The 72089-nt window shown below is 42.6% G+C and overlaps 1 protein-coding gene across 1 annotated transcript; it reads right to left on the minus strand.

The window, feature by feature from the left end:
- Nucleotides 1-1483: 1483 nt before the first annotated feature.
- Nucleotides 1484-36833, minus strand: ACP6 (acid phosphatase 6, lysophosphatidic). Its single transcript, XM_036924358.2, is given in 9 exon segments — nucleotides 1484-1627; nucleotides 2284-2404; nucleotides 2406-2447; nucleotides 3922-4029; nucleotides 6158-6258; nucleotides 7265-7333; nucleotides 7336-7399; nucleotides 10597-10766; nucleotides 36126-36833. Coding segments are annotated over 9 exon segments (1038 nt in total). The 5' UTR covers nucleotides 36345-36833.
- Nucleotides 36834-72089: the final 35256 nt, after the last annotated feature.

Consider the following 72089-nt stretch of genomic DNA (forward strand, 5'->3'; position numbering starts at 1 on the left):
AACAATGCAGAAAAAAGATTATTGTAGGAGTCAGTGCAAAGCCAGGGATTGGCCTTGGATGGGAGTAAGGATGGTTCATTCTTAGTAACAGGAAGGTGGGCCTATGGCATCAATTCAACTGGGTTAGCAGATTTTGGGGTGGTAGCTGGTGGGGGTGGATATTAAAGTTTTCTTCTGATTGCTTTTACTGTCTTAGTGAAATAAATACAGTAATCAGCAGAGTGAGGGAGGAGAGGGGATACTGAAGATCGAGGATGTAAAGATGTAATAGAGTCAAGAAATAAGCAAGCGGGATTGATAGGACTTAACTGATTGGACATAGGAAAATGAGAGAGTAAGGAAGCAAGGGTAGATTTCTGGTTTAGCAACCCAGTGGATGGTGACAGTGCCTTTCCGTCATACAGGGAAACCTGTGGGAGGAACAGGTCTGGGAGGAGAAAGGTTTGATTTTGACATGGAAATTTTTGTGTCTATGGGACATCCAAGTGGACATGAGTGTCTGAGCTCAGAATAAAGAACCTGAGCTAGAGAAGTAAATTTGAGAGTTGTCAATATAAAGATGGCAGGAAGTTGAGAGGTTTCTGTGACAGCTGTTTTCTCTGAGAGGCAAAGAAATTGGTGTTTGAGATTGGAACAAGTTTGAAATAGCTTCTGGGGAAGAATGAGAAAATGGATGAGGAAATAGAGGGTCATCAGGTACACTGGGGCACCCAGTTAAAGACAGAGCTCTTATGGTGGCAGTGGTTTCCTGCACCAGCTTCGCTCCTGGAGCCACAGCCACCAGAAGTTTCCTGCATTCTCCAGCTGGGTCTCCACAGCAACAGTCCTTCTCACCACCCAGCAGTGTCCCTTTACCTGTTACCTACATATGACACTCTTTCCTCCTTGCTTATCTGGTTAAGCTCTACTCACCTTTCTCTACTCAGATCAGGACAGAACCTCCACAGAAGCCTTTCTTAACTGCTCCCTCAAGCCCCTGCCAGCTGGAGCTAGGGGTTTCTTCTCTGCATCCCAATGTCCCCTAATACACTTTATCACAGAACATACTGCATGTGGTCACTGATTTATTGATCTGCCTCTCCCACTGGTCTGAAACAATTTGAGGGCAGAACCTCTTCACCTTTATAAAGCCCACTACTTAGTAGATGCTCAATAAATGTTTATGAAATGAAGGTAAGGTAGGAAAAAAGCACTGAAGTACAAAACAAATACATGGACCCTGCAGGATGTCCCCAGCCTGTCACAGGCAGATGCTTCTGGCCATGGAAATCAAGCCACACAATCGGAAATATCCCATTGGTCTCAACATTACAGCCCCTGTACTTTTAAGGAAAGACCTTAACATACATACAGGAAGGAAATGCCCTTATCTTATATTAAAAAATATTAACCCTCGTTCTTGCCTTCCCCAAATAAAATAACCAAAGGCATTGTGTAAAGGCATTTTACTTAAAAACCAACACATCCTGCTTGTATGAATCAGTCACTTGCCATTTCCAAGTTCCATCATCTGCGCTTGAGAGCAGAGGGTGTGGTATTTTTCTGGGTTTAAGGCATAAACTGACATGGCATTCAAGAACTTGTCCAGTGGACAGAGTGGGTCAGGGCAACCTCTCAGCACTTGCTCCTGCAGAAGAGACATAACTCAGCAGGGCCACTGAGGATCCCACCCTGCTGCTTTCACTGGTGCCCAGGGGTCAGAAAGGCTTTGACCCAGTGGGATGTGCATGCACACATACAATGGCCAGCAAGGCCCATTACCTGGTCAATTCCCAGAATAAGAGCATTATGCCCTGCTTTTAAGTCTCTCAAGAACTGTCTGCTGAATTGACGGGAGAGACAGTTACATGCCACCTCTGAGCTGGTAGGGCTAAAGGCCTAAGCCCTGGGGAGCACTCTGGCCTCTGCCCTGGACAGCAGCCTGTGAAAGCAGCCAAGGCACCACTAGGGCAGTGGCACATGTCACCTCCCAAAGATACCGTCATTGATTTTCAAGACAGGCCTCAGTCAGGATGTGACAGCCTGGGCAGGACATGCAAGAGAAGAGAGGGGTCCTGCTCCCAGAAGGACTCCCCAACAGAACCAGGAAAAGGCTCAAGTGCCAGCCTGTCATTCCATGCCAAGTTCTGCCTTACCCCTTGGCCACAGCTGTGAGCCACCCTATGGGATTCAGGGAGCTGACTGTACCAGCAGAGACCCTCCGGGCCCAAGGAGGGAGCCCAGGTGGGTGGGGTTGAAGGGAGGGTGCCGAAATACCACGCAGTCCCACCACAGAGGCCTTACCTCCCCATGGTAATAGAGCTGCACAAACCACTCCTTAGATTCCTGGTGCTGGTAGAGTTCCAGGGTCAGGTCAGCAGCAAACGGGGGCCATTTGTGATAAAAAATCCCGAGAACCATTAAGAGGCACGAGGGTCACATCATGAGCAGCACAGAGGTGTAGCTTTCTGCAAGGAAGAAACAGTTCCCCACAATTCTTTCCCTCAGGATCTGGAGGCCAGGACACTGCCTGCCTCCTCTGAGTAAGGAATAACTCTTGTGTCAGAAACCAGATGACATGTAGGCATAAGTTGAGCCTGGTATAAAACTCCTCTGAAGTAGGTGGTGGAGAAGACCCTTACTCCCATTCCCCATGCTTTCATGAGGAGGGATAGCTCCAGGGGGGTAGCTCTCCTGGCCTCTTCCTGCCCACCCACTTGCCTGCCCACCCACTCACTCCTACCCTGCTGAATTTTGAAGAAGAAACTGAGTGTGTGGCTCAGCCCTACCTCTCTTCTTTCTTTGGGGCCTACCTGCCTATAGCAAATGTTTTCCCTACTCTCAGCCATGTGATGAGTTTAGTAGAACAAGCCCTCCTCCCTGTTGGGGAAGCTTGCAGTTTAGGGGAATTAAGTTCATTTCAAAGGAACATTAATAAGCCTGTTTGGCCCTGAACACATTCTCCAAATGGCTTTAATCAATAAAAAAGATGCCATTTTAATCTATATCCACCTGACCCCTGTATCTATCTCTTGGGAAAGATCAAGGATTTTATTTGTTGACTCCCCAACTAGAAGACTAACACTGGATCCTGCAGTATTCTAACAGATACAAGGCCAAGGGAGGCAGGACAGCAAAGGCCAGTGAGAAACGCATTGTGATTGCATCGTGAAGGACAGAGAAGGGCACTGGCATGACTTGCTGTTATAAATCTGGCTCAGAGTTCCTGAACGTTCCCATTTCAACTCACTGTGCACTACCTTTCCCACCCTCATAATGAGTTTCTAGCTGTGTACAAGCTCTGTCTTTTAAGAAGGCAGCCTACAACAGTGCTTCTCCAGTAGCAGGGCTCTTGTGAAAAAGCAGATTCTGATTTAGTACATCAGGCAGGAGCCTGAGAATCTAACAAGCTTCCAGATGATTGTGAAGCTGTTCACCTGCAAACCATACTTTGCTTAGCAAGTGCCTAGGGCTCATAACATGTCAATTCACGGTCTCTAACCTGGGTTTCGAGGCACTGCAAAAGTAGCAGTGGAGTTTCATGAGCTACTTCCAACTTTTAAAAATGCCTCATGGATATTATAGTGGATACACTGTGAAGGTGTTCAAACTAAACCACCTATTAAACAATTATCTTAGTTTGGGGTTGTTATCCAATCAGTGTGATATCATTAATTAGCTACTCTGTTTGACACAGGTTGGATCAGTAAAAATATGGAAAAATAAATTTAGGGTTATTTTTCACTAAATAAAAATTTCAAAACATGGTAGGATGGGTGTGGCAGGAAGAAAGGTAAAAATGTGAATGTCTGTGGGACCCGTGGCTTCTTAGACATCTGTCTTCAGTCACTCTACAGTCTGATCCTTGACCCTCTAAAACCTGGATTCCCACCCTATAGCCAGCAGCCCCCAATTGCCCTGAGCTGCACAGAGCCAAAAGGCCATGCCAGGTCCCTGGTCTTGCTGGGCAGGATGGCAGGGTCCACAACTTTCAGCGGGTTGTCCTCCAGGATGTGAAGGAAGGGGCCCACTGCCATCTGAAGACTTTCTCTATGGCAAGCAAACAACATTTAAGTACCCAGCAGGCACTCAGCACACGGGATGCATGCTGGTTCTGCCCCCTAGGACCTCATGAGCCCAATCAGACAGAGCTGAGAAAAATAGATAAGGAACACATGAGGGACAACAACAGGCAGAAAGGAGAGAAAGTCTGCGGGCTCTCCGTGCACAGAAGTTTCCAACAACACAAGTACCAGGATACAGACATGGCATGAACACAGCTGAGATGGTAGGGGCTTAGGGAGTGGTATCCAGCCTAAGTCATGAAGAATTAGGCCCTTAGGAATAAAAGAACAAAGCTGGAAAGGACAGTGGGTAATGATTTCCAGAATTCAGAAGGCCCTTAGAAAGGCGATCTGAAGGAATAGCATCCTAAAAACTATGCTTCCCAGATGCCAGCCCTCCTTCTTTGGAGTTTAGACCATAAGGACATTTCTTATATGTTTGATTTAACAAGCAGTTTGGCAGTGCTGCTTGCAGGGTCAGTGCTGAGGCTCCACTGCTTCTATTCTCAGGCTCATCACCTCATGGTCAAGAGGTGCCTCTCCAACTCAGAGCAGGTCATCTCGCAGTAGTGAATGAAGTAGGAAGATGGAGGCCAGTAGGAGCAAAAAAAGCTCGGTTTTGGTGCCTCACACTTGTTACCAAATAGAAAAAACACCTCTCCCAGAATTCCCAGAACCCAATCTCTGACAAAAGGGAATGTGGTTGCCATGATTGGCTTAGATCAGTCCTTACTCATGGTGACTGGGTAAATGGCCATCTTTACAAATCAAGAATGTTGAAGCATGAGGAATAGGCAACCAATACCATACGCAACATACACTTTCCACAAGAATGTGTGCAGGCCAAGCCAAGTTGGAGGGCACTGTGAGGTTGTAACATCTGTCCTTGAACATCAGTTTTATGAAACCAGGGCTAATTGGAATGGAAAGGTGAATGGATTAAGTCTTGTTTAAAATGCTTTACACCAGGAGAAAACAAACTATGGCCATTGGCTCAATCCAACCCAGCTGCCTGTTTTTATAAATTAAGTTTTAGTGGAACACAGCTGTGCTCATTTGTTGTCATGCTATATGGGCAGAGATGAGTAGTTCCAACAGAGAATGCATGAGCTGTAAAGCCTAAAATATTTACTGTGTGTGTGTGTGTGTGTGTGTGTGTGTGTGTGTAGGGGATGGCAGTGTGTGATTATGGAGGGAAAGTGGCAGGTCACAGAGAGCGGCAGCAAGCTGAGCAGCATGGTTGGAGCCTTCTGGAAGTCCTAGGCAGGTGCACAGGTGGACACATGGACTCCAAGTGGGAGAAAAGCAGTCAGAGGCTCTTATTTTTATGCAGCAGACCATGCGAATTCTTGGAATGTCAGCTGCTTTTTCCTCCCACTCACCTTCCCCAGGACTGTTCCTCTATTTTGCATCTCCTCCTCTTCCAGGTCACCTATTTGAGTCCAAGCGAAATGTTCTTAACCAGTTAGAAAAAGGTATTTTTTGAAATTTGGTAAGAGAGAACCTCTCCAACTTGGCAGTCAGGAAACAGGCCTTCTAAAAACAGAGCCCAAAGTACCAGTAATAGAGGAAATAATACGGAATTGGTTGTCAAAAGATCTGGGTCTAAGTCCCGGCTCTGCCACCTGCTCGCTGAGCCTCGGCAACGTAGCCCACATCTCTCAGGCCCAGTTTCTTCATCTATAAAGCCAAGACTTGGAGCCTGTCAGGGATAATAACACCCACCTCATAGCAAGAACGGGAAAATGATTTATGAATTGTAATGTGATAAATAAAGTGAGCATAACTCTTCTTCCTTTAGCTCCCCCTATCCAAATTCTTTGAAACTTAAAGGAAAAGGAAAAAGTCAGTGATTAGCAGAAGCCCGGTTGACTGGTAACTCCTGGTTCCATGTAACAGTGAACAGAAGCACTAGGTCACCAGTCTCAGCTCCAGGAGAGTAAGGACCCAGGGCCGAGTCCACACAGCAGGCCAGCAGAATGGGGTGACTTCAGCCTCTGCACACATACAGATGCCAGCTGTCAGCTGGGAGGGGCCTGAGGAGCCCACTTCCCCACACACTGGGAGGCCTGCCCAAGCATGACTTTATGCCAGCTGCCAAAGAGGCCCCTCACCTGCCTTCCTTTGGCTGGATATACAAGGCTGTGTCCACAGCTCTCTGTTCAATCACCCATGCAAATCTGTTCAGTGCCGGGCAGCTCAGGAGGCTGTGCACCTAAAAGGGCTACAGGTACTGTCACAGAAGGAAATGCTCCTCATTCAATGAGACTGGCAGCTGCTCAGCTTCCATGGAGCCTTCAGAAGCCCATCTTTTTCTGGGGAGGGCCTTAACATCTCAAAGAGCTACATCCGTAAGGCCCTTCTAAAGCTATTCCTAGAGATCTGAAGGCCCAGAAAAAAAATTGTGTTTTCCCCTTTCTCATGGCTCCCCATCCACTCCCAAAAGATAACATTTGTATTTTTTTAAACTGTTTAAAAAAGATGAATAAAATACAAGTTAAGGAATTCATACATTTATACTTGGCCTCCATTTTCCCCAAAATGATTTCCAAAAAGTATACCATATGAATATAAATTCTTGTCCTATTTTACACATAGCATAAGGGTTACCCTGTCATCGTCACAAGAGAAGGAAGGGGAATCCAGGCTATACTGCACCTTTTGAATCTCACTGTTGTCAGTGTCTGACTTTTGAATCTAGAGAGGCATTTCCCATGGTGGGGTCTTCAGTATTTATTAGATAAAAAAGATTCCATGGCTAAATAAGTTTGAGGAAAACAGATTTAAAGATTAACCAGCTTTCTCTACTGTAGGCTTCTCAGATTCTTTAGTATGTTGCTGTGCATACAGACTATCTGAAAAGTGATACAATTAACAGGGGTTACAAAATTTTAGGGGTTACAAAACAACCCCATCCTACCCATTACCCACACCACCTCTCCCCGTCCATAATGCACACACTCACATCACAGGTATTCTGGGGAACAAGCTTCAAGAAACTCTGATCTAGAGTTCAGTGTCTGGCTCCTGAATGAGGAGATCTCCTTGATGGTTTCCTACCCCTCAGTTCCCACATCCATTCCAGTGCAAGGCCTCCCACAGCAGCCTCCAACCAGGAGGCCGCACCCAGTTGTCTCTACCCTGTGCTAACTCAGGAGCCAGCACAGCAGATGTCTCCCCCAAGAGCCCCTGCCCCCAGGGGCCGAGTACAGCCATCCCACCTGCTCAGCAGCCACACTGTCAAAGAGGATAAGGAAGTCTACTTCGTCATTACCAGCAATACCTATATCCCTTCCTTCACCTTTTTCAAATCCTCTGAGATTCTTGGCTGCAAAGAGGCAGCCTTCCTCCGGTGTCTGCCAAAAAAGGAAAGCAATCCCTTATAGTGGATAGTGATTACCAGTTTGCTAAGTATATCTCATTCATCACTTGGGATCTCACTTAATCCTCAAAAACTCATTGGGGTTAACTGGTATCATACCCATTTTACAGATAAGTAAACGAAGGTGCTATGAAGTCAAATGACTTGTAAAAGTAAGTTAACAAGTACCAAGGCTGCAAAAAAAGCCTGGATTTTCCAAATCCTAGTCTAGCATTTTCTTCTATTATACTAAAACCAATGCAAGCATACCCCAGGTCTGCTTGAAAATACTATTCTCAACCCAGACCGGAGATGTCCTAGAGCAGCCATTTCGCCCATGTTGTCTACTATTTCTATCCCCTCTGTCACAAACAGGACGCTGAGGACTTCCTAGTGTCTCTGCAGAATGCCTGGGTCAGGTCACAGCACGGAGGCTGCAGTATCTCCCCTCACAGCCCAGCCAGCATTTCCCCGGCAGCTCTGACTGGAGCCTCCAGATGCCCACCCAGCCTCAGGCTCCTGGAGAAGTGGAGTTGTCAGCAAGAGCAACAAAGAGGTGAAGCCAGGGGGATCATGCCTGCTGGTGTGACTTTACCCCAGAGGCCCCAGGTCCTGGGTGCAGAGGAGCAGAATGGAGCATGTGAGAGGTCGGTGTCATTCGAGGACATTTCCATGGACGTCAGCAGGGAGGAGTGGCAGCAGCCAGACCCTGCCCAGAGACGCCTGTACCAGGATGTGATGCGGGAGGTCTACAGCCACCTCTTCTCTGGGGTATCACATTCCCAACCCAGAGATTGTATTCAGGATAGAAAAAGGAAAGGAGCCATGGATGGGGAAGGCTGAACTCCTACATCAGAAGCATCCAGAAGGAGAGCTTGGACTTGAAACCTCACAACAAGAAATTTTTGGGGAAACCTCATTTTATGACAGTAAGGCAGGTGAATTCAAAAGAGGTGGTTCATGGTGTTCCATCTTAGAAGAACAATGGCAAGATGTTGACCATACACAGAGAGGTCAGCTAAATCAAAATAAACCTTCACACCATGGGACTTGCCTCAACAGGAAAATACTGAGTACAAAGCAAGAGCGTATATAAGGATCCTGGAAAAATCAGTCACTTGAGGCCCCACCTAGTTCCTTCACAAGAAAGACCTCATAAACGTTGCTTATTTGCAAAAAATGTGAAGCTTAATCTAGAAGTAAATGGTCAAAATCCAAGCAATGTCACAAAACACCTTGGGGAGGTCATTGAATCTGGTCAGCTGTTCACCCATAGCCCTTGCAATGCTAGCTACAAGAATATTCATACAGGAGAGAACTTGCACAAAGGTAATCAATGTACTAAAGTCACCAACCATAAACAGCCACTCACCCAACATCAATATCATAGTCTAGAGAAACTGGATAAATGTACTGAATGTGGGAGGGATCTCACCCAAAAGTCATACTTCCTCAAGCAACAGAGATTCCATAGTGTGGAAAACCTCCAGGAATGCAGCAAATGTGGAAAAGCCTTCACCTTACAACCAAAACTTGGTGTATATCTGACAGATCATACAGGTAGCATACCTTATTTATGTAAGGTATGTGGGAAAGTGTTCATTCAGAGGTCAGAACTGATTACACACCAGAAAACTCACACTAGAAAGAAGCCCCACAAATTCCATGAATGTGGAAAAGCCTTTTTCCAGATGTTATCTCTCTTCAGACATCAGAGAACTCACACTAGAGGAAAACTGTATGAATGCAGTGAATGTGGAAAAGGCTTCTCCCAGAACACAACCCTTAGTATACATCAGAAAATTCACACTGGTGAGTGACAGCATGTATGCAGTGAATGAGGAAAGGCCTTCACCCAGAAGTCAACACTCAGCCTGCACCAAAGAATCCACTCAGGGCAGAAGCCCTATGTGTGTATTGAATGTGGGCAGGCCTTCATCCAGAAGGCCCACCTGACTGTGCATCAGAGAAGTCACACGGGGGAAAACCATATCAGTGCTGCAACTGTGGGAAATCCTTCATTTCCAAGTCGCAACTCAATGTACATCATTGAATTCATACTGGGGAGAAGCCTTATGAATGTAGTGACTGTGGAAAAACCTTCACCCAAAAGTCACACCTCAATATACACCAGAAAATCCATACTGGAGAAAGACACCATGTATGCAGTGAATGTGGGAAAGCCTTCAACCAGAAGTCAATACTCAGCATGCATCAAAGAATTCACACTGGAGAAAAACCTTACAAATGCAGTGAGTGTGGGAAAGCCTTCACTTCCAAGTCACAGTTCAAGGAGCACCAGAGAATTCACACTGGAGAGAAACCTTACGTGTGTACAGAATGTGGGAAGGCTTTCAACAGTAGGTCAAACTTCCATAAACATCAGATGACTCACACCCGAGAGAGAACTTTTGCCTGTTACAAATGTGGGAATGCCTTCATCCAGAAATCCCAGTTGATAACACATCAGAGAACTCATATTGGAGAGAAACCATATGAATGCTGTGACTGTGGGAAATCCTTCAGTAAGAAGCCACAACTCAAAGTGCATCAACGAATTCACACAGGAGAGAGGCCCTATGTGTGTTCTAAATGTGGGAAGGCCTTCAACAACAGATCAAATTTTAATAAACACCAAACAACTCATACCAGAAAAAAAAAAATACTATTCTCTTTCTTCTGTGGAACACTGACTATCATGTCTTAGCACAGCCCAGAAATACTACCCTCAGCCCAAACCAATCTCTCCTACAGGACAGCACATGGGTAAAAGAAGGAAATACTATGTCTAGAATCTTCTGCTTGCCCATATGGATTTGCAGTTTAATCACAGGCTTAATCATCTTTAACTTGTCAGTTTCTTCATCTGACCCATCTGCGAGGCCAAGATTGTTGAAAGTACACTTTGTAAATGACAAAGCCCCATCCGTGTCTGTATATACCATCTCTCCATCCCTGCATGTGGCTTTTCCCTGACTTCCTGCATCTTTGCTTTGAACCTGCCACTGTGAGCAAGAGCTTCTTCACTTCCTGGGCAGCAATGTCAGACCTGAGTGTACTGCAAACTCTCCCATCCTTTATCCACCAGCATGGTAAGCTTGCGCAGGCCCTGAGTTCAGGCAGAGCCCTGCCAGCGAAAGTGGTAAAAGGCTCTCTGTCCCTTGCTGGTGAGCAAGAACACAAGGCAGTCACCTGGTTCTTTTCCACAGGTTCTGGCAGTTTTGATAGTTGGGGTATAAGACTTCAGAGCTTGCTTCATCAGTATGGATGACAATGGATCCTGGAAGGAAGGCGGGAGCAGAGGTGGGAAGAGGCGTCAGCTTGTTTTTCCCAGCATCTCCAACCCTTCCTCTTTTCTTTATCTGCTCCAAAGGCAGATCATTGGGGTTAAATTAAGGACAGTGAATGCCTTCCACATTCCCTGGCTTTGCCAAGAGGAGCTCTCTTATGGTCTGACGGATGGAGGAAGCAGGCAGCAGCCTTGTTCTGTCACAAGCACAACCCCTTCTACTGGGCCACATATAGACTAGAATAGGTATAGACCTAGATCAGACTGGCACTTCCCTGACCGATTCCAATATGTCCCTGCCTCAAGGGACTACTAGCACTTGGGAGTTCCAAAAGAAGGGCCCATCCCTGACTTTACCAGGAGCAGATGATTTTCTTACTTCCTGAAGTCCAATCCTATAGACCAATATGGTGACTCATCCCTTGACAATCTAAGCAAGATGACCACAAGGCCACGAATCCTCAGACCCCACAGCCTTGCCCAAAATGAAAGGCAGACTTCCAGATAGCTGTCAGGAACCAAAGATTAGACTACAAACAATGTTTATTATGTATCTCACAGAAGCTTGTGACTGCTCACAATCCACAGAAACTTTGTCCTCTTCCATCAATACTCAAAGAAGGCTCTATAAGAACTTCACATGCTTTGCTCTGTGACAGAGATGGCAAGGGCCTATGGCAGCTTCCCTTTCTGCATAGTTCACGCCTAACCTTTTCTTATGGTAAGAGAAATAGCTCCTAGTAGCCCCTCTTTGGAATTCGCTGAGGTCAGTCTGTGGAGTGATTAGGTGAATCTAAGCCCCAAAGAGCTATATTACTCTCAAATAAATTATTGATAGTCAAAACTCCAGTAGCATATGGTAACTTTTCTAGAATATCAGAATTCAGACACATTTCATTGGTCAAATGATCAGAGGCTCCTTCTCCTCCAGATACATATGTTCTCTGAGAAGTCGTACAGCATAAAGGTAAAGAGTATGGATTCTAAAATCAGACTGTGAGGGTTTGAATTCCATCATTTGTCAGCTTTGTGCCCCTGGGGAAGTTATTTAGCTTCTGTGCCTCAGTTCTCTTACCTGTAAGTTGGGGATAATGTTACCTACCTCACAGAGTTATCAAGAGAATTAAACAAGTTAATATATGCAAATGTATTTTGGTCCATGGTAAGTCCTTTAAATGTTAGAACAATAATAACTATGATTTAAACCTTTAATATAACACATAACTCCTATCTGGTGTCTGATACTGGTGTCTGGATATTGGCCCTACAGTTCATGATAAATAAACCACGTGTGAGTTGTCACTCAAATATATGTTGAAAGACTGACCAAATGGTACAGATCAACAACTTCCTGCCTCATCCCCACCCCCTGCCAGCCTGATTCTCTGTAGTTCACACATAACCCTCTGTTACTTCTCTAGGATTTTACTCCTAAAAACAACATCCCAAGTTGTGTCACTCCCATGAATGGCAGCACCTTTGGGGGTTATTTGGTCTATTCCAGTTCCCCTGATACTGGGCAAGGTATGGAAGTGGTTCTTTCTGACCACTAGGCACTGGAGTCCTATTATGTCTGGGTCCTGTGTGGGCAGATGTTAGCTAGGCAGCCAACCAGGGGCTGGTCATGATATCACTTCCTTCTGGCTGGAAATCTGGGGCAGCCTCAGTCTGAGACCTGCCTGCAGATCAGGCTGCCATCAAGAAACAGCTTTCATACTTCAGTTGTACCACTAGTATTCTGAGAAGAGGATATTTGACTTTCAGAAACTGAGCAAGTGAAGAACTTTCAGAAGGTCAGGCATTGTGGATTACTGCTAAATGCAGGGACTCCCAAGAAGTGAAGCACAACCCATCCTGTGTGCTATGTGTAATGTAAACACACACTGTTTATGCTCAGCACCTGGCTTCAGCCAGAATTAGCAGCATTATCCAAGATGGTGGCGTGAGTAGGGCAACAGAAATCTCCTCCCAAAACCATATATATTTTTGAAAATACAACAAATACAACTACACCTAAAAGAGAGACAAGAGGATACAGTACAACAGCCAGGCTACATCTACATCTGCAAGAACTCAGCATCTAACAAAGGGGGTAAGATATGAACTATGACCCGGCAGGACCCGAGCACTCCCCTCACCCCAGCTCTCCGGTGGGAGGAAAGGAGTCAGAGCAGGTAGGGAGTGGAAGCACAGGACTGCTAAATAACCAACCGTAGCAATCCGCACCGGGAGTGCAGACACACATTGCATGGTGTGCTGGATATTAGGGAAAAGGAAAAGGAAAATCTGTGAGAGGGTCTCCACAGCCAGCTCCCCTGGGACAAAAGAAAAGTGACTGCTTTTTGAAAGTCTTAAAGGGACAGGGGCTTCACAGCTGGATTGAATAGTCCCGGCACACTCAGCCCAGCAGGCTGGGAATTCTGATGAGCTTCGGGCATCCCAGCCCCCTGGGAGGCAGCACAGCTCTGAAGCCTCTCACAGCAATAAGCAGCCTGCTGTTCAGTCACCTGGCATGGCCAAAGCAGCCGCCCAGAGTCTCTTCCCAGCATGCAGCCACTCAGGCAAGACGCAGGGACTGCCACTGGAGTACAGCTGCCCAGAGCAGGTGGAGGAAGCTGGGACAAGGTGTGAAGAAGTGCTGTTCTTGCAGGAGAGCACACCTGGCATGCCTGCCACTCCCCACACGGCTCTGGGCTACCCCAAGGGCTGCTCCTGGTGTGCAGCTAACTGACACAGGCAGTGGAGAGGGGCAGGGTTACCAGCAAGGAGTAAGGGACTTTGTTTTCCCAGCTGACACATGTGCCACCTGCCTACAACTACCTCTATTGCCAAGAAAAGGCAGAAGAATTGGTTCATTCCAGAATTACCCAGACAATCCCAGAGAGAGGGCTTGGGGAGACAGATATAACCAATCTTCTTGAAAAAGAATTCAAAATAAAGGTCATAACCATGCTGATGGACCTGCAGAGAAATATGCAAGAGCTAAAGGATCAAGTTAGGAGGGAGAATACAGAAATAAAACAATCTCTGGAAGGACTTAAGAGCAGACAGGATGTGGTGCAAGAGACCATTAATGGAAAAGAAATCAGAGAAAAGGAACACAGAGAAGCTGATTCAGAAAGAGACAAAAGGATCTCCAGGAATGAAGGAATATTAAGAGAAATGTGTGACCAATCCAAACGGAACAATATCCGCATTACAGGGGTACCAGAAGAAGAAGAAGAGAGAAAAAGGAATAGAAAGTGTTTTTGAAGAAATAATTGCTGAAAACTTCCCCAAACTGGGGGAGGAAATAGTACTCAGGCCATGGAAGTCCACAGATCTCCCAACACAAGGGACCCAAGGAGGACAACACCAAGACATATAATAAATAAATGGCAAAGATCAAAGACAAGGACAGAGTATTAAAGGCAGCCAGAGAGAGAAAAAAGGTCACCTACAAAGGAAAACCCTTCATCATACTTCTCAACAGAAACCTTACAGGTCAGAAAAGAATGGCATGATATATTTAATGCAATGAAACAGAAGGGCCTTGAACCAAGAATACTGTATCCAGCATGATTATCATTTAAATACGAAGGAGGGATTAAACAATTTCCAGACAAGCAAAAGTTGAGGGAATTTGCCTCCCACAAACCACCTCTACAGGATGTTTTAAAGGGACTTCTCTAGATGGAAGCACTCTTAAGGCTAAATAGATGTCAACAGAGAAAATAAAATCACACCAAAGAAATCAGACCAACCAAATACTAACCAAAGGCAAAAAATAAAATCAGCTATTCACAGAAGCAGTCAAAGGAAACACAGAAGAGTACAGAATAAAACACCTCACATATAAAGAATGGAGGAGGAGGAATAAGAAGGGAGAGAAATAAAGAATCAGCAGGTTGTATTTATAATAGCTTAATAAGTGAGTTAAGTTAGACAGTTAGATAGTAAAGAAGCTACCATGAACCTTTGGTAACCACGAATCTAAAGCCTACAATGGCAATAAGTACATATCTTTCAATAATCACCGTATATGTAAATGGACTAAATGCACCAATCAAAAGACACAGAGTAATAGAATGGGCAAAAAGCAACAACCATCTATATGCTGCTCACAAGAGACTCACCTCAAACCCAAAGACATACACAGACTAAAAGTGAAGGGATGGAAAAAGATATTTCATGCAAACAATAGGGAGAAAAAAGCAGGTGATGCAGTACTAGTATCAGACAAAATAGACTTCAAAACAAAGAAAATAACAAGAGACAAAGAAGGACATTACACAATGATAAAGGGATCCGTCCAACAAGAGGATATACCCATTATAAATATATATGCAATACAGGAGCACCAACATACGTGACACAAATACTAACAGAATTAAAGGAGGAAATAGAACACGATGCATTCGTTCTAGGAGACTTCAACACACCACTGACTCCAAAGGACAGATCCACCAGACATAAAATAAGTAAGGACACAGAGGCACTGAACAACAAACTAGAACAGAGGGACGTAACAGACATCTACAGAACTCTACACCCAAAAGCAGCAGAATACACATTCTTCTCAAATGCACATGGAACATTTTCCAGAATAGACCACATACTAGGCCACAAAAAGAGCCTCACTAAATTCCAAAAGATTGAAATTCTACCAACCAAATTCTCAGACCACAAAGGTATAACACTAGAAATAAATCATACAAAGAAAATGAAAAGGTTCACAAACACATGGAGGCTTAACAACATGCTCCTAAATAATTAATGTATCAATGAACAAATTAAAATAGATATCAAGCAATATATGGAGACAAATGACAGCAACAGCACGAAGCCCCAATTTCTGTGGGATGCAGTGAAGGCAGTTCTAAGAGGAAAGTATATAGCAATCCAGGCATATTTAAAGAAGGAAGAACAATCTCAAATGAGTAGTCTAAACTCACAATTATTGAGATTGGAAAAAGAAGAACAAATGAGGCCCAAAGTCAGCAGAAGGAGGGACATAATAAAGATCAGATAAGAAATAAATAAAATTGAGAAGAATAAAACAATAGAAAAAAAATCAATGAAACCAAGAGCTGGTTCTTTGAGAAAATAAATGAAATAGATAAGCCCCTAGCCAGACTTATTAAGAGAAAAAGAGAATCTACACACATCAACAGAATCAGAAATGAGAAAGTAAACATCACGATGGACACCACAGAAATACAAAGAATATTAGAGAAAACTATGAGAATCTATATGCTAAGAAACTGGAAAACCTAGAAGAAATGGACAACTTCCCAGAAAAATACAACCTTCCAAGACTGACCAAGGAGTAAAAAGAAAATCTAAACAGACCAATTACCAGCAACAAAATTGAATTGGTAATCAAAAAACTACCCAAGAACAAAACCCCCAGGCCAGATGGATACAGCGCTGAATTTTATCAGACATATAGAGAAGACATAATACCCATTCTCCTTGAAGTTTTACAAAAAATAGAAGCGGAGGGAATACTTCCAAACTCATTCTATGAAGCCAGCATCACTCTCATACAAAAACCAGGCAAAGACCCCACCAAGAAAGAAAATAACAGACCAAAATCCCTGATGAACATAGATGCAAAAATACTCAACAAAATATTAGAAAACCAAATTCAAAAATACATGAAGAGGATCATACACCATGATCAAGTGGGATTCATCTCAGGGATGCAAGGATGGCACAACATCTAGAAAATCCATCAACATCATCCACCACATCAACGAAAAGAAGGACAAAAACCACATGATCATCTCCATAGACGCTGAAAAAGCATTCAACAAAATTCAACATCCATTCATGATAAAAACTATCAACAAAATGGGTACAGAGGGCAAGTGCCTCAACATAATAAAGGCCATATATGATAAACCCACAGCCAACATCATACTGAACAGCGAGAAGCTGAAAGCTTTTCCTCTAAGATTGGGAACAAGACAGGGATGCCCACTCTCCCCACTGTTATTCAAAATAGTACTGGAAGTCCTAGCCATGGCAATCAGACAAAGCAAAGAAATACAAGGCATCCCGATTGGTAATGAAGAAGTCAAACTGTCACTATTTGCAGATGACATGATATTGTACATAAAAAACCCTAAAGAGTCCATTCCAATACAACTAAAACAAATATCTGAATTTAGCAAAGTTGCAGGATACAAAATTAACACACAGAAATCTGTTGCTTTCTTATACACTAATGATGATCTAGCAGAAAGAGAAATCAGGAAAAAAATTTCATTCACAATTGCCTCAAAAAGAATAAAATACCTAGGAATAAACTTAACCAAGGAAGTGAAAGAACTATAACCTGAAAACTACAAGACACTCTTAAGAGAAATTAAAGAGGACACTAACAAATGGAAACTCATCCATGCTCTTGGCTAGGAAGAATTAATATTGGCAAAGTGGCCATCCTGCCTAAAGCAATTTACAGATTCAATGCAATCCCTATCAAAATACCAACAGCATTCTTCAATGAACTGGAACAAATAGTTTTAAAATTCATATGGAACAACAAAAGACCCCGAATAGCCAAAGCAATCCTGAGAAGAAAGAATAAAGTAGGGGGGGATCTCGCTTCCCAACTTCAAGCTCTACTACAAAGCCACAGTAAAGAGGACAATTTGGTAATGGCACAAGAAGAGACCCACAGACCAGTGGAACGGAATACAGAGTCCAGATATTAACCCAAACATATATGGTCAATTAATATACGATAGAGGAGCCACGGACATACAATGGGGAAATGACAACCTCTTCAACAGCTGGTGTTGGCAAAACTGGACAGCTACATGTAAGAGAATGAAACAGGATCATTGTCTAACCCCATACACAAAAGAAAATTCGAAATGGACCAAAGACCTGAATGTAAGTCATGAAACCACAAAACTCTTGGAAAAAACATAGGCAAAAATCTCTTGGACATAAACATGAGCAACTTCTTCATGAAAATATCTCCCTGGGCAAGGGAAACAAAAGCAAAAATGAACAAGTGGGGCTATATCAAGCTGAAAAGCTTCTGTACAGCAAAGGACACCATCAGTGGAACAAAAAGACATCCTACAGTATGGGAGAATATATTCATAAATGACAGATATGATAAGGGGTTGACATTCAAAATATATAAAGAGCTCACCCACCTCAACAAACAAAAATCAAATAACCCAATCAAAAAATGGTCAGAGGAGCTGAACAGACAGTTCTCCAAAGAAGAAATTCAGATGGCCAACAGACACATGAAAAGATGTTCCAGATTGCTAGTCATCAGAGAAATGCAAATTAAAACCACAATGCGATATCACCTCACACCAGTAAGGATTGCCACCATCCAAAAGACAAACAACAACAAATGTTGGCGAGTTTGTGGAGAAAAGGGAACCCTCCTCCACTGCTGGTGGGAATTTATGCTAAGAATGCAGCAGCCCAGTTTGAAAAAGACATATGCACCCCTATGTTTATTGCAGCCCTGTTTACAATAGCCAAGAAATGGAAGCAACCTAAGTGTCCATCAGTAGATGAATGGATAAAGAAGATGTGGTACATATACACAATGGAATATTATTCAGCCATAAGAAAACAAATCCTACCATTTGCAACAACATGGATGGAGATAGAGGGTATCATGCTCAGTGAAATAAGCCAGGTGGAGAAAGACAAGTACCACATGGTTTCATTCATGTGTAGAGTAAAAGAAAAAAGAAAAAACTGAAGGAGCAAAACAGCAGCAGACTCACAGAACCCAAGAATGGACTAACAGTTACCAAAGGGAAAGGGACTGTGGAGGATGTGTGGGAAGGGAGGGATAAGGGGGTGGGTGAAGAAAGAGGGCATTATTATTAGCATATATAGTGGGCGGGCACAGGGAAGGCTGTATAACACAGAGAAGATAAGTAGTATTTCTACAGCATCTTTCTATTCTGATGGACAGTAACTGTAATGGAGTATGTGGGGGGGACTTGGTGATGGGGGGCATCTAGTAAACATAATGTTCCTCATGTAATTGTAGATTAATGATACCAAAATAAAAAAATTAAAAAAGAAGGGAATGAGTCAAGCAAGGGAGAAGGAGGGAAAGTGGGAGTAAGGAAGAAAAGAAAAGAAGTTCCAGTGCCAGACAGAGAATGGTATAGCATTATAGAAAGGCTAATTGGTAACAGAATTAAGTGCAGGCCAAAAAATTTATTTATGTGGGAAGTGATTTAAAGGTTTGATTTCAGGTGTGGCCAGCTTTAAAAACTGGGTTTTCAGTAATGCAATGTGATGAAATAAAGGTAAGGGTTTCTGAAAGCAAGCATGATCAAGAAAAGTATGGACATCCTCTTGAACATGCTCCAGCATCAACCTCGAGGACAAAGAATGCAGAAGCACTCCACAGGTAAGTGTGAGGAAAGAGGGCCTGAGTATTTCAGGTTGCCTATTGATTTTAACTAGAAAACCACTCCTTCAATCATAGGCTTGCCTGCTATGAAAGGTCAGAGACCTTCACTGGCTCTCCTCTGAAAATCAAAATCCATGCAGAATATTCATTTTTTTAAAAAAGGATTCTTTGTGCTTTAATTATAATTACCCAGACCAAGCCAGGTAGGTTTTAAGACATAATATCCAGCAGACTAATCAATTAAAAAATTTTCGCGAGCAAGAAGGCAGAGCTGAGACCTTCTCCCACAATAGAACACAAAAATATAGCAAATACCACTAAACCTGAAAATGACCCGAAGACTGCAGAATTGACTACCTACATGTGGGGAAGAACAGAAGACCACACAGAAAAGGGTAAAGCGGCAAAGCTCTCTTTAGGCAGGACCCAAGCTCTCCCCCACTCCAGCCCACAGGCAGGAGGAAGAGGAACAGAGTAGGTAGGGAGAAGTAGCCCAGGACTGCTGAACACCTGGCCCTGGATATCTGCTCTGGGAACATGAACCCAGATCACCTGGTACACTGATGATTAGTGGGACTGGACAACAAAGCCCTAGAAAGACAACATCAAGACATATAATAATTAAAATGGCAAAGATCAAGGACAAGAAGAGAGTATGGGAAGGAGCCAGAGAGAAAAAAATTATTTATAAAGGAAACCCCATCAGGTTACCAGCAGACTTTTCAGCAGAAGCTTTACAGGCCAAAAGAGACTGACATATTTAATGTAATAAAATAACTTCCAACCAAGAATACTCTACCTGGCAAGAATATCATGTAAATTTCAAGCAGGGATTAAACAATTTTCAGATAAATGAAAGTTGAAGTAATTCATCACCACTAAGCCAGCCCTATAGGATATGTTAAGGGGACTGCTCTAGATGGAAATGTTCCTAAGGCTAAATAGTTGTCACCAGTGAAAATAAACCCATATTAAAGGTAGTATACCAATTAATTACCAAGTAAGTATGAAATTTAATCAACTACTCACAAAATCAGTCAAAGTATACACAGAACGTTCAGAATATGACAACTAATATATAAAGTGTGGAGGAAGAGGAAGAAGAAAGGCAAGGGGGAGTGCTTCTAGATGGTGTTTGAAATAGAGTTATCAGTGATTTAAGATAGACTGTTAGATAGTAAGGAAGCTATCTTTGAACCTTTGGTAATCATAAATCTAAGGCCTACAATGACACTAAGTACATACCGGTCAATAATCACCGGAAATGTAAATGGTCTGAATGCACCGGTCAAAAGACATAAAGTGGCAGAATTGTTTAAAAAACAAGACCCATCTATATACTGCATACAACAGACTCATCTCAGACTCAAGGACATACACAGACTAAAAGTGAAGGGATGGAATAAGATATTGAATGCAAACAATAGGAAGAAAAAAGCAGGAGTAGCAGTACTTATGTCAGACAAAATAGACTTCAAAACAAAAAAAGTACCAAGAGATAAAGAAGGACATTACATAATGATAAAGTCGATTATATAATATTCAGTCCAACAGGAGGATATAACCATTAAAAATATCTATGCACCCAATATAGGAGCACATTAATATGTAAAACAAAGACTAACAGAATTAAAGGGGGAAACAGAACGCAACACATTTATTTTAGGAGACTTACCACAGCACTCACACCAATAGACAGATCACCCAGACAGAAAATAAGTAAGGAGACAGAGGCACTGAACAATACATTAGAATGAATGGACCTAACAGACATATACAGAACATTCTACCCAAAAGCAGCAGGGTGCACATTCTTATCAAGTGCACATGGAACATTTTCCAGCATAGATCACATACTAGGCCACAAAAAGAGCCTCAATAAATTCAAAAAGGTTGAAATTGCATCAGGCAGCTTCTCAGACCAAAATGGCATGAAACTAGAAATAAATTACACAAAGAAAACAAAAAAGCCTACAAACACATGCAAGCTAAACAACATGCTTCTAAATAATCAATGGATCAATGATCAAATTAAAAAAGAGATCAAGCAATATAAGGAGACAAATGAAAACAATTCAACAGCCCAAAACCTTTGGGATGCAGCAAAGGCAGTTCTAAGAGGAATGTACATAGCAATACAGACTTAACTCAAAACACAAGAACAATATCAAATAAATAGTCTAAACTGACAATTAAAGAAACTAGGAAAAGAAGAACAAATGAAGCCCTAAGTCAGCAGAAGGAGGGACATAATAAAGATCAGAGAAGAAATACATACAATTGAGAAGAATAAAACAATAGGAAGAATCAGTGAAACCAGGAGCTGATTCTTTAAGAAAATAAACAAAATAGATTAACCCCTAACCACACTTATCAAGAAAAAAAGAGTGTACACACATAAACAGAATTAGAAACAAAAAAGGGATAATCAAGATGGACAACACAGAAATACAAGGAATTATTAGAGAATACTATGAAAAATTACATGTCAATAAATTGGACAACCTAGAAGAATGGACAACTTTCTAGAAAAATACAACCATCCAAGATTGACCCAGGAAGAAATAGAAAATCTGAACAGACCAATTACCAGCAACAGAATTGAATTGGTAATCAAAAAACTACCTAAAAACCAAACGCCTGACCCATATGGCTCCATGGCTGAATTTTATCAAACATTTAAAGAAGAGCTAGTACTCATCCCTTGTAAAGTATTCCAGGGAGTAGAAGCAGAGGGAGTACTTCCAAACTCATTCTACAAGGTCAGCATCATTCTAACACAAAAACCAGACAAAGACACCACAAAAAAGGAAAGAGACCAATATCCCCAATGAACAGATACAAAAATCCTCAACAAAATATTAACAAACTGAATTAAAAAATACATCAAAAAGATCATCTATCATGACTAAGTGGGATTTATTCCAGTGATGCAAGGATGGTACAATATTCAAAAATTAATCAATAACATACACCACATTAACAACAACAAAAAGAGGGGGGATAAAACCCATGATCATCCCAATAGATGCAGAAAAAACCATTTGACAAAACTCAATATCAATTCATGACAAAAACTCTCAACAAAATGGGTTTAGAGGGCATGTACCTCAACATAATAAAGGCCACATATGACAAACCCTTAATAAATACTTAATAGCAAAAAGTAGAAAGCTGTTCCTCTAAGATTGGGAACAAGACAATGATGCCCACTCTTACCACTTTTATTCAACATAGTACTTGAGGTCCTAGCCATGAAATTCAGACAATACAAAAGGATAATAGGCAGGAGGGAAAAAGATGGTGGCATGAGTAGTGTGGTGGAAATCTCCCCCCAAAACCACATATATTTTGAAAATATAGCAAATACAACTATTCCTAAAAGAGTAACCAGAAATAACAGTATACACCAGCCAGTCTACATCTGGGAGAAGTCAGCATCTCGCACAAAAGAGTAAAGTAAAAAGCCGTGACCCAGCAGGATCTGAGCACTTCCCCCACATCAGCTCACCAGTGGGGGGAAAAGAATCAGAGTGGGGAGGGAGTGGAAGCACAGGACTGCTAAATACCCAACCAAAGAAATCAACCCCAGGAGCATAGACCCACATCGCACGGTGCTCTGGAGATTGGAGGGCTGAGAGGCAAAGTCTGAGACTAAGACTGTGAACAGGTTCCCACAACCAGCTGCCCTGGGACAAAAGAAAATCAGGTGCTTTAAAAGTCTTAAAGGGGCAAGGGTTTAGGAGAAGGAACAGGTGAACAGGATCGTCCTGGCACACTCAGCCCAGCAGGTTTAGAACTTTCAGGAGTATCAGGTGCCCTATCCCCCTAGCTGACAATGCAGCCCTGAGGCCCCTCACTACGATAAACAGCCTGCTGCTCCTTTCTCCATACCAGCACCTGCAAGCAAACTGGCTGTCCCCACCATTGCTGCAGACCAGCTGGAGAGGAGCCCCCCTACAGCAACTACACAGCTTAAAGCAGAGGCTTCCCCCTGCATGGGGCTAACTGGCCCAGACCCAGAGGCTGCTCCATGCATGCAGTTAACAGGTGCAGACAGTAGAGACAGGTGCTGAGACTGGGAGGCAAGAAAGTGCATTGTTCTCACAGCAGAACCTGCACCACTCACCTGTGACACCTGCCAGCACCCTGGGCCCTACTGCAGTCCACCCTGCCAATGGAAGCTTGAGGGATCAACCCAGAGGCTGCTCCATGCATGTGGTTGAGCAGCACAGACAGCAGAGACAGGTGTTGAGTCTGGGAGGTATGAAAGGGCTTTTTCCTCCTGGCAAGCACCAGTGCTACTTTCTGTGACCACCACAATCACTCCAGGTGCTGGGCAGCTCCAGAGAGAAGAGCTTCTGGGCACTAGAAGGCACTGCCTACACAAAGCACACTATTATTCCACACTATTCTGTACAATTATGAAAAGGCAGAAGAACCTTGTTCAATACAAAAATCCCTCGAACACCAGAAAGATGGTTCAGTGAAACTGAAATCACCAATCTTCCTGACAAAGATTTTTTTAAAAATCATAAACATGCTAATGGAGATACAGAACAATATTTAAGATCTCAGGGACAAATTCAAGAAAGAGATAGAAAATTTGAAAAATAGAGTTTCAGAAATGAAAGACACAATGGAGAGATTTAAAAGCAGACTAGAAGAGGTGGAGGAGAGTAAATGAAATAAAAATTAGAGAACAGGAACATAAAGAAGCTGAGGCAGAGAGAGAGAAAAAAATCTCTAGGAATGAAAGAATAATAATACAACTCTCTGACCAATCCAAAAGGAACAATATTCACATTATACAGGTACCAGAAAAAGAAGAGAGACAAACAGAGATAGAAAGTGTCTTTGAAGAAATTATTGCTGAAAAATTCCCCAATCTGGGGAAGGAAACAGTCTCTTGGGCCATGAAAGTGCAAAGATCTCCCAACACAAGGGACCCAAAGAAGACAAAACCATGACATATAATAATTAAAATGGCAAAGATCAAGGACAAGGACAGAGTATTAAAAGCAGCTAGAGGGAGAAAAAAAATACCATCTACAAAGGAAAACCCATTAGGCTATCATAGACTTCTCAACAGAAACCTTACAGGCCAGAAGGGAGTGGCATGATATGTTTAATGCAATAAAACAGAAGGGCCTTGTAGCAAGAATACTCTATCCAACAAGATCATCATTTAGATTTGAAGCAGCTATTTAAAAATGCCCAGATAAGCAAAAGTTGAGGGAATTTACCTCCCACAAGCCATCTCTACAGTGTATTTTAAAAGGACTGCTCTAGACAGGATTAAAGATGGCGGTGTGAGAGATGAGAAAGAGGCTTCCTCCTAAAACTGCATATAATACGAAAATATAATTAATACAACTAATCTTGAAAGAGCAACAGGAAAGAGGAGTGCATCAAATTGCAAACATCTGGAGAAAAGAGCAGACCTCACAGAACAGCTTCAAGTACCAAAGCTGTGGTGTGATGGGATCCAAGCCTTTCCCCCACTCTAGCTCACCAGAGCAAGGAAGAGAAGTAGAGCGGGAAGGGACTGGAGGTCTGGGATTGCTGAATACCTAACTCTGGAGATCTGCTCTGGGAGCACAAACCTACATTTCATGGTGTTTGCATGATACTCTCATGATTAGGGGATTGGAAAGCTAAGACAGGCAGAATTCCTGGAGAGATTGTGATTCCAGCCACTTGTGGAAAGCAGGGACCCATATCTGGCTGCTCTGGGACAAAAGAAAGGTGGACAGTCTGAGAGACTTCCTAACAGCAAGAGGGCTGCTAAAGGGGCAAGGATTTCACAGACCTTACTGCTCAGGAGAAAGGACAGGTAGACAAAATTGTCCAGGTGCACTCTGCCCAGCAGGTTGGTGGCTGTCACAATTTTCAGGTGCTCCAGCTTCCCAGCTATCTACACAGCTCTAAGGATCCCCTCTGTGATACACAGCCTACTACACCTTTCTCCCAGCCAGCTCCACCTGGCTCGCAAACCAGTAAATCCTACCCTGGTGTTAGGCCAGCCAGAGGGAAGATCTGTCTAATGCAACTATAAACAAAAAGCATAGAGGCTTATACCTACGTGCTCGTTCCACTGGTTCAGGCAGTGGAGACAGGCATAGCAGCCGGGAAGCAAGAAAAAGCTTTTTCCTGCCCCCAGGCACCAATACCACACCCCTGTGACCCCTGACATTGCTCCAGGGGCTGAGCAGCTCCAGAGAGTAGAGCTTCTGGACACTAGAGGGCAACATATACAAATATGAAATGCCAAAGGAACCTGGTTCAGAGTAAAATTATTAATACAACTCCTGAGAAAGATGACATCGACCTCATGAACCTTCCTGAAAGGGATTTCAAAATAAAAATCATTAACATGCTCATGAAGGTATGGAAAGATATTCAAGAACTCAGGAATGAATTCTGCTTGGAGATCCAATCATTGAAGAGCACAATGGAGGGTATTAAAAGCAGATTAAATATGGTGGAAGGAAAAAAAGGAGAGAAGGAGACCACAGCAGGCTCTGTATCCACTTGCACACAGAAAAGAGGTCATGTGAGCACACATCCAGATGACAGCCATCTGCAAGACCTCACCAAGAGCCCAATCTGGGGATCCTGGACCTTGGACTTCCCAACCTCTGGAACTCTGAGAAATAAATGCCTACTGCATTAAAAAAAGAAGAAGAAGAAGAAGAAGAAGAAGATGTGGTACATATACACAATGGAATATTATTCAGTCATAAGAAAGAAAGAAATCCTTCCATTTGTGACATGAATGGAGCTATAGGGTATTATGCTAAGTGAATATAAACCAGGCAGAGAAAGACAAACATCATGTGATTTCACTTACTTGTGGATCTAAAAACAAAACAAAACAAATAAAACAGCAGAAGACTCTGAAAAAAAAATATGGTGGAGGAGATGATAAATGAAATAGAAACTAGAGAAGAGGAATACAAAGAAGCTGAGGCACAGACAGAAAAAAGGATCTCTAAGAATAAAAGAATATTGAGAGAACTCTGTGACCAATCCAAATGGAACAATATTCACATTATAGGGGTGCCAAAAGAAGAAGAGAGAGAAAAAGGGATACAAAGGGTCTTTGAGGAGGTAATTGCTGAAAAATTCCCCAATCTGGGGAAGGAGATAAGTCTCTCAGGCATGGAGATCCACAGATCTCCCAACACAAGGGACCCAAGGAAGATAACATCAAGACATATAGAAATTAAAATGGCAAAAATCAAGGATAAGGACAGATTATTAAAGGCAGCCAGAGAGAGAAATAAGATCACATACAAAGGAAAGGCCATCAGGCTATCATCAAAATTCTCAGCAGAAACCTTACAGGCCAGAAGGGAGTGGCACAATGTATTTAATGCAATGAAGCAAAAGGACCTCAAACCAAGATTACTTTATCTGGCAAGATTATCATTTAAATTTAAAGGAGGAATTAAACAATTTCCAGATAAGCAAAAGCTGAGAGAATTTACCCCCCATAAACCATCTCTACAGAGTACTTTGGAGTGACTGCTATAGATATAAGTGACCCCAAGGTTTAATAGCTGTCACCAGAGGTAATAAAACCACAGTAAAGAAAGTAGAACAGCTAATTACTAAGCAAATGCAAAATTAAATTAACTATCCCCAAAGTCAATCAAGGGATAGACAGAGTACAGAATATGTTACCTAATATATAAAGAATGGAGGAGGAAGAAAAAGGAGGAGGAAAAAAAAGGAACCTTTAGATTGTATTTGTAATAGCATATTGAGTGAGTTAAATTAGACTCTTAGTAAGGAAGTTAACCTTGAACCTTTGGTAACCATACATCTAAGCCTGCAATGGCAATAAGTACATATGTATCGATAATCACCCTAAATGTAAATGGAATGAATGCACCAATCAAAAGACATTAAGTCACTGAATGGATAAAAAAACAGGACCCATCTATATGCTGCCTACAAGAGACTCACTTCAAACCTAAAGACATACACAGACTAAAAGTGAAGGGATGGAAAAAGATATTTCATGCAACTAATAGAGAGAAAAAAGCAGGAGTTGCAGTACTTGTATCAGACAAAATGGACTTCAAAACAAAGGAAGTCACAAGAGATAAATAAGGACATTACATAATGATAAAAGGGTCAATCCAACAAGAAGATATTACCTTTATAAATGTCTACGTGCCCACCACAGGACCACCTCCATATGTGAAACAAATACTAACAGAATTAAAAGGGGGAAATAGAATGCAATGCATTCATTCTAGGAGACTTCAACACTCCACTCACTCTGAAGGACAGATCAACCAGACAGAAAATAATTAAGGAGACAGAGGCACTGAACAACACATTAGAACAGATGGACCTAACAGACATCTACAGAACTCTACACTCAAAGCAGCAGAATACACATTCTTCTCAAGTGCACATTGAACATTTTCAAGAATAGATCATATACAAGGCCACAAAAAAGAGCCTCAGTAAATCAAAAAAGATTGAAATTGTACCAACCAGTTTCTCAGACCACAAAGGTACGAAACTAGAAATAAATTATGCAATGAAAATTTAAAATCCCACAAACACATGGAGGCTTCACAACATGCTCCTAAATAACCAATGGATCAATGACCAAATAAAAACAGAGATCAAGCAATATATGGAGACAAATGACAACAATAATTCAACACCACAAAATCTGTGGGATGCAGCGAAGGCCATGCTGAGAGGAAAGTATATTGCAATACAGGACTACCTCAGGAAAGAACAATCCCATATGAGCAATCTAAACTCACAATTAATGAAACTAGAAAAAAAAAGAACAAAGGAGGCCCAAGTCAGTAGAAGGGCCAAGTCAGTCAGTATTATTATATCCATAATAAAGATTATATCCATAATAAAGATAAAAGCAGAAATAAATAAAATTGAGAAGAACAAACCAATAGAAAAAAATCAATGAAAGCAAGAGCTGGTTCTTCAAGAAAATAAAAGACATAAACACTTAGCCAGACTTAGCAAGAAGAAGAGAGAGTCTACTCACATAAACAGAATCAGAAATGAGAAAGAAAAAACCACTATGGGCAACATAGAAATACAAAGAATTATTAGAGAATACTATGAAAAACTATATGCTAACAAACTGAACAACCTAGAAGAAATGGACAACTTTCTAGAAAAATACAACCTGTGAAGGCTGACCCAGAAAGAAACAGAAAATCTGAACAGACCAATTACCAGCAAGGAAATTGAACTGGAAATCAAAAACCTACCTAAGAACAAAATCCCTACAAGAGATGGCTTCAACGCTGACTTCTATCAAACATTTAGTGAAGACCTAATACACATCCTCCTTAAACTTTTCCAAAATATAGAAGAGGAGTGAATACTTCCAAACTCACTCTATGAGGCCAGCATCACCCTAATACCAAAACCAGGGAAACTCGCCACAAAAAAGAAAATCACAGACCAAATACCCCTGATGAAGATAGATGCAAAAACACTCAACAAAATATTAGCAAACCAAATTCAAAAATACACCAAAAAGATCACCCATCATGATCAAGTAGGATTTATTCCAGGGGTGCAAGGATGGTACAACATTCAAAAAATCCATCAACATCATCCACTACATCAACAAAAAGAAGGACAACATCCACATGATGATCTCCATAGATGCTGAAAAAGCATTTTACAAAATTCAACATCCATTCATGATAAAAACTCTCAACAAAATGGGTATAGAGGGCAAATACCTCAACATAATAAAGGCCATATATGACAAACCCACAGCCAACATTATACTTAACAGCAAGAAACTGAAAGCTTTTCTTTTAAGATCAGGAACAAGACAAGGATGCCCACTCTCTCCACTTCTTTTCAACATAGTACTGTAGGTCCTAGCCATGGCAATCAGACAACACAAACAAATAAAATGCATCCATATTTGCAAGAAAGAAGTTGAACTCTCCCTGTTTGCAGATGACATGATATTGTACATAAAAATCCCTAAAGAATCCACTCCAAAACTACTAGACCTATATCTGAATTCAGCAAAGTTGTAGGGTACAAAATTAATACACACAAATTTGTGGCATTTCTATACACCAATGATGAACTAGCAGAGAGAGAAATCAGAAAAACAATTCCATTCACAATTGCATCAAAAAGAATAAAATACCTAGGAATAAACCTAACCAAGGAAGTGAAAGACCTATACTCTGAGAACTACAAGACACTCATGAGAGAAATTAAAGAAGATACCAATAAATGGAAACACATCCTGTGCTCATGGATAGGAAGAATTAATATTGTCAAAATGGCCATCCTGCCTAAAGTAATCTACAGATTCAATGCAATTCCTATCAATATACCATCAGCTGTCTTCAACGAACTAGAGAAAATCATTCTAAAATTTATATGGAACCCCAAAAGACCCCAAATGCCAAAGCAATCCTGAGAAGGAAGAGTAAAGCTGCAGGGATTATGCTCCCCAACTTGAAGCTCTACTACAAAGCCACAGTAATCAAGAAAATTTGGTACTGGCACAAGAACAGACCCATAGACCAATGGAATAGACTACAGAGCCACGATATAAACCAACAGCTGGTGTTGGCAAAACTGGACAGCTACATGCATTGTATAACCCCACACACAAAAGTAAACTCAAAATGGATCAAAGACCTGAATGTGAGTCAGGAAACCATAAAACTCTTAGAAGATAACATAGTCAAAAATTTCCTGAATATAAGCATGAGCAACTTCTTCCTGAACCCATCTCCTCGAGAAACGGAAACAAAAGCAAAAATGAACTCGTGGGACTACATCAAACTAAAAAGTTTCTGTACAGCAAAGGATACCATCAACAAATCAAAAAGGCATCCTACAGTATGGGAGAATATATTTGTAAATGACATATCTGAGAAGGGATTAAAATCCAAAATATATAAAGAGCATACATGCCTCAACACTCAAAATGCAAATAACCCAATTAACAAATGGGCAGAGCATATGAAGAGACAGTTCTCCAAAGAAGAAATTCAGATGGCCAATAGACACATGAAAAGATGCTCCACATCACTAATCATCAGAGACATGCAAATTAAAACCACAAAGAGATATCACCTCACACCAGTAAGAATAGCCAGCATTGAAAAGACTAAGAACAACAAATGCTGGTGAGGATGTGGAGAAAGGGGAACCCTCCTACTCTGCTGGTGGGAACGTAAATTAGTTCAACCATTGTGGAAAGCAGTATGGAGGTTCCTCAAAAAACTAAAAACAGTAATACTATTTGACCCAGTAATTCCATTCCTTGGAATTTACCCAAAAAATACAACTTCTCAGATTCAAAAGGACATATGCGCCCCTATGTTTATTGCAGCACTTTTTACAATAGCCAAGATATGGAAGCAACCAAGTGTCCATCAGTAGATGAATGGATAAAGAAGATGTGGTACATATACACAAAAGAATACTATTCAGCCATAAGAAAGAAAGAAATACTACCATTTGCAACAACCTTGATGGAGCTAGAGGGTATCATGCTCAGTGAAATAAGCCAGGTGGAGAAAGACAAGTGCAAAATGATTTCCCTCATTTGTGGAGTATAACAATGAAGGAAAACTGAAGGTACAAAACAGCAGCAGACTCAGAGACTCTAAGAAGGAATTAGTGGTTACCAAAGGGGAGAGGTGTTGGAGGGTGGGTGGGGAGGGAAGGAGAAGGGGATTGAGGGGTATTATGCTTAGTACACATGGTATGGGGGTCACGGGGAGAACAGTGTAGCACAGATAAGGCAAATAGTGTACCTGTGACATCTTGCTGCACTGATGGACAGTGACTGCATTGGGGTATGGGTGGGGACTTGATAATATGGGTTAATGTAGGAACCACATTGTTTTTTCATGTGAAAACTTCATAAGAGTGTATATCAATAATACTTTAATAAAAAATTTAAAAAGAAAAAGGACTGCTCTAGATGGAAGTGCTCCTAAGGCTAAATAGTTGTCACCAGAGGTAATAAAACCACAGTAAAGGAAGCAAACCAATTAATTTCTAAGCAAATGCAAATTAAATCAGGTACCCATAAAATCAGTCAAGGGATAAATAAAGAGTAGAGAATATGACACCTAACATATAAAAAGTGGAGGACGAAGAAAAAGAAAAGAGAAAAAAAAATCTTTACATTTTGTTTGTAATAGTGCAATAAGCAAGTTAAGTTAGACTATTAGATAGTAAAGAAGCTGCCCTTGAACATTTGGTAATCACAAATCCAAAACCTGCAATGCCAGTAATTGTATATCTATCAGTAATCACCCTAAATGTAAATGGACTGAATGAACCAATCAAAAGAGATAGAGTCACTGAATCGATAAAAAAACAACACCCATTTATATGCTGCCTACAAGAGACTCACTTCAAACCCAAGGACATACACAGAGTAAAACTGAAGGGATGGAATAAGATATTGCATGCAAACAATAGGGAGAAAAAAGCAGGTGTTGCAGTACTTGTATCAGATAAAATAGACCTCAAAACAAAGAAAGTAACAAGAGGCAAAGAAGGACATCATATAAGGATAAAGAAGTCAGTCCAACAAGAGGATATAACCATTATAAATATATAAATATCTATGTATCCAACATATGAGTACCCAAATATGTGTGAAAAAATATTAACAGAATTAAAGGGGGAAATAGAATGCAATGCATTTATTTTAGGAGACTTCAACACACCACTCACTCAAAAGGACAGATCAACCAGTCAGAAAATAAGTAGGAGTGAGAGGCACTGAACAACACACTAGAACAGATGGACCTAATAGACATCTACAGAACACTCCATCCAAAAGCAAGAGTATACACATTCTTCTCAAGTACACATGGAACATTTTCAAGAATAGATCACATACTAGGCCACAAAAAGAGCCTCAGTAAATTCAAACACATTGAAATTGTAGCAACCAACTCCACAGACCACAAAGATATGAAACTAGAAAAAAAATTGTGCAAGGAAAACAAAAAAAGCCCACAAACACATGGAGGCTTAACAATATACACCTAATAATCAGTGGATCAATGATCAAATTCAAGGAGAGATCAAGCAATATATGGAGACAAATGAAAACAACAGTTCAACTTCCCAACTTCTGTGGGAGGCAGTGAAGGCAATTCTAAGACTAAAGTATATAGCAATATACAGGCCTATCTCAAGAAAGAAGAACAATTCCAAATGAACAGTCTAAACTCACAATTAGTGAAACTAGGAAAAGAACAAATCAGGTGCAAGTCAATGGAAGGAAGGACATAATAAAGATCAGAGAAGAAATAAATGGAATTGAGAAGAATAAAACAATAGAAAGAACTAATGAAACCAAGAGGTGGTTCTTTGAGAAAATAAACAAAATAGATATACCTCTACCAGACTTATTAAGAAAAAAAGAGAGTCTACACACATAAACAGAATCAGAAATGAGAAAGGAAAAATCACTATGGACACCACAGAAATACAAAGAATTATTAGAGAATATTATGAAAAATTGTATGCTAACAAATTGGATAATCTAGAAGAAATGGACAACTTTCTAGAAAAATACAACCTTCCAAGACTGACCCAGGAAGAAACAGAAAATCTGAGTAGACCAATTACCAGCAACAAAATTGAATCACTAATCAAAAAACTACCTGAGAACAAAACCCCTGACCAGATGGTTTCACCACTAAAATTTATCAGACATTTAGAGACCTAATACCGTCCTCCTTAAAGTTTTCCAAAAAGTAGGAGGGAATACTTTCAAATTCACTCTGTGAAGCCAGCATCACTCTAATACCAAAACCAGCCAAAGACACCACAAAAAAAAGAAAATTACAGACCAATATCTTTGATGAGCATAGATGCAAAAATACTCAGCAAAATATTAGCAGACCAAATTCAAATATACATAAAAAAGATCATACATCATGACCAAGTGGGATTCATTCCAGGGATGCAAGGATGGTTCAACTTTCAAAAATCCATCAACATCATCCACCACATCAACAAAAAGAAGGACAAAAACCACATGATCATCTCCATAGATGCTGAAAAAGCATTCGACAAAATTCAACATCCATTCATGATAAAAACTCTCAACAAAATGGGTATAGAGGGCAATTACCTCAACATAATAAAGGCCATATATGACATACCCACAGTCAACATTGTACTTAACAGTGAAAAGGAAAAAGCTTTTCCTCTAAGATTGAGAACAAGATAAGGATGCCCACTCTCCCCACTTTTATGCAATATAGTACTGGAGGTCCTAGCCAGGGCAATCAGACAACACAAAGAAATAAAACACATCTAGATTGATAAGAAAGAAGATTAACTGTCACTATTTGCAGATGACATGATACTGTACATAAGAAACCCTAAAGAATTCACTCCAAAACTACTAGAACTAATAACTGAATTCAGCAAAGTTGCAGGATACAAAATTAATACACAGAAATCTGTGGCATTCGTATACACTAACAATTAACTAGCAGAAAGAGAAATCAGGAAAACAATTCCATTTACAACTGCACTTAAAAGAATAAAATATCTAGGAATAAACCTAACCAAGGAGGTGAAAGACCTATATTCTGAAAACTAAAAGACACTCATGAGAGTAATTAAAGAAGATACCAATAAATGGAAACACATCCTGTGCTCACGGATAGGAAGAATTAATACTGTCAAATGGCCATCCTGCCTAAAGCAATCTACAGATTCAATGCAATCCCTATCATAATAGCAACAGTATCTTCAATGAACTAGAACAAATAGTTCTAAAATTCATATGGAACCACAAAAGACACCAAATAGCCAAGGCAATATTGAGAAAGAACAAAGCTGGGGGGATTACAACTCCCTCACTTCAAGCTCTACTACAAAGCTACAGTAATCAAAACAATTTGGTATTGGCACAAGAACAGATCCAATGATCAATGGAACAGAATAGAGAGCCCAGATATAAACCCTTACATAAATGGTCAATTAATATATGATAAAGGAGTCACGAGTATACAGTGGGGAAAAGGCAGCCTCTTCAGCAACTGGTGTTGGAAAAACTGGACAGCTACATGTAAGAGAATGAAACTGGATTGTTGTCTAACTCCCTACACAAAAGTAAAAATGAAATGGATCAAAGATCTGAATAAGTTATGAAACCATAAAACTCTGAGAAGAAAACAAAGGCAAAAGTCTCTTGAATGTAAACATAAGCAACTTTTTCCTGAACACATCTCCTCATGCAAGGGAAACAAAGTCAAAAATGAACAAATGGGACTACATCACACAAAGGCTTCTGTACAGCAAAGGACACCATCAGCAGAACAAAAAGGCATCCTACAGTAATGGAGAATATATTCATAAATGACTTATCTGATAAGGGATTAACATCCAAAATATATAAAGAGGTCACCCACACCTCAAAACCCAAAAAACAAATAACCTGATTAAAAAATGGGCAGAGGATATGAAGAGACAGTTCTCCAAAGAAGAAATTCAGATGGCCAACAGAGACATGAAAAGATGCTCCACATCGTTAATTATGGGAAATGCAAATTAAAACCACAATGAGATATCACCTCACACCAGTTAGGGTGACCAACATCCAAAAGATAAGGAATAACAAATGCTGGTGAGGATGCGGAGGAACGGGAACCCTCCTACACTGCTGGTGGGAATATAAACTAGTTCAATCATTGTGGAAAGCAATATGTAGGTTCCTCAAAAAACCAAAAACAGAAATACTATTTGACCCAGTAATTCCATTCCTAGGAATTTACCTGAAGAAAACAAGATCCCTGATTCAAAAAGACACACACACCCCTATGTTTATTGCAGCACTATGTACAACAGCCAAGATATGGAAGTGAACTAAGTGTCCATCAATAGGTGAATGTATAAAGAAGATGTGGTACATACACACGGTGGAATATTATTCAGCCATAAAAGAAAGAAATGCTACCATTTGCAACAACTTGGATGGAGCTAGAGGTTATTATGCTCAGTGAAATAAGGCAGGTGCAGAAAGACAAATACAAAATTATTTCACTAATTTGTGGAGTATAAAAACAAAGCAAAACAGAAGGACAAAAGTGCAGTAGACTCATAGACATAGAGAAGGGACTAGTGGTTACCAAAAGCGAGGGGTTGGGTAGCGTGGTGGGAGGGAGAAAGGGATTAAGGGGCACAATAATTAGCAATCACAATATAAGTAGGTTACAGGGACCGTAGTACAGCATGGAGAATACAATTAATGACTCTATAACATCTTACTTTGTTGATAGACAGTGACCTCACCAGAGGGTGTGAGGACTTGATAATATGGGTGAATGTTGAACCACTGTGTTGTGTATTTGAAACCATCAGAAGATTTATATCAATGATACTTAAAAAAAGAAAAAAAAGCCTTCAAGGGACCTCAGATGGTCTCCTTGAGCAAACCCTAAGGGCAAGTTGTAAAATCTGTTCCCACAGGTATTGACCTCTGTTATCCACTGTGATCCCAGTTGGGATGATTCCTGTCACAATGGTCACTGCAACTCTTTGACAACCTTCAAAACGGTCACACAGAAATGCACTACATTCTAGTACGCAAGTTCACCTAAATATTTGATAGAAATGAAAAAACTCAGGTCCTGTCCCATGCCTGCTGAATCAGAATTTGCATTTCAAAAAGACCCCTAGGCAATTTATATGCACCGTGAGTAGCGCAACACCACAAGCAGCACCACAGACATCAGAGCCTGGGAGTGCAACAGAAAGTTTCCACGCTGCCGGACACCCCGCGGTTCCGAGGTGGCAGGGTTGGGGGGACGCCAGGCCAGCACTTTTGCTCAAGAGCAGGGGGAGTAACTGGCTCCCGCTGTTTTCCCTTCTTCGGGACCCTGCTCGAACCCGCTCCTGAGTGTAAAATTTCAGACCTGTGTGTTTGGGGAGAGGCGCCCGGCCCGCCACTAGTCTGCCACACGGTCATCGCCCCCTCCAGCCCCGGCACAGGCCGACCTCTCTCACCTGCTCCTCCTGCGGGAGCGGCCTAAGAGGACTCCGCGCCCCGTGTCGAAACACGACCTGCACCATTTCCAACTCCAGCAGGCTTCGGTCGACCGGACGTTGGCCGTCGGCCCTCCGAAGCTCGGCCAGGGCCTCTCGCCGCTGGTGGGGGCGGTACGCCAGCGAGGTCAGGACGCCCACCGGGGCCCACATGCGCACGCTGAAGACACGGGTGATCATGGTTGAAGCCCCTCGGCTGCAAGAGGCGCAACACAGGCTTCCTCCGGCGCCGGGCACAGCGCCCGCCTCCAGCGTCCCCAGAACGGGCAGGCACGCACACCAGTACCCCCACAAGTTGGGAACACCGCGACTCCAGGCCCTGAGGGGTACCCCCGAGTGGGAGCGTAGGGGAAGAAGAGATGGGAGCAGCGAAGACTCCCTGGGAGTTTTAAGCCGGGTCGGGGCTGAGGGAAGCTCAGCTCTGTATCTTTTGCCCTTTAGGGAATTTGAAATTTATAATCCAAGTTTGGCCCCCAGAACTCCTGAAGGGACGGGAACCAGCCCCTAAATTCCTCGGCAGCAGTGACTCCACTAGCACTGACAACTGGATTCCATTCTTCTATAAGCAAGTTCCTACTCACGCCCTCACTTCACGCAAGTGTTCCTACCCACCTTCCCTCCCTAACCAAGACCTGTCCCAATGGGATCCGTGCAGAGGAGCACGGGAAAACGAGTCCCGCGGTGACGCCTGTCCGGGGCCTGTCCCGAGGCTCTGAGTTGTAAGAACTACGATTCCCACAGGGCTGCGCGCGGCGGGGGCGGAAGGCATTTACCCTCCCTCGGCAATGTACCTTGTCCCTTTTTGGCCCGGCCCGTGGGAGTGTCCAGTACTGGGAAGCGTGTGTAGTGGTAGTGAATTAACGAGTTCGCCAGGCCCGAAGGGGAGGAAACGTGGGGACCTGGTTAAAATTGGCTGGTGAAGGGGAGTATTTTGAGTCTAGGAAGTATAGCAGACTTCCTGGAAGTCCTGAGACGGGTTGCTGAAGCTACGAGCCCGGATACCTGATAACTATTCACGCATTGCTTACCGTTTGTGAAGGGCAGCACTAGGTGCATTATCCTTCACTTACTATCCCCCTTCTATGTTGAAAGATGCTTAAATTGCTGCAGACATGCAGAAGTTTAAGCTCACTGATGTGTTTACTTATATCCAGAATATTCAGGCCTTGACTATGGGTGGCCCAGTGACCAAGTATCTTAATTTTAAAAGAAAAATGCCAGCCTTAGCCACCTGCTGGTCTGGTTTCTCTTGTTTATACAGCTATTTGAAGCCTGTGCTCCAGATATTTGCAACAGGACATAATCTTGAACCATCTGTGTCCATCTTAAGGCAAAGATCAAGTTGAGAGAAGAGAAAGTTGTGAGGAAAGTCTGAATATATGTCATCTAAGCAGTTCTTTCATCATTCTAAATTCTATTGCTGGATCGAACTGGTTCAGATGCGAAGACAATATACTTACTAAGTATGATTCCCGACCTTGGTACAAACTTGTTCACCAAGCTAGAAGGTTCTAAATGTCCTACGGTGGGGGAAGGGTCACTTTGGAACACTGCATTATCATTTTCCCCCTGGCCTAGCCCATGGATTCACTTTTCAGAGTCTTATTGAGTGTCTTGATAGGATTTAAAACAAAGCTTTTTTTCTATAGCCTAAGTAAGGATATGGGGAATGCCAGACAACACTGCTTCAGAACCTGTGTAATGAAATATAACCCCAGTGGTATTGGAGAGAGCTGTTCTCAACAGTTCAGCAAAAATGTGGTACAGTTTCAGTGCAGAAGCTGATATTTGAGCAGATTCAGTGGCCCTGGTAGCTTTAGCACATCAGAGCAGCTTAAGGCAATGTCAGGTTGGCATCTGGGTGGGAAAACTTTTGGCAGTAATGGACAAGCCACCATAGTCCACACCCTGCACTCCTGCAGCATCAGCACAAACCTGTCAGGCATCATGAGCAGCACCTTTGACCTGTGTGAACAATACCAACTTATCTTGCCAGGGCACACGTGTGTGACTGGGAGGGGCTGGGATGAGGGGGATGGGGACAGTGGCAGTCTTGGGGATGTCTAAGCAGCAGCTCTCTACAGGAAGCCAGAGCAGGTGAGGATGGAAAATGACAGATTGCATGTGGTAGTTGAAAGTACTGTTTGTCAGCATATGTGAGACAACCCTTGGGGAGTCCTATAAATATTTGGTGTGTGGTGTATGGAGGTGCTGGCAGTGGCAGTAAGCTGCAGTTTAAAAGAAAGTGTAGAAATTCTGAAATCATCTTTGGGATGGCCCAGGAGGGTAAGGAAAAGAGGCAGGTAACTGAACAAGTTACTGTGACCCTGGTTTTATCATCAGACAGGGATGGCTTGACAAACTAGCCCTCCTGCCACCCAGTTGTCTTCAGAGAGTTGCATTTAATATTATACTAAAACTTGGTTTTGATCATGAGGCTAGATAAGAAACAACCACATTCACTGTTTTATCTCCTGTAATGAGTATAGTGCCTGGCTCACATAGTAAAGTACTCCATAAATACTTCCTGAATGAAATTATAGGATATATTATCAGAATGTGGTCGAGAACATCATCCATTACATCACTTCTTGCTCCCCATGTAAATCTCCTCCTGAGAAATTTATTTTAGAGCAAACTTAGCATTAGAACAAAAAGCATGAAGATTACTTCAGTTTCATTTTTGCCTTGATTGACAGGAAGTTTGAGCCTAATTTTAAACTTCACTACAGCAACTTCTTAGAACCTATCTACTGGCCAGTATAACTGTGACCTATTCCTCTGTATTATCACCCTGTATGGAAGGGAACAAAAAAGGTCAGTTAAGAGGCTATTGCAGCATTTGGGTGAGAAACACTTAGGAGACAGAATTAACAATAGAGAGAGAGAGAGAGGGAGAAAGGAGTCAAGGATGCCACTGATCTGGAAGGAGGTTGAGCAGAAGTTAGCAAGTTAACTTTGAATATGTACAAGGTTCCTGTGGGACGTCTGAGTAGAAATGCCCTCTAGACCATTGATTATGTGGGTCTGGAGCTCAGAATAAATTTGGACTAAGAATGCATACTTCGGATGCTTCTACACATAGTTACTAAATGAAACAATAGGAGTGGATAAGATTCCCAGGCAGAGTGGGCAGGGTGGGAAGAGGAAAAATGGGGGCAGAGAGGACTCTGAGGACTGCTCCCCCTTTCCCACCCTTGTTCATTTAAGGGAAAGGCAGGGGAAGAGGAGCATTAAGAAGGAGTGACAGAGATAGAAAGAAAAGAGAGTATCAGGAAGCCAAGAGAAGAAAGGTTCTAAGAAGAGAATGAACAATAGTGTCAAATGGAACTGAGAGGTCAAGTAATGTACAGACCTAGTGTCTACTGGATTAAACAATAAAGTAGTTTTTGGTCACTTTAGTGAGAACAGTTTCAGTGAAATAGTGGAATGGAAACTAAATAGAAGTGGGCAGTTAGTGGGAAGAAAGTGGGCAGTGAGTGGGAAGAAAGTGGAGATAATTTCAAAAAGTTTAGCTGAGAAGAGGAGGTGAACAAGCACACTAACTGGAGGTGTTTGGCTCATGAAGTTAAGAGAGAATTCTCTTTTGAAAATGAGATGTTTTAAAAATATGTTTAAATGTTTATAGAAGGCTGCAGTAAGAGAGAGGTTGAAAATGTAAGAGACAAGATAATAGATGGAGTGACATGCTTAGGAGGGCAGGAAAAGATGAGAAATGAACTTAAATGTCATAATTACCCTCAGAAGGAGAGAGTACATGTTTTCATGTTGACAGGAGGAAAAGAAGAATAAAGAGGCATAAGTGGAGTTACATTTATACTGCAGGAATTAGAAGGGTTTTTTTCTTAAATGGTTTCTTTTTTGTGCAAAGTCATTGGTGGGGGTGGGTGCGGGGCTTGGTGCTTTTGAAGATTAGAGGAACATAGCAGAGTGATATATACACATATTCACAAACAGAAGTGATGAGCAGGTAACAAAACACTTTTCTCCAACATTATGGTGATCAGAATAACCTGAGCTGTTTGTCACAATGCAGGCTGCAGAGCCCCAAGATGTCTTACTAGATCTGTGTGGAGCCTGGGAGCTCAGCATTTTGAACAAGCACACCAGGTTCAGATACAGGAGCCCTTCAGATCACACTTTGAGAACTACTGATAGAGAGTCAAGGAAGGGATATTTTAGTATGGGAAAATTTTTTTCTAAAATGGGACAAAATTGCCATTGTTAAAATGGGAGAGGAAACAAGGAAGACTAAAAGGAGTAATTGATAGGGTGGTGTGGATAGTGAAGGTTCTTATGGCCAGGATTCTCACCTGGCCCTGGTTGGCTGGCTCACTACACACATGTAGGCAATATGTTGCTATTGACTCTATATAGAGCTCCGCCCAGTGCTCTGGGTGACATGGTGGCACGGCTGCATGGCTGCACGGCTGCAGGGCTTCAAGGTTGGCTACAGGAGAGCAGAGACTGGAGTGGTGGCAGTGCCGAGGACAGAGTCTGAGAAAGCTGAGAGGGTAGAGAGGCCCAGAGGCAGAGACTGGCTTGCTGCCTGCAGCCTCACTCTGAGTGGACAGGATTCTGGTGATTGACCTGCCACCATTGGCATAAACTTGGGAAGAAACCCTTTCACCCCAAGAATGTTCCATTGCCATTTTTCAGTCTCATTTAATCCATAGTGAACTTGCCTGGTGCTGAAACCCATTGGTAAGATAGGCAGAATCCTAAGGAGGTGGGAGAAGAAAAAGTGTGATAAAGGAGAGGAGGAAGGATTAGCCTTGGACAGAGAAGTGTCACCTCTCCAATTAAGATCAGCAGTAGAGAGAAGGGTTATGTCTTTCATTAAGCATCTACTCTTTCATTAAGATGGGAAAGAAGGAGGTAATATATATGTTGAGGCAGGTGATATTGGTAGTTTTACCTCCAATGAATTATTTCCCCCCTGCCCCATGATATATCCAACAAGCTTGGAAAAGAGAAAAACCATAACAGCAACAATCAAATTATTATTTAATTTTGAGTGCTTCCCATATACCTGGCAGTATGCTAAACCTTGGTGCAATGTGCCATTTAATCCTCACAGTAACTCAAGTGGTAGGTCTCTCTTGCCAAGGGTTTCAGCCCTGGGCAAGTTCACTATAGATTTGGTGAGACAAAGACATGACAACGGAATGTTCTTGAGGTAAAAGGGTTTATACCTGGCTTTATTCTCCCCGTGGTAGGTTGAGCACTAGAATGGTGTCTGCATCCAGCAGTCTGCAGGTCCATAATCCACCTCTGTCTCTGCCTCCACCCAGAGCACTGGGCAGAGCTCTTTACATAGTGACTCAGTCAATAATAGCTCATTGCTAATGGGTGTGGAAACTGTAGTTTAGCAGTAGGTCAGTTACATGATCAAGTAGTTTAGAGTCAGTTGAGGATCCTGCCATAGGAACTTGATTTTCCCCACACCCGACCCCTCCAGGATTCTTGCCTCACAATCTATATGCCCTCAATCTTCTGTGATGGTCCCTGTGCAAGAAAGCTGGAGCACTGTAACCAGATTCCACAACAGCCACAGAGGATAACAACAACATACAGATAAGAACAAAAATTATGATACAGGTAACAAAAATTATAATAATCCTCAAAACTGAGGAGTCCGGTTGCCACTGTGGTGATTACAGCTGTATTCAAACCAGTTCTATTCAGATGAGTCATGACTCACACTTTCTACAGCATAAATCAGTCTTCTGCAATGGTCCCTGTGCGAGAAAGCTGGAACATTGTAACAACAAAAATTATAATAATAATAGTCATCTTCAAGCTCAAGGAGATCAATGGCCACCAAGTGGTCATCCCAGCTGTATTCAAACAAGTCCCAGTTCATGATTTGCACTTTCCGTGGGAGGTTAGTAGCAGTACTGACAGGGAGCTTCATGCACAGCTGGTGAATAGCAGTTTTGCTAGTGTGTGTGCCCAATCCACAAAGACACTACAGGAGATTTACTTTAAGGGTAGTAAGATACATATTTTAATGACACTAATGTAGGCAAGTCTTGTCCATCAGCTAGGATGCATGCAAAAGAGTGGTCATGTGATAGGACTGTAGCAGGAAGGGGGTCCCATCCAGTTCTGGTATACCATACCTTTACCCCTCTCACTGTGGGGGTTACTGAGGGGTCTACATACAGTGCTACTGAAGGTGCATGCACTGGCCATAATGATAAAACAAAACTCCCTGGTAAAATACTCTTACCTTCTGGCCATTTAGGATATACTACTGCGATCTTTGGGGGCCACTCTACCTTTACTCCAGGAATAAACAGGAGACCAGCTTCCATGCTTTGTCCCCAAGGTGCCAGGAAGGCCAGCCATCACTGGTCCATTTTGTCAAAAGGTCCAAAACCATGTCCACTGAATGGAGTCTCCAGGATTTATTGCAGTTGGTGCTGGCAGCAAGATGTTATTCTGGTGGCCAAACCTCAGCTTCAACAATTCCTCCTTGGTTTGTGAAGGGCCCCCACCCATAAGATGGCGAACCTCCTGTTTCTCTTCCGAGTCCTGGGTTCCCGCTGGGACCACCTGAAGCCCAATCACCTCTCTCCCCCCTCCCAATCCCAGCACCAAGCCAATAGCCACCAGCCCCGTAGAAGTAACACCACAATCACCCCATGCCCCTTCCTATATAACCCAGCACCTTTCCCTAATAAAGCAGAATTCTCGGGTGAATTGCTGCTGCGTGTCGCTCCCTTCCTTTCAGTTTGTACTTGCAGTTGTATAGGAGAGGGAACAATGTGTGTTAGCATGTCTATGGGGCTGAATGCCCCTTCCAGGGCTTCTCATTCAAATACTTTAGCACTGTCCATAAGTGGACAGACCATCCCCATAGGCTATTGATGTCTGAATGCAGGCCAGATTTTAACCATTGTAGCTCTCTATCATGCCTGCCTCAGTAGGATTTCATGGTACATGAAACTTCCATTTTATTCCTAGTTTTGCACCCATTCTTGTAACACGTGTCCAGTAAAGTGGGTGCCTAGATCACTCTCAATCACCTGTGGCTGGCCGTAGGCTGCAAAGAGATGCTCCAGGCCTCTTTTGGTCATCTGCTGGTCAGCACAACATGCAGGAAATACAAGCAGAAATCCAGTAGCTGTGTCTGTACAAGTCATGGCACATCAATACCCTTCTTAAATAGGCAGAGGCCCAATATAGTTTATCTGTCCCCTGACAAGGGGTATCAGCCCCTTAGCTATGTTGTTGTGGGACTCGGTGCAAGTCCCTTTTAGAGCATACAATGCGCACTCCTGCTGGGCTCTGCTGACTTCTTCAAAGGTCAAAGGCAAGCCCCACTGGCAGGCTACAGCCCACATTGTCTTCTGCCCCATATGCAGTAGATGTTGATGTAACCATTGGGCCACATCAGAGGCAGGCTCTCCTTCCAGCCAGTGCACCTGGGCCAATTCATGCTACATTATCCCCTGGGGATGCCAGCGGCAAATGGCCAGTCATATGGTATACTGTAACTGGTTTACTCTGACCATAATTCTTGCCACAAGTCTTTCCCCCAAAGGGGTTGGTGACTAACTAACCAGTTGGCATGGTACCATGTCTGTAGTCACAGAGTTAAGCCATGATAGATGGCGCAGCCATCAGTAAAGATAACTACTGGGGAGGGCTCCTGGCTGATCACAAGCCACACTGCCCACAACTCTGTGCATTGACTGCTCTTCCCTTCTCCCTCCTCCATCCATATTGTCTCAGTCTTGGGATGGAAAACTACAGCCTCCATTTCAGGGCTGCCCATGGCTGGAGCCATCTGTGTATCATGCATCTTCAGGTATAGGGGCTTTTCCCTCCTGAAAAGGACTTTCTGCTAATGCCTTTAAAGCAAATTCTTCCTGCCTCTCACTGGTAAGTCACTGGCCCCAATAAGCATTGGAGTTCTTCATTCAAGGGGCTAGTAGATAGGGTGCTACATTACTGTAGATATGTGCCCAGCTTGGCAAGTGTAGGCATATGTGCCATTCCATTCTGTGGCTTTTGGGTCCAGTCTTGTACCTACCTCACGATGGAATAGGTGGTTATTACTTTTATTGGGGCCATTCTGATGATGGGCCAGCAAGGCATGGTACATGGCAGCCCATTGTTTCTTTATTAAGGTATACCATACCTCCGCTCCTTTTCAGAGTTGTGACCAGAATACAATAGGTTGGTGAGTTCATTCAAGCCACTGCCAGAGACCCCAGCCACAACTGTCTTGGGTTACATTAAGATCCAGCTCACAGGGTCTTGATAGGTCTGTCACACTCAAGGCCTGCATGGCCTTGACCACCTGTTTTGCAGCAATAAAAGCAAATGCACATGTCTCATCTCAGTCCCACCTGACACCCTTTCATACCAAATGGTAAAAGGGCTTCAAAATTTGTGCCAAGTGCAAGATGAACACTGTCCAGTAGCCTACAAGACTGTAAAACTCCTGTAACAATGCCAAAGTTGTAGGGATAGGGAAGGCCTGGACTTTATCTATGACTGCTTCTGGGATAACTTTAGCCTTACCTGACCAGATGACCCCCAAGAACTTGACTGACAAACCAAGTACCTGAACCTTGGTGCTGTTCACAGTCCACCCTTTCTCTTGTAGATATTGGAGCAGTCTAGGAACTGCCCCTTCTAGACCTGTAAGAGAATCAGACATGAGCATGACATCATCAATATAATGGCACAGCCGCACCATTGGTAGTTTCTCCCATGTAGCCAAGTCCTGGGCTACAAGGCCATAACAGATGGTGGGGCTGTGGAGGTATCACTGTGGAAGGACAGTGAAAGTCTTTTGCCATCATTTCTACATGAAGGCAAATAGTTCCTGACTTTCCTGCTCTATGTCAATGGAAAGAAGGCATTAGCAAGATCCACCACATAATGGTATGTTCCTAGTTTGTGACTGAGGGTATCCATCAGGTCTGCAATGGGGATGGGATCATTCAGAGGGGAGGAGGACATCACTTTATTCAGTTACTGTAATCCATGGTCATATGCCAGGAGCCATCTGGCTTTTTTACTGGCCACACCAAGGAATTAAAAGGACTATGGGTGGGCTTTATAATTCCCACCTTTTCCAGCTCCCGGAGAGTTTCTCCAATCTCTTTATGCCCTCCAGGCACTTTGTATTGTTTGGTATTAATCACCCACTGAGGCACAGGCAAAGCTATGGGTGGGTTCCTAGCATGTCCCCTCAGAATTGCCTTCACCACATGTACTCTCAGTCTGAACTCACCTGCAGTGGTCTGTAACCATAGACCCTGCAGGGTATCTATCCCCAAAATATATTCAGGGATGGGAGAAATATACACAGTATACTCCTTTGGGGATAGACACCCTTTGGTGTTAGAATTCCCAGCAGGAATTATTTCACTCTGATAGCCTTACCCCCATATCCATCTATAACATGGGGGTCCCAGGAAACTTCTCAGGGTTGCAATAAATCAGTGAACATTCAGCTCTTGTGTCTACCAGAGCCAGGACATATTGTAAATTCACTGGGGACCAATGAATTGATAATTCAACATGTGACCTCCACCCTGTCCCTCTACCCCTAGGTACCTCACCCCTCCCCTCAGTCAAACCATATCCCCCAGTCATCTTCCTGTGTGGGCTCAGGTGAGGTTGGCTCACTCTCCAGCAGGAAGTCTTGCAAACATACAAACCAGGCTTGTGGCTCTGTCTCCAGCCTCTGCTTCTTGGTCCTCAGCAGCTAAAAACACTGCTCTGGTTTCAGTTGCTGCCACAGGTCCAGTAATATTCTACCTGACTTCCCATCCAATTTCTCTCTGTTTCTGCCCTTATTAAATCAACCCACATCTGGTCCTTGTGACCTTCAAGGGCCCTTTAAATTCTTCTTCTGAACATCAGACTGTATTTCCCCCTGTGCTTTCATTGCTTCAGCTTCTGCCAAGTCTGCTACCATATGGGTAACCTCACTTATGGGCTGCCCTACATGAGAGGCAAGAATGGTCACTAGAGGCCCAAAGAGGGACATGGAAGCCATTTGAAGCACCACATTTCTCATCCCCATAGTAAAAGGCTCCACATCTGGGCCATAGTTCTCTAGACTATAAATAACATGTCATGCTTAATCTCCCACTACCTGTTGGAGCTCAGCATACCTCTGCCATCTAGTGGGAGAAGATGGCAAATCACCCTTATGGGGCTATACAGAGAGCAGCACAGCCATAAGCCAATCAAGGAGGGGGTGATTTTCTGGGGTCTGATGTGCATTTTGTAATTGCTGCCTGAAGGCAGGATGAACTCTCAGGGAAGCCAGCTTTCCCATCTCTGATGCAGACAGAATGATGCTATCCACTCTACATCCCAAAGATGCAAGAGCCAAGCTGATATTGACTTGGAGGGCTTCTGACAAAACTGGGAGCACAAATCCACTAGCTCAGCCTGAATACAGTAGGCAGAGCACAGAGTGCTCCATGACCTGGGGAGGGCGCTGCACCTCTCCCAAAGGTACTATGGTTGCTGCGTCTTTATTATTTTTTTTACTACAATCGGGCATGCTTTCAGTAAAGAAGGGGTCAGTGCCTCCAGCACCACCCCTTGGCCCCTCCCTGCCTCCTCTTCCATTTCTGGGGCTGATGGCACCTTTCTTGCCACCTCCCTGAGTGCATCCTCTGCTACACCCTTGACCTTTTTTACAGTGCCTCGCAGCAATGCTAGCTCAGCCTTAAACAGTTCTCTTCATCTCAATACCTTGCATCTGGCATTCTCATGATGCCTCCTCTTGTGCTTTTTGAAGGAGTACATCCTTCTCCTTCATGGCCTTTACCTCTTCCACAGTGCCTCTCAGCAATGCTATTTCTTTTTTAAAAAATCTTTTTCTTCCTTCACAGCACCCCCAGCTCACATTCTTGTGCTGCCTCCTCTCATACCAATGTCACTCACTTCATTCTTCAACAAATCCACAACACTTTGCAGCTTGCCTTCTCGTGCTGCCATTTCTCATGTCTCTCACAGGAGTATGTTCTTTTCATCTGTAGCCTTTTTTAATACTGTGACAAACAGCCAACCAATGGTTCCTACCACCTCACAGGCACTCTGTTTCTCAAAGGACCTCCTTATCATGGTGAGGGCCACCTCTACTGCCTCAGGCATCACATCTACCTGCCCCCCATCCTGGGGTGGGGCCTAGTCCTCTAGAAGGCAAGCCATCTCAGACCACATGCCCACTGGGGGGCACTTGAATATCTCCCCGTCTATATGGGAAGCCCACTGAAGCACCCCTTCCATGAGGGCAGCCTGTTCTGTTCTTCGGAACAGGATTCTACAATGATCCTGCCAATGTCACCAGTTGTTTTGCCTGAGAGTTTCAGCCCCAGGCAAGTTCACTAGTATTCAGTGAGACTGAGAAATGACAATGGAGCTTTCTTAAGGTAAAAGGTTTTATACCCAGCTTTATTCTCCCAGTGGTAGGTCAAGCATTAGAATCACATATGTACCCAGCAGCCTGCAGGTCTATAATCCACTTCCGACTCTGCCTCCACCCAGAGCACTGAGTGGGTCTCTTTATATATTGACTCAGTCAATAACAGCTCATTGCCGATGGATGTGGAAGCATTAGCCTAGCAGTAGGCCAATTACATCATCAGGTTGTTTAGGGTCAGGAGAGGATCCTGGCCATAGGAACTTCCATTTTCCCAAGGCCCTGTCACCTTTACTAGAGAAAGAAACTGAGTTAGAGAACAGAGAAGTAACTTGCCCAAGAATGCTCAGATCTTAAGTGGCAGAACCTGGGAAGCTGAATTGGAACCCATGTCTGTCTAGTGTCTGAGCCTACAGTAGGAAGCACACAAACTGCTAAATTTACAGTGGAGGGGGTATTAGTAATTTGTGTGCTATTTAGCATGTATGATACCCCTCTAACATGTGAGATTGAAACTGTTTTTCCTTCCTGACTTCTCACCAGTAAGTCTCTTTCTTCCTACCATCACCTCAGTCCTAATTGATGGCTTCATAGCTGTTTTTTCCTTGAATACCATTTGGAACTCTCACTGTTGCAAGTGGAAGAAAACCTTACTCATGCTGTTTTAACAAGAAAAAGGAAAAAAAGAATTTATTAGCCCACATTATTGAAAACTTCAGAACTGCCTCAGCCTTAGCTCACTTAGAAGCTCCGGGTAGAAGCTCAGATAATACTGGTTTCTGGTTTCTTTTGAAGATTTCAATTCCATCCCCCACTCTATTGCCTTCATCCTCAGACTTTATCTGGGGACTCCTAAGCTGCCCCTGGATAGAACTATGGCTGTAACAGTTTTACTCTCTGCCACTGAGGCTAACTGGAAAGGAAGAGCTTTTTTCCCCATACACACAGAAATCCTGGGTGACAGAATCATTTGCCATATTTGGGACACATGCTTAATTCTTGAACAAATCATTTCCAGCCATGCTGAGAGTTGAAAGGGGAGTCAAACCCACCCAAGTCACATGAACTATTAGGGGTACAGGCAGTTCTTCAAGGGAGATTCAGAGAACTGTTTTTATTAAAAAAGGGTTGAATGGATGATGAGAGGAAAGCAACAGATTTGTTCCTTGCCTTTCTCCCATCTTACCTCTCTGTAAGGCTGGAGGCACTGGAGGGAGGAAAGCGAGGACAGTGCAAGCAGAACAAAGTCAGCACCAAATAGCTCTGTGCTATATAAGGAAGGAACGGACAGCTCTTCCTGGATTCCAGTCCCTTGACGTGCTGACAAACCCCACACACAGACCCCCTCCATCTGGAAGGAGGAGACCTCTGGCTGTCCATCACCTGACCCTGAGCCAATAAAAATTCCCCACCTACCCCTGGCATGGCCCACTTCCCCCTCCCTTCCATGTGCTCATAAAAACTCCCCACCTGACTGGCTAGGCATGACTTCTCTGGCCTGTGTTTGTGCAGACTGGTGAACTCAAATAAACTGGGATTGCGCTCAAATAAACTGCCTGGCCTTTTGTTGCTTCTTGTCGTCTGCTCATTTCTGTTAGAATTTATCTTACACTCCCCTCATTAATCAACTTCCTGTGTGCATTGTTAGTGACTCATACTGAAGTTCTTGAGCATTGGGCCGAGAAAGGAGGGCTTACCACTCTCTACAACAATTTTATCTACCTGTCCTTTCTCCTGAGCAGTAAGCTCTGTGCAATCCTTGCGTCTTTAGCAGCCCTCTCACTGTTAGGCAGTCTCTCAGACTGCCCACCTTTCTTTTGTCCCAGAGCAGCTGGATATGGATCCCTGTTTTCCACAAGCGGCTGGAGTCTCAGTCTCACCAGGAATTCTGCCTGTCCCAGCTTTCCAACCCCCTAATCACAAGAGTACCATGCAAGCACCATGAAATGTAGGTTTGTGCTCCCAGAGCAGATCTCCAGAGCTAGGTATTCAGCAGTCCCAGGCCTCCACTCCCTCCTTGCTCCATTTCTCTTCCTCCCTGCTGGTGAGCTGGGGTGGGGGAAGGGCTTGGGTCCTGTCGGCCATGGCTTTGGTATATTACCCTGTTCCGCAAGGTTTATTCTTTTCTCCAGGTGTATGCAGTTTGGCGCAGTCCTCTTTCCTGTTGCTCTTTCAGGATTAGTTGTATTAATTATATTTTCATATTATATGCGGTTTTAGGAGGAAGCCTCTGTCTCACCTCTCATGCCGCCATCTTTAATCCTCCTATGATCTCCCATTGTCTCTTTAAATCTGCACCAAGAGGCTAGTTCTCCTTTCCCTTATTAAGAAAACTCAGTTACTTTTTAGGTCACAGAATAAAGTGGCAATCAGGAATTAAAATGTGGGTCCCAGATAGAATTATAACCTCAGCTTCAATTTAAAACTGAAGTTTCTCCTGACATCCAGCTGGGCCGGTTGCAGGCTAGAAGTCTGAAACATGAAGATGGGGGAAGGTTTCTTGGCTTCTCTCTGTCCTCCCCTCATGCTCCTTCTTTTCTTGCATCTTACAAATCTGTCTCTGACACCTTCATGGTCTGGAGCTTGGGGAGGGAGATTAACAAAGGGGAACTAGCAAAATTCTTAGTTGATAGGTACTGTGAAGTGGTCAAGGTGGTGCTTTCTGGACTTTGCAGATGTTTAAAGCCAATTTCTCTCTTGAGAGACTCGCATGGGTTCCTCAGAGACCTGCCTTTTCCCTATGCCTGTGCAGCCTTAGGTATCCAGTGGCAGTTTATCTCCAGCTCTCTTCTGTTGAGGCCCCTCACCCCTGTAGGAGGTCACATGGAACAGAGGCTAAGCAACAGCATACCAAGACCCTTTCCCTCATTGACTTCATCTGGTCCATAGGAAACACCATTTGCTCAGGCAACCCTGGGAATGAAGTTACTTCCCCTTACCTCAGCCCTCTAAGATGTAGATTTCTCAAGGGTGACCCAGTTAGCAGTCCTGTGCCCCTTAACCATAGGAAACACACCATAAGCTCTGTAGATGGTTCCCAAAGTCCTGTCCTTAGACTTGAGCTAAGCAGCACGTATCCCTCTTCCTCCTACTCCTTCACCCATAGTGAGAAGGGTGAAACTCTCCACACCCAATCATTCTCCCCAAAGAATCTTTTCAAAAACCTTCCTCTATGCCCTCAATGTGGGTGACAATTTAATAGTTACCTGCTTCTTGTCCCTCACCCTTTTACCAAATCACTTTTGAAAGCAATAGCAATTTGGTCCAATGCATAGCTCTGGAGTGTGCCTCAACTGAAGCTTTCTTTTTAACATCTTGTTACATCCCTAAAGCTCACTTTTAAGCCTCTACCTCCACAAAATCTTCTCCATCACTCTCATGGTGTAACTTTTACTTCACTCAACTGTTAAGTGTGCATCATTATGCCATTCACATGGCACTTATATTCTACCTTGTATTTGTATTTTAGTTATTTACATATACTTATTTCTACGAAAAATTTGTAACTTCCTCAAAGATAAAGGCCATGTGCCTTTTGTTTGTGTATCACCAAAGTCTTACCCATATTATGTGCATAATATTTATTTTATCCAAAAAATGGATTGTTCAGTATTGCTGTGTATTGTAGTCTTGGAAAGTAGATATCTCTGTGGAGAAGCAACCCCCCTCCCCTCTCCCTACTGTTCTGTAAGGACAGCTGTCTGCTGCTTCACCCTAGATATGTCTGGCCCTGAGAACCCTGGAAAACACGGCATTTTGTACCCATGAGTAAGAAGCTGGATAAGGGCCTTGAAGGCCAGACACCTGGCCATGAAGGCCACACACATGTGCGTCTTCAATACTTATGTAACCATGAATTAGGACTGTAGCAATATAAAAAGCACAGCTTTATGCCAAATGAAGTTGCTTCTTTTGAGCACCCTCCATGATGACTCCTGCCTCCTTCTTTGTTCTTCGCTTTGCCCCAAGACCTCAATGGCAACCCCTGGACCCCAATCCTCTTCAATCTATGTCTACTGAAAATATGCTGAGTTTCAAGCACAGTGCCCAACTGAGGATACAGGTATAGACAAGCCATAGTCCTGTCTAGGAGAAGCTCAAAGTCATCAGAAGAGGTTGGTGTATTATAAAACATTACATAAGTTCACAACAGTGTGATATAAAAGGCCATGCACAGGAAGGAGTGGTTAACTAACCAGGAGGCTCAGAGAAGTTCTCATAAAGTTGGGACTGTAAGAAATTTTTAAAAATTGAGCTATAATTTACGTATCAGAAAATGTACTCTTTTAAAGTGTGACTTTAAAGTGTAGTTGAAGTGCAATTAAACTAATTCCTGAACATGCTCTTTGCCCCCAAAAGAAACCTCATGCTCCTTCGCAGTCATTCCCCATTCCTCCCTCCCCCAAGTCCCTGCAACCACCAATCTTCTTTGTCTCTGTAGATTTGCAAATTCTAGATATTTCATATCAGTAGAATCATACAATATGTGGCCTTTTGTGTCTGGCTTATTTCATCTACATAATGTCCTCAAAGTTGATTCACATTGTAACACAGTCAGAATTTCCTTCCTTTTTAAGGCTGAATAATACTCCATTGTAAGTATAGCCCACTTCATCCATTGACAGACATTTGGGTCATTTCCATCTTGGGGCCATTGTGAACAATACTGCTATAAACACGGGTATAAAAAAATCTGTTCAAGTCCCTTCTTCCAGTTCTTTTGGGTAGATACCCAGAAGGAGAATTGCTAAATCATATGATAATTCTGTCTAACTTTTTGAGGAATTGCCATAAGACTTTCCACAGCAGCTGTACCATTTTACATTCCTACCAGCAATGCACAGGGTTCCAACACCTCCACATACTCACCAATACTTATTTTTGGCTTTGTTTTTGTATTTAAATAATAGCCATCTTAATGAATTTGAAGTCATATCTCACTGTGGTTTTGGTTTGCATTTCCCCAGTGACTAGTGATATTGAACATCTTTCCATGTGCTTATTGGTTATTTGCATATCTTCTTTGAAGAAATCTCTAAGTCAAAAAGCTCATTTTTAAATTGCATTTTTTTGTTGTCAAATTGTAGGATTTTTTGTATATCCTGAATATCAATGTCTTATCACATTTAATTTGCAAATATTTCCTCCCATTCTGTGGATTATTTTTACACTCTGTTGGTAATGTCCTTTGTTATGCAAGTCTTTAATTTTGATTAAGTCCAATTAATTTATTTTCTTTTGTTGCCTGTGCTATCAGGATCATTTTGGAAATGCAAGTATATTTCGGAGAACAGTGTGTTATAATTAGTCATTAGAACATGTGTGCATAAGTGTATTGGCCATTTTTCCAGTTTTAGCCAGTTGAAATTTTAGTTGTAGAAAAGAGCGAAAGCTCCCTAAAGGAGAGGCTGGGGTAGGATGTTACAATGAGTGAAGGGATTTTTGCCAATATTAGAGCAGTAGCTGTCAGATGTGGAAAAAGAAATAGTGCCAACAGGGGCAGAAGAGGGAGTGCTAACATTACCTATTCTACAATTTTGACTGCACTTAGATGAAATGGCCTTACTGGCTCTCTTGCCAATGGGTTTCAGCCCCAGGCAAGTTCACTATGGATTCAGTGTGACCAAAGAAACTGACAGCAAAACATTCTTGGGGTGAAAAGGTTACACCCAACTTTATTTCCAGGTGGCAGGTCAGTCACTAGAATCCTGTTCACTCAGAGCGAGTCTGCATGCAGCAAGCCTGTCTCTGCCTCTGAGCCCCTATGTCTGCACAGCCGTCCTCTGGGCCTCTGTCCTCAGCGCTGCCACCACTCTAGCCTTTTCTCTGTTCTCCTGCAGCCTTGCAGCCCTGCCACCATGTTGCACCCAGAGCACTGGGCGGAGCTCTTTTCATAGAGTCAACAGCCATGTATTGCCCACAGGTGTGCAGTTAGCTAGTCAACCAGGGCCAGGTGAGAATCCTGGCCACAGGAACTCTCATTTTATCCACACTGGTGTGGTGACATCATGGAAAAGCTGTGCAGTGCTTTAAAAAATATCCTTCAAAATCTTCTCTTTGGTTCCATATGTGAATTAGGGAAGCCTGTCATATGTGAAAGCATTATAAAAGTGCCATATAAGAGTGTATTATTGTTATTAATATGTTTGTTCAATAAATAAGCATATAAAGTTGGAGCATAAGAAATAGTAGGCATGGAAATGCACCACCTAGATCTCCCTTCCAAGAAAGACTTCTGCCCAGCAGTGAGGAGTGTAATCAATAGAGGGCCTCCAGCTGTCAGGTCCTTCTGATTCTGCCTCAGCTCCAGAAGGCCTCTTTACCTGAGGTCACGCCCTTCTTCGTGCGGCCTGCACTGGGTGACTGAGAAAGATGAGAGCGTAAAGGTCAGGCCCTTTTGACCCAGTGTGGGACCCTGTTACTCTAAAGCTCCCTAGTGAAGTGGCTAAGATGTCTTCAGGTCTTCACTGCAGTTTAACTTCTTCCTCTGCTTAATCCTCCTTCCTGTCCCTTCTCTTCCCAAGTGTTGATCCTAATAAACATCTTATACTTAAAGTCCAATTCCACATCTGTTTTTGAAGAACCCAACCTCTGACAATTGACCTTATAGATCATCTAATCTGAACTCTAACATTTTTAATTAATAATTTTTTTCCTAAATTCAAAATTATTCTCACTTCTTATAGAGTGAGGTGCTGTGGAGAAAGCAAAGGTTCCTATGGCCAAGATTCACCTGGCCCTCCCTGGTCCGCTAGCTCACTACACATGTGTGGGCAATACAGTGCTCTTGACTCTATATAAAGAGCTCGGCCCAGTGCTCTGGACGACATAGTGGCATGGCTGCACGGCTGCAGGAGAGCAGAGCAGAAGCTGGAGAGGTGACAGTGCTGAGGACAGAGACTTAGATGACTGCAGGGTGGTGAGGCCCAGAGGCAGAGACTGGCTTACTGTATGCAGACTCGCTCTGAGTAGGTGGAATTCTAGTAATTGACCTGCCACTATGGGTATAAACCCTTTCACCCCCAAGAATATTCCACTGTCATATTTTTCGGTCTCATTGAATCCATAGTGAACTTGTCCAGGGCTGAAACCCATTGGCAAGACAGCCACCATCTTTGGAGACCATTTATCACAGTCTTAAGTAACTATGCCAACATTTGGGTATATCATAATTTACTTATCCCTTGAATGATTATTATTGCTTCTAGCTTTTTATAGTTTTTCACTAGCATAAATAATGCTAAAATAAACATCTTTCTGCATAAAGACTCTTTATGTGTTCTAAATTATTTTCTTAGGCTAGATTCCCAGAATTATTAAGTTAAAGGTATGCCATTTTAAAGGCTTTTGTTGGATAATTTTCCAAAGGGTTGAACCAGCCTTTACTATTATCAGTAGAGCACAACAGAGCAATGGGGTGCCCATTTTGGTTCATTTCCCCTATCATTTCATGGACAAGATAATTACTGGTTAAAGAGTAATTTGTGACACTGCTGAGTCTCCTGAATCTTAGATTAGATTAATTCTTTTTTGCCCAAATGTGTATAAGAATCTGAAAACATAAAGCAGTTCTTCTTGTCAGCCTCCCAGTATTCTTACTCTCATGCCTAGAATGTCAGTTCTCAGAGGATACTGCTGTGGGGAACAAAGTGAGTAGATGGTGATACTACAGGTGCAGAGATTTCTCCCTGGCAGTGATGGGAGCTAAGTCATAGAAGAAGTAGCCTCAGAAAGAACAAGCAGGGCAGGGACTGCAGCAGTGGACAGGGACCCCCTAGGCTCGGTAGGTGCCCCTGCTTCCATCATGATGCCATGTGTGTGTAGTAACAATGGACACAAACATAGCAGAAAACTTAGGACAACCACAAAATGGTGTTTCATTTTACAAAATGTTGACTTTCTATAACACTGTTCTATAACTTTTTTTTACTTAATATATCGTAAGTTCTCTAAGTCATTAAATAGGTATGTATGCATAGTTTAGAAAATTTGTGTTATGCTAAAATATATAGATTCTGAAATAGGCACTAATATTTTCATTTTAGAGATGAAGAAACTGATGTGCAGAAAATTTTTTAAACTTCTAAGATTCCACAACTGGTAAGTGGAAGAAATCCTATTGAAATCTAGTTGCATCTGATTCCAAAACCCGATTTGTTCATTATGCTAAATGTTGACCCTTAGGGCATAAAAAATTAAGCCCAGCAACAACTATCTTCTTTTTTTTTTTTTTTTTTTTTAGGAGAGCAAGGTACAGGCTTTTATTTAGAGATAAAGTGAAAGGACAGAGCTCCCGGGAGCTCCCCGCTCACACCAGGAGGGGACAGAGAGTCCCTACTATCTTCTTTTGATTATCTGGCAGGAGCTCTGGGGAGCAGAGTGCCTTTATAAGAAGGCAGAGTGGTAGAAATGGTGGCCCTTACCACCAACCCCCTGGAATTTTTCTTTTATTTTGCAATTTCAAGATTTAAGGAGTTGAATTCAGGTGATGCACTTAACTATTAGACACTGGGAACACAAAAAAGATAAACAGGGATACCAGTTTAAACAGCTGTGTCCACTTCATCACATTTCAAAAGCAAGGGCAAACAGGGAGCCTGGCACACTGTGTGCTGGGGGCAGGGTCCAGAGTGAGCCAGAGAAGCTTACCACACACTGGCATTGCACCCACAGATCACTGCTGCCCCCTTTCCTAGGTGCACTGCTTCTGCCAGAGAAATGTGGCCTAAATGAGAGTGGCACACATTGCTCATACTGTTAGAGTCCTCCTGATACCAAAGAAAGTTTTTCTGTCTGGTTGTTAGTGATGAAGATACCAATTGCATTTTTTTTTTTTCGCATCATGTGCTAAGGCTCCCTGAATACCCAGTTCAAATAGGACATTATAATTTGCCTCTCAGAGAGGGTGCCCCCAATTCCTACTAGAGGGCACTTGCTGCTGATTCTGGGTGAAGAGCTGCTCCTGAGGAGATTGGAAGTCCTGCCTCTGTGATCAGCCAGCTGTCAGATTGACAAAAAGCTTGTGGTACCTGGTGTGTTTGTTCTAGAAAATGGTCAGAGAGTGTTTTCTGACCAGCTGGAAGAGGGAGAGAGAGTGGTGAGAGGACTCTGTCCACCTGACTCTCCTCAACATCTCCCTCACCTCCCTTCCCTCCAGAAACTGTCCTTTAGGGCAGCTGGCCCTCCAGAGGGGGAGGCAGAAGGGTGTCAGCTGTCTTCAAGAGCAATAAACATGCACAATGCCACTCAGAGCAGGCAATGTTTGGAGGAGTAGATTAACCATGGAGAGGTTGTAAGAACTTCTAGTTCAGAACACAAAGGAAGAAAGAACAGGACACTGAGATGCAAAGATTTGTGATGGAGAAAGACTTGTGTAACAAAAGGAAATTAGAAACCAAGCAAGTAGAATATTCAAAAGACAGTCACACACCATGCATAATAATGAAGTTTCCATGACTCCCTTTGGCTCAGGTCCGGCTCCTAAATAATTTACTTAGCAACTCTCCCTCCCTCTGTAAACAGGTGGGTGTGGGGGACTTTGCAAATGTTTCCTCATTGCTCCTTTCACTGTTTCTGATAGGAAGGTCAGGCTGTCCTGAAGGCTTTCCTTTGCATATCCAGATGGAGAAACAAGCTCCACTTACCTGCCATTTGCATAAGGTGACAGAGTGAGACAATGGCAGTTCTAGGACTAGCAGGCAGCTTTCCCCATCAGTGCCATGTGGGCAGCAATGAGACCCCTCAGGGGTGGAATGGGGCTGAGGAATGGCAGTAGATGAGTGAACTCTGAAATGGAGGAAGGCACACAGACCACACTGGGTTCCTTTGGAAAACGATGCCATGGAGACCTCATTTCTAGTTGAGTCTTGTTCGGTTAATTTATGGCATGGGGGATGTCCGAGGCATGTTCTCACCACTGCCATGCCCCTAGTCCAGGTCTTTTCCTCTACATGCCTGACTTGGAGCTCGTTATTCCTGCCTTCACCCTCTCCTTCTAGTCAAGACTGTGCACGTTGTCGCCAGAAATACCTTCCCAAAACACTGGTTCTACCATGGCTCTTCCTAGATAGAAAAATTCTGTTGCAGAAGTCACAAACAAGTTATTATATCAGTCCTGTAGATATGCTTTGTTAGGCTATGTGATGTTTTAAAAACTATTTTGAATACATTTCCAACATTGAAAAGGGAAGATTTTAGATACAAATCCAAATTTCGAGCTCTTTTTGGAAAAATTAGAATGTTTGGAAAATCTAGGCTTGAATTTTCACATTGTGATTGACTGGAGCAGAGCAGCCTTCAGAGAGGGCATGTGCTCACCTCTCCCCTGTCTACATACCTGCCCAGCTTGCTGATGAGGGCGGCCTGCTTGGGTCCTCTAGACTGAGCATATGATTCTTGCTCTGTGCCAAACCTGACCCAGAGCAGAGGGTCCCAAATAAGCCTTCATATTGTCATTATCAAAGGGGCTCCAGCTTCAAGGTCCTCATGCCATGTGATGATAATTCCACACCTGGCTTTAAAAGGAAATGCACATACGCACAGTGCGAGTGATGGTGCTCCCTAGCCAGGCAGTGGCATTGAGGATGGAAAGGTGGGCTCAGTTTTAAAGAGAGATGTTTTTTTAACTTTTAAAAGCAACAGAGTTTAGTCATTTGATTATGGAACGTGAGGAGAGAAGGAAGACTAAGATGGCTCCCAGGCTTCTGACTGAGTCATAGCTGGTGACATTTACCAGCATAGGGAGCCCTGGAGGAGGAGCCAGTTTGGGGAGAGCAACCAGATGGAGATATACAGAGAGCGGGCGGATCTATGACTCCCAGGCTTAGGGGCAGTGTCTGGCTGGAGGTTGATTGTGTAGAGTTACCAGCCTTGTGGGGGTGATGAAGCCATGAGAAAGGAGAAACGACCCAGGCAGGGACTGTGTTTGGAGAGGAGTATAGGGCCAAATCAGAATATCAGGACACATCCGGAAGCAGAAGGAGAGTCACGGGAGACTGACAAGACATGATCTTGGTGGCACAGTAGCAGGAGAAGCTGGGGGCTCAGAAGGAGGTGAGAACATCTAGAAAGGAGTTGATAAGAAAAATTCTGAAATGTCCTAAAATTAAGTGACAGAAGGGCCATAGAATGAGGGAGAGGGACAAGGGAAGGTAATCAGTCAAATGTCATGGTCCATAGCTAACCAGCAACTCCACATTTCTGTATGAAGTCATTTCAGCAATTATCTAGAAAGTCCCCAGAACCACTGCAACCCCTTGTGCATGACCAGTGTCTGACCATCAACAAGCAATCCACAAGCCTTCTTTATGGACTAACCACCTATCCCCTGACTTTCCTACTTCACGTTAGCCCACCTTCCTTATCTATAACCAATGTGAATTTAAAGAACTTTCTTTGAGATCTCTTATCAGTGTCCCCTGGTTCTCAAGTTTGGCAAACAAGTTGTTTCTGTTATCAAGCCTTGCTGCTAAAGAAGCAAATAGATACTTCCTGTCCCAGGACTCAGTCCTTTATCTGGCTAGCATCTGTAAAGTATCAATAAACCCTTTTATTTCAGAGATCTTTTGGTCTCTAGAGTTTCTGATTTGTCAGAGTGATTAGAGAGTCACATAAAATGAGTTCTGAAAAAAGAATCTATTTAGGAATTTGGAAAGAGGTAGTTGTTTTGTTTTCAGAGTGCAGTGGGCGGAAGGATGAAGGCAGAAGCCTTATGCCAGTGAATTGACACGTAAGTGGGAAAAGTTGACACATAAATGAGAAGTTGAGTTAAGAAGGAAAGAAGATAAGAAATAGTTGGAGGAGCTGCAGAATTGGAAAGGGTGTTTTCTTTCTCTCCCAATGGTGGAGGTGTGGGCATTTGACTTGTTGCAGAGCACAGCGGAGGAGAGGTTGACTTTAAAGGAGAGGGTCTATGTGTGGAGCGGAGCCCAGAAGGGTAGTGCAGGTGGGACGATAAGCACATAGCCAGTGATGAGATCAGGAAGAGACCCTTCACCCTCTGGGTCTGGAGAAAGGAAGAAAAGGAGGTTACAGTAAAAAAATGAGAAGATGGAATTCATATTGGATTGCTTCAAATTTCTTTGAAGTTGAAGGCCAGGCAGGTAGCTGGAGGAGAGAGTTGGCTGTGTGGAGTCAGTAATATGGAGAATGTTCTTCTAGTGCTGATCTGAGCCCCAGAAGTGGTAGCTGCTCCTTAGATTTGCTTTTCCAGGTTCTTTATTAGAGTTATCTTTACTTCCTTTAAAAAGTTACATTATCATTTAAATTGTGCAATTCAATAATTTTTAGTACATTTACAAGGTTTTACAACCATCATCACAATATAATTTTATTTCCATAAAAATCTCTCATGCCCATTTTCTGTCAACCCCCATTCTCACCCTCAGCCCCAGGCAATCACTAATCTACTTTCTGTTTCTATGGTTCTGTTTATTCAGGACATTTCATATAAATGGAATCATACAATATGTGATCTTTTGTCTCTTGCTTCTTTCACTTAACATGTTTTCAAAGTTCATCCATGTTGAGCATGTTTCAGTACTTCATTCCTTTTATGATTGAATAATAGTCTACTGTATGATATAACCCATTTATTTATTCACTCACAATTCATTTGAGTTGTTTCAAGTTTTTGACTGTTGTGAGTAATGCTACTCTAAACATTTGTGTTCATGTCTTTGTATGGACATATGGTTTCATTTCTCTTGTGTAGATACCTAGGAGTGAAATGTTGAGCTATATAGTAAGTTTCTGTTTCACTATTTAAGAAATTGCTAGACTGTTTTCCAAGGTAGCAGAACCCTTCCCACCAGCAATGTATAAGGCTTTTGGTTTCTCCACATCCTTGGTAACACTTGATATTGTCTGTCTTTTTTATTATAAACATTCTAGTGGTGTTAAGCAGTATCTCATTGGGGCTTTAATTGACATTTGCCTAATGACTAATGATGCTGAGCATGTTTTCATGTGCTTATTAGCCATTCATATGTCTTCTTTGTTGAAATATCTATTCAAATCCTTTGACCATTTAAAGAAAATAAGTTGTAAGAGTGCTTCTTAGACAATTCCTCTATTCCAGTTCCCTGTTATAGTTAATAATTCTTTATATTAAACTTCCACTGTCCAGACTACTGTGTGGTATCTCTATTTATTTCGTTTTGACTTACACAGGTGACTACTAATATATACTCTCTGATAAGCTAGCAGGAAATACCCAGAACAGAAATAAAAAGAGAAAGCTCTGGAGCTAGACAGATTTGCACTTGGATCCCAGTTTTGCCATTTAATTCTATGTGGCCTTAGACAAGGCATTGAAACTCTATGAACTTGTAAAATAGGTTTTATAAAATATCTGTAAAATAGGAAAATAATGCCCCTTAAAGGATTTTCTTAAAGACCTTCTTAAAGAGATAAGACATTTAAACAGCTTATCACAGAGATTAGCACTTAGTAGCAACTCAATAAATGAGTCACCAAAAACAGCAGCAAATAAAAATAAATCTCAGGGTGTTCTATAGGTGAGAGCACTGTTCAGTCAAACCATAGTTGATGATAACATCCCTGTTGTTATTTAGTGAACAGTGTCCTTAACTGGCACCTGAGTGCTGCTATTGTTAAAGAGATGACAGAGAGGCTGGGTGATGGGTCAGGAAGGTCCTTGTAACATGGCTGCACTTTGAGAGCTCATTGTGAATATGGAGTATGATCTTCATTTCAGAAGGCCCATTTTATCAGTACCCCAGGAGTGTCCAAGCTTTAGAAGGATAACTCATGTCAACTCAACTCATATAATTATCTTAGTCTTTAGGATAATGCATTCCTAAATGAGTTGACTCATTCTTTCAGAGATTGATCCATTAGTCACTAACTGTTATGAAGTTTAGAAAACAATTGCTTATTTTCACTTTCAACTGACTATATATGGAGACACAGCCTTAAACTACAAGTTTACACTGAAAAAGCATAAATGACAATATATCACAAACACCACTGTACTGCTTTTGACAGTTATTTAGTTCATCTGTAGGTTTGAACATTTTCATATATTCATGCTTTGTGTGTAAGATGTTTTGCTGTCTTGAAGAATGATAGAACCGTAATCAGGAATAGATGTAATGAAGGACTCATAAAGGTGTAATAGGTTGCCAGATAAAGATGGATCTTAACACTGATGGGGCCAGAAACTGTCAACTGGGGACTTGTATTAGACATTTTCTTTTACACTTACATTTAAGCTAAGCTATTCTGAAAATAACTTGTGCATGGAAAGAATGGATGGAGTTTTTGTTCAAGCATTTGCACTCAAAGACCAGGTGTAGCTCTGGGAGGAGGTGGTTCCCTGTCTGGGACAAGTTCTCTATGAATTTGGTGAGATTAAACAAAGGAAAGGTCAAGAAGTTGGGATAAAGAGAGTTACCACATTTATGCTTAAGGCAGTCACAGACAGCTGGCTACACATGCCTGGCTCAAATGTGCTCCCAAAGCCTGCTACAGTTCTGCTCCCCAGCACAAGCTTAATTCTCCAGGAGCACAGAGCTCCACAGCTCCCATCCAGCTCCCCGAGCAGCCACCAGCTCCCTGCTCCCACACTCGGGGAACAACTCTGTGGGTGGGTCTCTGGTGACTGGCAGACACCTGGCCAATTACATACCAGGAACTGAGGGAAGGAGAGAATGGTGTTTCCTCTCCACTCCTCTCTTGGGCCAGTGCTCCTGTGGCTGAGCAGCTCTGCCACTGGTAAACATCCTGTAAATGTGCAAACATGCTCTTATTATATACACAGTGGGCCCTATTAAAACCAGGTGGAATTCCTGGTCAGTAAGTTCCATTTTCCCCACACCAGACTGGATTAGGGCAGGTGTGACTCATAGGACTGACTGTATCTTTGCTACACACTAGAAAATGAACTGGAGAGGACATGGACTGGGTGGTTGGTATGTCACATGGTTTTATTTGTACCAAACAGACCATTTTGTCACAAATAGGAGTCACAATGTACCCTAGAAGAGGATGGAAGATAGTGGATGTTCTGTCCACAGAGACAAGGAAATGAGGTGTGCTCTGAATTAAAGAAGGGACAGACTCTGGGTCTCATGGAAGTGGAGCTTAGATTCTGGACATGGAGATGTAATTTATCAGCTACTCTTCCTGTTGTATATTCCTTGTTCTATGGACATTTATTTACATATTCAGCCCAGAGTTAGACATGTTTAGGGAATTAGGTAATATGGTGTGCCCACAATTAAGACACGCTGGAGTGGGCTGTTTTTACTGGAGAATCAAGTTACAAGATGACAAGAGCTGAAAGCAGAGGCTCAGCTCCCGATGTTCTGGAGCAAAGGTTCTGGCTGAGATGACATGTGGATTATATAAAACAGGATTTATAGAACAAGTAAGCTTTACTCAGTGACCCCTGAAGGTACTTAAGGTGAACCTGATCAAAGTACCTGTATTTCCTGTAGCCATAGAAGACTGGGGCTCAAGTTATTGTTATTTGGGTATTAAAAGACCAGAGAATTTAAACTCCCTGTAATATAAATGTAAATATTTCAATACCATGGGCCTAACAAAACTATCAGAACCAGAAGCTTAATCGAAGAATGATATTAATGATCTGGCATTTCCAAATCATTGCTAATAATGTGTAATACAAAAATGATGTTTCATCTCCTCTATTTTCCCCCTCTTATCTTGCTACATTTGTAAATCTGGGTGGAGTCAAGCAGTCCTTGCTCATGGTTCATACCAGACCTTGTGCTCTCTCTGGAGCACCTTCTAAACAACCCATGTTCCTTCATGACTCCCGCAATTGACTCGCTCTGATGCTTTGCCCTGAATTTCAGTTTCTATTCTTGACTTTTGCTCTGCGTTATTCATCACCTTGTAATAAGAATTGGCAGTCCTTTCTAACTCAGGCTTGCATTGTATCCTCAGACTTTTAGCAGTCTCTGAACTTCTTTACCTCCTCCTTTCTTTCTTCTTTCTTCCTTCTCTTCCCTGTTTGAGAAAAGGATTGAAGGTACTTATAAAGATACAGTTGATCAAAATAAAATAGCAAATGAATTAAAAATGTTTAATTAATATTAAATTAAAAGAAGATGAATAAAAGAAAATAAAAATAAGGATAGGTAATAAAAATATATATGTATAAATCTCTCAGAATCCCAACTTGTGGCTGCTGGGGGGCCTTCAGTTGGTCCAAGTTTGCTGGAGATCAATCAGAAAGAGGGGAGCTAATTAACTGCCCAAGTCACAGGGGTCATGATGTAAAAACAAGCCAGGGTAACCTATTCCTGATGCTAAAACCAGAAAGAAAAATCTTCTCAAAGAACTTCATAAAGAAGATCTTGTGTAATGTGATGGCAAAGGCCCTCAACAACAATTCCTATGTTAGGCACGGGGGTGGAATTTGTTAGGGTGACCACTCCAAAGCTCAGTTCAATAAAGGCGGTTCTTCCCGTAGCTGGTACAGTAAGAGCCGCTGGTCTAGATTTTAATAGATTTGGATGGATGGTGGTGCATTTGAGACTCTTCTCCCTCACAGGTCCAGGATCTAGTTTTCTGTGTTTCCCAGTGAGCGCAGGACTCTACCCACAATGGGCCATCCTACGTTAGGTAGGAAGACTCTCACCTTTGTTCCCTGAGCCTTGCCAGCCCAGCCTTCCGCTGCCTACAGCCTGGATCCAGAATTTCTAGGTTCAGCCTGGTTGCTCTCCCCTCCCCTTTCTGTCAGTCCTTAACATGCTGGCATACACCTCTATTCTCAGTGCCAGTGATCCCTCATCTTCTTCAAGCCTTATTCTTCCCAACTATTGAAGGGGGCTGTATCTATGTCATAGTTTTGATGTGAAGAGTGAATGAGAAATTATACACAAACCCTCTAGCACAGTGCCAAGCAAGTAGGAGGCAAGCAGCTAATCTTGGTTCTCCTCTTCTTCATCATGATATAATGTTTTTTATTTGCACTTTTAAATTTAATGCTTTACATATTTCATATATAATTTTTCCTTCTAAGGAGACTGTCTTTCAGTTTTTTAAGCCACCCTTCTCCCTGAATTACAGACCATCATGCTTTGAACATGGTAGGGGCTCCATACATACGGATTGAATAATTCCAGTTGGAATGATATGAAAAGTTGGAGTAGAGCAGGACAAAGAACAAAGCCTACGCTCCATCTAAGGCTCTGTGTGGTGATCAGTTAGAGCCGTGGCAAGACTGTACCCGCCTATCATTCTCCAAAGCCATTTCCCCTGTCAAAGTGTGGTTGAGAGAGAGACAAACAGCAAGACAGAAAGAAAGGGGCTGGAGACAAGCGGGTATTGGGTAGAAGGTAGGAGGAAGCCGGAACAGTCATTTTTTCTCCTCACTCAACTTCAGTAAATAATTCAAATAGTTTAAATAACTCAAAACAGCCCTATTTTCCCAATTCTCTTGGAATTTAATTTGAGGGCTTTGGTAATGCACAATTGTCGACACAATAAGGATTTTTTTTCTTAAAGAGAAGCTCTCTGTTCTAGTGAAAGTCACATACAGAAGGAATCTGATTATTTTTTTAAATGTCTTTATTGTAGAACAATTCTGAAATGTGAGTCAAACACTCCCCTCACCCCTTTTTCCACCAACTTCCCCCAGTGCCACCTAAGGAGATATGAAAATAACTCAAGGTATTTCAGGGAAAATCAGTAGGCTATTTTAGCTTATCCTAGATGGATCTTGATAAAAAAGAATTATCCTTCTTTCAGTTTATGGAAAAAGGGGGCAGAGGAGGACCCAAGGTGAAAGAGTTGTGTTGGCCTGTTTGTTCAGGGAACTCAAGCGTATCAAAGCATGTCAGAGCATTTAGGGTAGCTGGCCATTGGTTTTATTTGAATGGAGCCTTAATAAGCCTCAAGGGAGAGAGAAAAAGGACCAGTTGGAGTTGATGATTGGTCTCCAATTTAATAATTGCAGTAAATTATTAGTAAATAATAACAAAAGGTAAAAGGGATACTTTTAAATGTCATAAAATGAAACACTTTACCTGGAGCAGAAACAGACAAGTTTACCAACTTGATTCGAGGACACTGTTTTGGGCATGTGGAGGGGTGACTGTGAGTATGACACTGTATGATGATATCAAATGTGGTACCCCCTCAGGGAGTGCTCTGTCTTTGCCTGGTGCTGGCTGCACTGGACACCTGATACTGACTGTGAAAGTCATCTAGTCCAGGTATGTCTCTATAACAAGACCTAAACAAGTCTTTTCACCTTGATAGTTTATGAAGATGGGAAAAATTAAGAATGACTAAGCTCACATTCTGGAAAGAACTGTATACACTTTACCATATGTCTAATTCACACATAAATGCATATACAAACTATAAAGGATACAAGGTAGATTTGCTACGGTACTGGTACAAGTCTTTAGGTCTGGCTGAGAGAAGTACCTATGCTCTAATTGAATTCATAGTTTCCTTATTCTAGTTCTGTAGATTCTCTTCTAGGCACCATGCCATTTTTCTAAATAACAGGCTGTACTGAGATGTGTCTTTCTTCTACTGGGGTCTTTATTACATACTGGCTCATTATATGCATGGGTTTCATCAGCATATTCCAGGAAATCTTCAACTTCCTCCAAAGAGCAAAGAGAAATACTTAGACAATAAATGCCCAGCCCACACCACTACCACATCTGCCCTCCTGCCATACCCTGCATTTCTGACTTTGGTGGAGATGAAGTCTCCCCCCTCTTAGTCCAAGTGTCCTACCTGTGCTTTCAATCCCATCCCCTTTCACCTACTCAAGCATATCGCTCCAGGCAATTCTCCTTACCTTTGTCTCCTTATCATCTGTTGTCCCTGGATCATTCTTATCAGCATGCTGACCTGCTGTTATTTCTCCCATCTAAAAAATAAATCCTTTCTTGACACCACTTTCTTCCACAACTATATCCCATTTCTCTCCTACCCTTTACAGCAAAGCTCCTTGAAAAAGTTGCTGCCTCCAATTCCTTTCTCCCATTGTCTTGTAACCCACTTCCAGCAGGCGTTCATCTCCATTAGTTCACTGAAATTACTTTTATCCAGGGCAACAATGACTTCTATGGTGGTAAATCCGATAGTTGATTCTCACTTCTCCTGATCAGTGGCTCCTCCTCTCCCCACTACCCCTCCAGCCTTCCGTCTGACTGTTCTCTTCTTTCTCTCCACTCCAGCCACACTGTCCTTACTGGTCCACAAATCAAACCCTCTCTCCCCAGGCCTTTGTACTGGCAGTTTCCTCTGCCCTGGATGCTCTTCACCCAGGTATCTGCAGGTGCATCTCTCAGATCTCTTTTAAATCTTTGTTCAAGTTTAACCTTTTAAGGGAGGCCTACCCTGACCATCCCATTTAAAATTGTACCTCCACCCACCTTGCTGTCACTCTTGGTTCTTTTCTATATTAGTTAATTATTGCTGTGTGACAAATTACCCCCAAACTTAGTAGTTTAACACAGCAATAGGTATTTCTTGTCTCTCATAGTTTCTGTGGGTCAGGAATTAGGGGTGGTTCCTGCAAGGCTGTAGTCACATGTCATCCCAGATTCAGCAGCCATCGAATGCTGATGGAGGCTGGAGGGTTTGTTTCCAAGAGGAGTTATTCAAATGGTTGATGGGAGGAGGCCTTAGTTTCTCCTCACATGGATGTGTCCCCAGGCTCCCTGAGTATGCCATGCAACATGGCTGCTGGCTTTCCCCAGATCAAGTGCCCCAGGAGACAGTGGTCCAAGCTGCAGCATCATTTACAGCCTCGCCTTGGAAGTCACACAACATCACTTCTGCTGTGTCCTATTGGTCTCATACGTCAGACCTATTTAATGTGGGAGGAAACAGAAGATGTGTTTCTAGGAGGTGGGATCGCTGAGGGCCATCTTGGAAGCTGGCTACCACATCGTCACTCTATTTTTTTAATAGGGAGCATCACCCCCTAACATTTTGTATCATTTACCTATTTCAAATGTTTCTTTGGAAAGCATGGAAGCTCCTTGAGGGTGGTAATTTTGATCTGTTTTTTTATATCTCTAGCGTCTAGCGCAGTGTCTGGTAGAAGCATTCAAATACTTGTCAAATGAATAATTGACTATAAAGCTCTGAGATTCTGTCTGCTTTCCCTGATTGTTATTCTGGAGCAGCTTCTTTCTCTCAGTTTGCAAGGAGCTGCAGCTCCAGCTAGCCCTTCACACTTCTCTGAGCATTCAGTGACCCATCTTGGTTTTCTGACCACCCAATCTATTTAGTTCCTTTGCTGGAGTGAATAACTTCTTAATTGGACCTGAGCTAAAAACAAGTTCTCCCTCATTGGAACCTCTCCCACATGCACACAGTAAGTAAGAGATTTTCTTTGACTATTTTATGCCTAGTATATATATCAAAGTAATAGGGTCTCACCCCCAATGTCTTCAGAGTCAGTCAGGCCTAAGAGCCAAGCAGGGAATAATTCAATAAGCAAAAGGAGCTAGTCAAAGGAAAGAGCTTTGGCCTAGAGTGGCTGTGAGGGGAGCAAGGGCACATGCTGCCTCTGTTCTGTGGCCTAAGGAAGGAATTACTGGCATCTGGTTGGTGAGCCTGATGCCACCAGAGCTCAGGAATTACCAAGAGGAGAAGTGGCTCTGTTCCCTCTCGGCTGTGTGTTGGCAGTGCCGGCGGCCCATGTGGTAGTGGACGTGCTGGTGGCTGAGGAGCTGGGAATCCCAGTGGAAGGGGAGGGAAAAGAGCAGGTGGCAGCTGTGAAGGGCACAGCCGGACTGGTGAAAAGGGCCCTGGTTTCTCCTCTGTCCACAGCCACCCATGCCCTTGCGCCCATCCTGAATTTCCTCACAGGCTCTTGCTTTAGCTATTTTCCCATACCCATTTCTTACTTCTTTCTTTACCACAGGCTTTTCCCCTCATTCTACAAACAAAATTAGCTCTCCCCTTTCCTAAAAACCTCTCTTCAGTCCTGGGGCCACTTCTTCTCAGGTCGTAGCCATCTCCGAAATAAAATGAACACATGCACAAACCATATTCCTCTACCATTTGCTCTTGTTTCCAACCACCACTAGTTTTTCCTAAGCAAACATATTAAATGAGCTACTCCTATGCCTGCCTTCATCATCAATGTATTCAATTATCAATTCTTTCAATGAAGAATTTATTGAGGACCTACTAGGTATGATATACTGTGCATAAAGAAATGGATTATGGTTTTGACCCTCAAGGAACTGTCTGCCAAGTAGGGGACACAAACAGTTAGGCAAATTATAATATAATGAGATAAGTACAGCAAAGAGGATGTGTATAACGTCAGGAGGTAACTTAGGAGAGAGAGTCATTGACAAGGGAGGAGAGAGGCAACAGTTGGAGATGGTTTCCTGGAGATGTTGGAGCCTGAGCTAGATTTTGAAAGATAATAGGTGAATATAGGGCTGGAGAGTTGGGAGAAACAGAGTATCCTGGAAGCTAAAAAGCGATGCGAGTCAGCTTAATCCAATGCACAAAGAGATGACATAAAATGAGGAAAATATACATAGGAGTTTGGCAGCATGAAAATCATTGGGGAACTTTGCTGATGCAAGAAGAGTGAAGAGGAATGCAGTGGGACGAGAAACAAACAAGAGCTGAGAACCACAGGTGGTTTTGGCAGGAGGTTAGCTGATATGGAGAGCACTGTAGGATAGTAGCTGGAGAGAAGTGAACAGTGAGAGGAACTACTGAGGCTGGAAGAGATAGTGACCAGTCACCAGTGCCTTAGGGCTGGTGTGATGATCAAGTGAGTTAATACATGTTAAGTGACCCAGCACCCACGTGATTAGTAAGCTGTGGGCCAGAAAACAAATTCTCATCCTTGGGTAACAATTCCATGCTCATTCATTTGCACCAAGGAGGCCTTAGGGAAAGGTTTCCACGTTCAGACACTTCTTAGGTAGTGGAGAGAGATAAGAGATTGGACAGGACTATCTGAGGCTACTCAGAGGCCTCATTGCTCATTCAAAGAAAGAGGCCCCGAGCTCCCTGTGTTCAGGGGTCAAACCTCGCCTCACCTGTTCTCTGCATGTGGCTCCAAAGAGGAGGATGCCTCATAAGGTAGGGCTGAGGATGGACCTTACCTCCGGGAAGCCCACAATGTCCCTGCTCTCCTCCCAGCCACACGTTGTAGGTGGGGACCTTTGTCATCAGAGGAGGGGACTGAGCATGGCCGAGCTGTAGCCACTGCAGTTTTATTGGCTGCCCTGGGAGCAGGGAGAGATTTGTGAGCCACGTTGGCTAAAGGGAACAGCAGGTCCTCTTCAGTCCCTGATCTGGGGACAGTCTCAGATGAGGGTAAAAAGAGTATATATATGCTAAAATTTTAAGATGTCATTCACAAAGGAGGAAAGATATCCCCCATAATGATGCCACCCAGAGATAACTACTGTCAAACTGTTGGGGTAAGGTAGACCTCGCCTCACTGGCTTTGACCACTTGATATGCAAGCTTCATTCCATGTCAAAAAATATACATCATTTTAAATGATTGTATAGTATTCCTGTGAATCAATTGAAGATATACTGGAATGGAACAAGACAACATGGTCTGAGTAATCCCATATTCCTTCTCACCAATGTCGCACCAGGTGGCACCTCCAAGGACTGCATCCCCACACTCTCAGTGTATCTGAAATAGGGCTTTGTCCTCCAAACCCTTCCCTCCTTTTAAAGTCCATTCTTCCAGTCATGCACACTCAAATCACTAGGTTCATTTTGTCTTACTTCTTTTAATCTCTGCTAGTCACCACATCTTGTAAATTCTTCCTGTGCAATATATTTTTACCCACCCCACCCCCTTTAAATTTTACTTCCAGTACCTGAGGACAGAACATTATTAAATTACACCTAATTACAAGATTCTCCATTTATTGTAATTGCTCAGTCTCTTTCTCTCTCTCTTTTATTTTCTCTAATTCATTCTGCGGAATGCTGCCAAACTGCAAATACTCAAAACCTTAAGCCCAAACTCAAATTCTCAAAAGCCTTCAATGGCTTCAGATTTTCTTAAAAATATCTTGTGTTTGTAGAGCACATCTCATATCATTTCTATTTCTGACAATAAAGTATGATAACATACAGGAACATACATATATCATTAAAAGAGACCTACATGTATCTATAATCCAGAGATATCAAGCTCAATGCTCAGCCCAATAGTTGACAAATGGGAGCTACTCAACAGATATGAATGGATGAATAAATGAATGAATGAAGTGCACTCTATTTCCAGTGACTTCATCATAAAACAGGAGTCATGTCTTCTCTGGGTTAAAATTTAAAAGTTAACTAGTAAGCACACTTGAAAATTTCAGCCAGAAGATTGGCCTGCATGGTGGGCAGGCATGAGGCACTGTGCTGAGAATGTTGGTAGAGAAAAGTTCCTACCACATTTTTTTAGAGTTCTGCAGTAATGCTCTCCAGCATATCCAAAACCTCGGTGCTTCTGGTACTCTCCACTTTCCCTAGCTTCTCTTCCTCAGATGACTGGAATATCTGTCATAAGCAACTTGGAGGAAAAGGTAAAATATTCTTTTTTGGATCTAATGAATATGAATGATGCTGAGAGAGGAAAGGAAATCTCCAGTTCAGTGAGGGTGCCTCACAGGTGAGAAAATCAATGAGTCCTATCAGTGCAGCATAGTGCTGAGCCTTGGAATGAGAGTACCTTAGGCATGTCACTATCCTTCTCTGAGCCTGTCTCCTTATCTATAAATAGAGATCATACCTATCATGTATGGTTGTAGAGAGAGTTACGTGCAGTTAGGATGTGTTTGTGCTTAGCACATAGTCAATGCAATGAATAAGTATTACTATTGTATCAGTCAAGGTTCTCCAGAGAAACAGAATCAGTAGGATATGTAAGATTTATGAGCCAAGGAATTGGCTCAAGTAACCATGAGGCTGGCAAGTCCAAAATCTGCAGAGTCGATGTCCCAGTTCAGGTCCCAAAGCTGACAGGGTCTGTAGAACCAGGAAGAGCTAATGTCCCAATTTAAAGGCCACCAGGCAGGAGAATTCTCCCCTACCCAGGGGGGTTCAATCTATTTTCTATTCAGAATTTCAACTGATTGGATGAAACCCACTTACATTGTAGAGGGTAACCTGCTCTACTCAGTCTACTGATTTAAATGTTAATCTCATCCAGAAAAACCCTCACAGAAACACCTAAAATAAAGTTTGACCAGATATCTGGACACCATGGCCCAGTCAAGTTGAAACATAAAATTAACCATCACAACTATTATCAGTAATAATAAACTGTAGGCAGAATGCTGTGAGAGCATATCTTGGGATACTGATCAGTCTGGTGGTGGTGGGTATAGAGTAGGCCTCAGAGGAAAGGACTGATGAAGGCTTCCTAAAAGTGATAGAGTCTAATAGATTGTGGGTCATCCAGGTGAAGATGTCCAGAAGGCATTCACTATAGAAATCTGGGGCTCAGGGCAGAGAACTTCCAGTAGATAAGGATTTGAGGGTCAGGTTAGAAGCTGAAGC

This window comes from Manis pentadactyla, chromosome 4 (assembly GCF_030020395.1).
Source record: "Manis pentadactyla isolate mManPen7 chromosome 4, mManPen7.hap1, whole genome shotgun sequence".
Taxonomy (NCBI): Eukaryota; Metazoa; Chordata; class Mammalia; order Pholidota; family Manidae; genus Manis; species Manis pentadactyla.